This window comes from Sminthopsis crassicaudata, chromosome 1, assembly GCF_048593235.1.
Source record: "Sminthopsis crassicaudata isolate SCR6 chromosome 1, ASM4859323v1, whole genome shotgun sequence".
Taxonomy (NCBI): Eukaryota; Metazoa; Chordata; class Mammalia; order Dasyuromorphia; family Dasyuridae; genus Sminthopsis; species Sminthopsis crassicaudata.
The window spans coordinates 79,324,768-79,396,856 of NC_133617.1; the positions used below are offsets into that span (position 1 = coordinate 79,324,768).

A 72,089-nucleotide genomic window follows, 5' to 3' on the forward strand; every position below is an offset into this window, starting at 1 on the left:
GTACTAGAAGGAGAGTGTAACACAGAGTTTCTGGGTACAATGTTTGGCCCCAACTGTACTAATTATACTGATATAGTAAAATATTCCATCCTAATGGCTAATTAATTTTGACTAATTAACTGGAATCAATTGATGATGACTTGTTTTTAAAGCTATCTTTAAGGGATCCCTTGAACTTATCTTTTTGAGTTGCCATATTTTCAGAAACACTGACTCAGAGTATGCAAAAAACTCTGGATATGTCAAGGACAAAGCCTTTTCACCACCAGTCGATATAATGTATTGTTTGTGCCCCAAGCTGGATTCCCTGTATGTCCTTGAGAGTCAACATAGGTTCCAGTCAGTCTGCACCAGGCTGAGAAGCTATTTGTTTAGCTGGGACTTTTGTAGATAGGCAGACCCTCTTATCCTCAATTCACAAGGGAAAAGAATGCCGTTTTTGTCATATTGATTTTCCTCTTTGCAATAGATTTAGTCCTTTTCTCACCCCCACTGTTCCTTTCCTTTTCTCATGCAGCCGGCATTTAGGAGATTTCTGCTTTCTCCTCCTTCCTAGGTTTGTCATAAATCTGCAAGCTTCTATTTGGATTGTGAATTCTTTGCCTTCCAATAGGATTCCCCAGGCTTGTTCATTTCTCTTGTAATAAATCCAGCTTTTCACATGTGTTTGGTGAAGTTGTGATTTCCTGTTGACAAAGCACAGGGATGGAAGCTCATGAGCTTCCACCGAGGCCTTTAATGAGAGAAGCTTCTAGCATTATCCGGATGACAGGATGAATGTTCTTTTGGAGGACCGGGCAAGAACAGAGGGATTATCATTAGACTGACTCTTCTGGGATACATTCTCTAGCCATTTACAGTCCTATCCAAAGAAAAATGCAAAAACGTCTAGTTCTATGTGGTCCATTTCCACGTCTGTATTACAGATCCGAAGTAAAGAATGCTAACGATCGCATGACTTTTCGGCTCTCTGTCAATGGTAATTTAAATTTAGTCGTTTAAATGTGAAATTCTTGTCCGGTAACCTCAAAGCGGTCATGTAACTGAAGGAATGGAATCACATAAATACTGACTTTTTTTTTACCCTAAATGTAAGAAATTGAAAAAAAAAAAAAAAAAAGTCTCTGTCCTGCAGTGGCATCCCCTGACGTCCAAGAAATATGGAAGGCCCCGCTCATCGAGTGGCCGTCCGTCTGCGGTGCCCTTGCGGGGGATAAGGACAAAAGCCGACGGGCTTGTTTGGGGCGGGCAGGCCCAGGTGAGAGCTGGATCTCTCGGGCGGTGTCCACCCCATGCGAGTACAGACCCCCGTGGCCCGTGCCCACAAGGCACGCCCCCAGCACGGAGTGAAATGACTTGCCCAGAGCAGATTGTTAGTGAATTAAATCTAGAACTTAATAATACAAAAGAACAATGAAATTAAGAAAATAAAACAAAAAAAAAGTTTTAAGACCAACCAAATTCACAGTTATTTATATAAGAAAAAAAAGGAAAGCCTATCATAATAAGCATTTAAGGAATTCCTGTAGAACTGAATCGAATCGAATCGTAACCAGAACTTGGAGCTGCTTCCCTCTCCTCCCCAACCAAAAAAAGAGCGATGCGGAGGCCTCCCGCCTGGCTAGAGCTTCCCCGGAAGTGCGGCGGCGGTGGGCGGAGCACGCTGCGGGTGCACTTCCTGTCCGCGGCCGCGCCTGGGATTCCTGCAGGTGAGCGAGTCCGGGCCTGAGAAGGCGGGGTCTCCCGGCCTCTAGCCGGCGGGGACCGAGAGTCTCCCCGCGGCTCCCCTCTCCCCGGGAGCGGCTTTGGCCGGAAAGTGAGGGATTCTGGGTAGTCCCGTAGCCCCCCTGATCGTCGGGCGAGACGTCGGGCGGGGGGGACGGGGGGACCCCCTTCCCCAGTCTGAATGTCAGTTTCCATCTGGGAATGATCGCGGGGTCCTCGAAGTGGATCCCCAGGGGACCTTAGCGGTCTGGGCTGTCACCTTATTGTACCGGTGAAGAAACCGAGGCCCAGCCAGGGGAGTGACCCGCCCAAGATCACAGACACACACACACACACACACAGACACACACACACAGAGACACACAGACACACAGACACACAGACACACACACACAGACACACACACACACACACACACACACACACACACACACACACACACACACACACACACACACAGACGCGCGCGAATTCGAAGCCAGGTCATCAGACACCAGATCCGGGGCTCTGCAGCGCGCCAGGCTGTCTCTAAGGTCATTGCTGGCTGTCAGCTTAAGGGGAACTACTCGGTGTTGTTCTGTGGTCCCCTGAGGAGCAGAGACGCGGCCGCCCAAGGCTGGGTGAGCTCCGAGGCCGAGGTCAGTGCTGCGGGGAGTGGGGGGAGGGGCCAGCATCTGGCCTGGAGAGAGCAGAATCCTCAGATTTAGCTGTCACCTAAAAGTGGGACCCCGAGTCCTTGCTGGGAGCGGGCCTCGTGCTTTCCCACGGTGTCTCTGTCTGCGGTTCTCGGTGCTACAGAGGTAAGGTCTGTTTAAAGGAAGAAAAGTAACGGATCTAAAATGAAACACTATCCATAGTCACTTTCAGTTTTATGTGTGAGGTCTTCTTGGACATCCTTTTGAGGAGTGGAGGAGTAAATTTTCCTCCTCCTCCTTCCTTCCCCCTTCTCTTCCTCCTTTTCTTCCCTCTCCTTCTCCTCCTCCTCCTTCTTCTCTTCCCACTCCTCCTCCTCCTCCTTCTTCTCTTCCCTCTCCTCCTCCCCCTCCTCCTTTTTCTCTCCTTCTTCCTCCTCTTCCTTCTCTTCCCTCTCCTTCTCCTCCCCCTCCTCCTTTTTCTCTCCTTCCTCCTCCTCCTCCTTCTTCCTCCTCTTCCTTCTCTGCCCTCTCCTTCTCCTCCCCCTCCTCCTTCTTCTCTCCTTCTTCCTCCTCCTCCCCCCTTATCTTTTGTCGTCTACTGGTGGTTCCACAACTGTTAATAAAGGATCATCTTATTTTCTGCTGGTTATCATCTGTCAGCACGAATATCCCTTGAAGTAAACACCCTTTATTTTCTCCAGTAATTCATTCATTTAGAAAGTAGAGGGAGCAGGGACTGTTAACCAACATTCACTACATTTTCTCTTTCAATCAAAAAAAACTTGTAGGTTTTGCCAATGGCACCAGTGGTCATGTGTCATGTTCATTCAAAGTTCATTTACATCCAGTAATACTATGTACTGGTATTCATGCAAAATAAATTTGCATGCAGCATACTTTATATGGATTCCATCATTGGCCTGCTATTTCCCCAGTGTGCTGGAGACCAACCTGTACCAGCAGCTACCCACGTGCTATTGGATGACATCCTTGATTATTTTACGGTGCGCCATGTATTAGCCTAGTTGGGACTGAATAGTCCAGGTGCTTCTGCTATAGTGTATTATTAGTTCTGGAAGTTCTGTCTCATTATCTGGAAAAGCCATTTTTGGACACATTGTCCAACAGCCCAAATTCCAGATCTAGAGACACTTGGGGTCTATTGGAGTTATCTGCTATCTTAGATAGAAAGATGCTATATATGGCCTCTGCTCTCTGAGACTTCCAGTGAGGGAGTAACAAATGGGATCTAAGGCAGTTGGTTTTTGATTAGTTGATTATTGATAGAGTAAATATTTAGATAGATTTGGTTAACAATCCACATTTTTTTAAAGCTACACTCAGATCTCATTATTCTTAAATTCCTGATTAATTCCATTTCTATGTTGAGTCTCTTACAGTTGGGATATAGGTGTTTGGTCTATGAATTCACTAGATCTAATGACACCTAATTCTTATCAGTTTTTCTACAGATAGCAGTTAAATTATATTGTCTTTTCAGGGCACATTTATTCCCAGTACTGTTTTGAAGACCAACATTTTCTGGTTCCAATATTTCCTTTTGTGCTTTACAGGATTTCTTCCCCGGAGTCCTTTATAGAATTTTTTTGCCATTTGAAGTTCTTAAGCACATTCCAGAATTAAAAATGTATTTGTTCACCTTGAATGTTTTCTTTTGCTGAAGCTATCATAGATGGTATACTTCTCTTAGTTCTTCTCTTAGTCTTATAACCTACAGGTTATGGATGGCTACATTATTACTTCTGTGTGACATTCTAAACCATATATTGATATTTTGTTCTTTCAAACATCCCCATGTGAAGTAGGGGCAAATCCTTTGGCATCATTCCTAGAGCACGTTCCTGAAATGTCACTTGTTGACTCCATGGACCTTTCTACCCCGGCCTAAATGTTCAATGTAAAAGCATAGCATATTTACTATGACAATTGACTATTCCTAGAGTTCTTTTGGGGATTAGTAAGACTTTGTTCTCAGTCTCTTAGACCTAGGACTACTTTGAGTAATTTGCAGTCAAAATCTTATCTCTGATCTTAGTGGATGCTGGGCAAGGAAACTATATTTTGAGGAAAAACTCCCTTTCACTATTACGGAAATTCTCTGATACTAACTGGACTGGCTAAGCCCATGCACATCAGGTAAAGTGGCCAGTCATTACCATGACATTTCCCAGTCTTCTAATCCCCTTCCAAAGACAGGAACTCTATACACCAGCCTAGAGGCTTGTTGCTCCTTTTGAGGTAAGTGTCTAAAATTGGCATTATTTTTTATTTGTTATGATTGAAATTAAGGTAACCTGAGGCACAGAGTTCCAAGCATGTTCAGTTTATTGGTAAGGCTAGCAGTTTCCAATAAAAGGAAGCTCCTTAGCCAACCAAAATCCTTAATGAAGATAGTAATCAGAATTTTTACAGACAAAAAAAAAAAAAAAAAAAAGAATATCTAAAATCTAGAAGGTAACATCATTGATGGGGAAAATATCATTGATTACAGAGCATTCAGCATCATAGATGGCATTATGATTAGTTAGAAATTGGGAATGTGGATTAACAACTCATCCTTTCATCTAGGAAATTCTGATTGATTTAGGCTATCTGCAGAAATAACTAGTGAAATATAAATAACAGATTTTTTTCTAATTGCATAGAGATAAGAGGTATTCTTTTAATTAAAGTGATTTATTGAGAAACTGAACTTTTAAACTTAGCTAAGAAAGGAATACTGAACTCTTGAACTTCTGAACTTAACTCAGAGACCAAAAAAACAACAAAACTTAGTTATATAAAATGTCAGCAGTGAAACAGAATGGAATCAATTGCCAATAGAATCCATCTGATATTCTTACTTTGAAAGCATCTATATCTTGCACTCATATCTATTCACTGTTACTACATTGGAGGTAGCAGGATCTCTCCATACCATATCATTTGTTTTTTCTTGATCTAGTTGTTTAGAATCATCTTAGCAACTTTCATAACCTTGCATAGCATTGCTTAGTTTTTAATAAAATAATCCATTAATAATTTCCATCTTTTGCTAGATAAAACATTGATACTTACTACCTGTGAGACCTTGGGCAAATAACTTTACATCTCTGGACCTCTGTTTCTTCTATTTAAAGAAGGGGGAGGGGGGTTTGAACTGCATGACTTCTGAGGTTCCTTCAAATCCTAGATCATGATCCTAAAATCCCTACCCTTAGGGAGTTTTTAGTCTCTTAGGAGGATTACTACAATTCCACTTAAAATGGCAAGTTTCGTGACTTTTGGAGTGTGTTTGCTTATCTACAACATGCAGGGATTGAATTAGATGCTTTCTAAGGACTTTTCTAGTTCTTAACATTTTTTGTTTGTGTGACTCTGATTTGAAGTTATATAGATGAGTAGAATGTAGATTAGATTTTTGGCTGTATAGTCTATACTTTTGGGGGTTAATTTCATAAATATTTCAGTATTACTGTTTTTATTTGTAACCTATGTTTTTCATTTTATACATTTAAAAATATTCTGAGAAATATCTAGGCTTCCCTAGACTGCCAAAGGTGTTTGCACAAAAAGATTAAGAGCCCTTGATTAAAAATACACACACACACACACACACACACACACACACACACACACACACACACACACATATAGTTTCCTTCAAGAGGCACTAAAAATTGAGAGAAATAGGGAAGTCAGAATTAGTTTTTACTATTTAAAAGCCAAAGTCTTGCTCTTTGTTATTTAATATTTATTTTTAAATTTATATTTATTTTATTTTCCTAGGGACTAATAGCTAGACGTTGTGATTAGTTTTGCTCACTGTCTTTCCATACTGTTCCCTTGAGGAGTTAACAGAATCAACTACTTGCTTCCTTTGTATGCACTTGTAGGAAGAATTTGTTTTTTGAAATTTGAAATTGAATGACAGTTTGCTGTTCAATTTTCATTTTGCTGTGATGCTTATCTTCAGATCCGCATCCGTGTACAAAGACAGGAAAGAGCCTTCTCAGAGGAATAAGAATCCTGGCGGCAGCTCGGGGGTTTGTCTTTTCCACCTGCCATCAAACTTTCTTCATCTGAGATACTTCAGCAGCAGAAGGCTCCGTACCACCTTAATGGTCTTCAACATGGTATTTGCCCTTTATCTTTGAATTCTCCCTTTAGATGCCAGCTCCTTGGCCTTCTTATCACTCAACCCATTTATTATCATCAAAGCACCTTAACCTCAGTGATTAATAACACATTCCTTACAACATCTCTGAGAAGTTGGCATTGCAAATATTATTTCCATTTCACTCATGAGAAAGATGAAGAAAAATAAAGTGATATGGCCATTAACACAAAGCTTATGAATAGAAGAACTGGGATTCAAAACTCTCCAAGTCTGGAACCTTACTTCTGATCATACTCTGAAAAATAACAGGAATATACCATGAGGTTTTTTGGATTTTTTTTTTTAAAGACTTTTGGTTTTATTGATTTAATTGATATAATAAACCTTCTCCACTGATGGAGTTTAGTCACTTATCTGTGATTTATAATCTTAGTATGTTATCTGGGTCACTGAGGTATTAAGTAATTTGCCCACAGTTATGGAGCTAATAGGATGTATCAGAGTTAAGTTTTGAACCTAGGTCTTATTGACTTGAAGATACAACACTACCTTGCACTGTAAAAGATTAGGGTAAATTTCAATAGTTAGGCATATTCATTCATCACTCTGTTTAGGGACTTAACATCTGCATCACAAATGCAGATTGTATGAGAATATTAGAATAGAAGTAGAAGTCTGATTTCATGAACATTAAATAAGAGTCAGCCTTATAAGTCCTCTTTTTTTTTTTTTTTTTTTTTTTTTTTGAGGCTGGGGTTAAGTGACTTGCCCAGGGTCACACAGCTAGGAAGTGTTAAGTGTCTGAGATCAGATTTGAACTCGGGTCCTCCTGAATTCAGGGATGGTGCTCTATCCATTTCGCCACCTAGCTGCCCCACCTAGCTGCCCCAGCTATAGTACTCTTTTAAAATAAACAAAATAATATGATATTGGCTTGTATAATGTGTAATAACTGGGGAGAAAGACTTTTACTTTGTATTATTAAGCTACTCCTTTGTGTAAACTATACAGTTTTTTTTTTTTTTGTTTGTTTGTTTTGTTTTTAAACATTGAACTTTACAAAGAGGTTTGTCAAATGAAGAGTTTAGAGAATAATTTTCTTTGGATATGGTTTGTCTCTAAATGCACTGTAATTTGCTATCATCTAATTGGGTGATTTCAAATTCAAATAGAAATAATTCTCCTTGGGCTACATATTGACTTAGAAAACTACAAATTTACATTATTTTGTATTGTATTTTTATTTATTTATTAAACATTTCTCAATTATATTTTAATGTGTTTCAGACTTCACTTTGTGGTTTTGCAGACTCACCTATGGCCTGTGGGGTGTTAGATTGACTACCTTAATCTAGTCCACGTTTCTCTAATTTGTCCACTATGACTTAATGACAGAATTTACTTAGTAGCTTCCTAAAAGTCAAAAAACACACAACACAAAAGCTCATTCTATTCTACCAGTGTAGTCAACCTATCAAAAAAAAAAAAAAAAAAAAAGAAATTAGCTTAATTTGGCATAAATTGTTTTTAAGTAACTGATGCAGGTTTCCAATCACCTAAATTATAAACCTTTTAAAAAATAATTTATGGGGCCATCGAGGTGGCTCATTCATAGAACACCAGCCCTGAAGTTAGGAGGACCTGAGTTTAAATGTGGTCTCAGACACTTAACACTTCCTAACTATGTGACCCTGGGAAAGTCACTTAACCCCAGCCTCAGGGGAAAAAAAATAATAACCTATTGTAGAATTTTATCAGAAGTATAATAATAATAGCATTTATATAGCATTTTAAGGTTTGCAAAGCTCATTATCTTATTTAATCCTCAACAACTTTGTGAAATAGATGCTATTATAATCATTCTCATTTTTCACATGAGGAAATTGAGACAAAGGATAAGTTACTTGTCCAGGATCACATTGTTAAGAGCTAAAGCAGAATTTGAACTCAGTTTCTCTCCACTATGCCTCCTTGCTGCCTCTCTGCTTTGTGGTCTCTAGAATCCATCTTTTACCCATTTTTAGAAATCTTGTCTATTTTTTATATCTAGCCTCGAGTACTATTTTTATTTCCATGATTTCCAAATATGATTGCTATTCCAAAGTAGTAATTAGGTATGCCTTATGTCTTCTCACACATAAATAAAAAGAAAAAGTCTTAAAACTATTGGGATGAAATCTAAGGGAAAAAAACTCCTACCTTGTGAGAGATAGTATGCCAAAAAAAACATAACAAAGTTTTTTATGCTTACCATGCCTTATTTATTTTATAGTTTATCAAACTCAATAAGGTTCAATTATTGCTGAACTTTAAACATAAGCAAGACTGGTTAAATTTATGAGAAAACTCCATTAAAATCTATTTTCAGTATGCTATTATCTCTTAATTGTTCAATTTTGTGTTCCTAATCTCTGCTAATCCTATTTTGGATAAAATTTTTTTCTTTTATATAGTCACAATTAGTATAGATATTCTATTTCTGATTTGTTAGCTTCATAGAAATTCATATAAGATGTTCTATATTATTTCATATTCCCATATTTATCATTCTTAATTGTTTTTCATTTTATTTGATATAAATTACAGTCTATCCAGCCATTCTTTTATCCTTGGACACCCATTTAGTTTTCAGTTTTTTCATATTGCAAATTACATAGGTTTTTTTGTTTGTTTTTTTGTTTTGTTTTGTTTTGTTTTCTGCTGAGGCAATTGGGGTTAAGTGACTTGCCCAGGATCATACAGCTAGTAAGTGTTAAGTGTTTGAGGTCAGATTTAAACTCAAGTCTTCCTGAATTCAGGACTGGTGCTTTAACCACTGCACCAACTAGCTGCCCATTATGTAGTTTTAAATAGATTTTACAGTTTTTTAAAAATTACTTTTAGGGTGATTATAATTATAGAGTTGTTGGATCAATGAGTATAATTATTTCTATGTTTACCATACTGAGACAATTTATTGGAATTGAAAATCATGACTGATTGAAGCTAGCACTTTGAAAATTTGGTTCTTAAAGTTTGATGACAATAGGCAGAATGTGAATACTTAAATTATTTTATATATTGTAATCTTAATTATTCATTTATCATTCATTGTCTTAATCTTTTGTTGATTATCATTGTTGCTTTTATTAGAATGATTTGTTGTGGGTTCATTTTATCCTTTTTCTTATTGAAGTCATTGTCCCAAATTTTTTTTCATTGAGCCCTATTTGCAGGCCACAGTGATCATTTGGACACCAAGATGAGGCTAATATAGAGCCTACTTAGCACAATGTAGCAGTCGCTATTCTAAGGATGCTTATTGAATAACAGCTTCCTGTGGTCCTCTGTGAAGATGCACTCCAGAACCTCTATGAAGCAGGACTTCCAGAGCTGCAGGGCTGTCAGATCATCTCAGTAATAAAGGCTGAAATCTGTTGCTATTCCCCATCTCCTCCTCTTCTCCCACAGTTTTACACTGTTTAATATTGATGATCCCATAGGGGCTTGGACATATCCATAGATTCCTTCTTTACCCTCCCCACTAGAATAGTCTGGACATCCCAGTCTCTGGATGATGTCCCAAGTACTCAGTGTCAGCATATCTGTATTGTGTGGGTGCTCTGGCTTTCCTGGTCTTGTACTAAAGGTTTCCTATGTTTCGTTAAAGAAAGACCATTGCCAGAGTACTATGTTCTCCTTCCCTGGATTCCATGCTTTTCATGTAATTTGGAGGTGTGGCTAAGGGGCTGAGTCACCCTGAGCTCCCAGTAGTGTCATGGTGGCTTCTTAATCTTGGAAGAGGGAATTTGGGGCTATTGTTCCTAGTTATTTAGATTCCTCCTTGGTCAGCAACATCCAGGAGGCACCCTGCTTATTCTTTCTACGTATATTCTCAGCATCAAGTGAGAATTTTCCAGATTACTATGTATTCTTAAATTAACTCTTTCACAATGTATCTTAAGAATTCCTGCAATTGGATAAGGTTTTGACCCACTTTTGAGATTGGTGTGTTCACTATTATGAGTTGGGCCTCTGATATGTTAGGAAAAAGGATTGTGAAGGAATGTGGCCAGGTGACCTGAAGTTAGGGGTCCATTCTCTTCCCCTCCACCACAAACAGGTGAGTCTGTCCTCTGTCAAGCTTTTCTCTTGTCTCCATTAAACTCCAAGGAGATTTGAATTTCCTCCTTAATTATATCTTCTGAAGGATTAAGATCAGAACAGGCAGTTTCCCATTGCTGATGAGGTTTCTCCCTACTGAACTTTCACTGACATTTCAGACCTATTTCCTTCTCCTATTTTTTGGTAATTATTAGGAAGATCCATGGAACTGTGTTTTTAGCAAAGCTCCTTCCATTCTGCCTTCTTCCTTAATGTCCCTCTGGGTTTAGAGGGCACTCTTCTGTGCTACCATTAACACTTCTTCCATACTGCCTTTCAGCTTCTGAGCAATTGGATACCTTGTGCTTGTGTCTGGACATCCTGGAATCCAGGAAGTCCTAACCCTTTCCCTTTCTGTTTAATAGGCCAAAAAGTCCTGCTTACTACATCAGATGTTGCAGACTCTGATGGAGTGATTCTTAAGGCCCCAGGGGTAGAGTAATGCACTCTTTACTTAGAAGATATAACTGGCTATCTGTATGATACATGTTAAGTACAGCTTCTGAGACTTTTCCTTGTCTCCTATGAAGAATCTTTGAAGACTTTCAAGTGGAAATGGCCCACATAGAACTAAGATTCTCTCACAAAGCTTCTATTTTTCCTAGGTTCTAGAAGCTTATAGGACTCTAGGACCTGTGACTCATCCCTTTTGGTCATCATTTATCTTGTTTCTTTATTGGGATTTCTGATTATGTCAATCAGGACCTACCATGTGTCCCTTGGATTTTCTAGGTTTATTTTTGTGTCCGTCCTCTGTGTTTGAAAGTAGCTGATTGAAGATTTTAGTCCTATTTAACAACCTTCTATCTCTGCCTTATCCTAATGAAGAGTAATCTTCTTGTGAATGCATGTAATTAAAATCTTATTCTTAATCACCCATTTTTATATTTACCTAGTTTTGTTTGATATTTACAACGCTTCCTTACCACTCAGCGATTATTTTCTTTTTGACTCTTTTGCTGCTTTGAAATCATTCACTTTCTTTTGCATGAATCTGTACTTTATTTCCCTAGCCACTAGTATCTCTCCCAAACTATCTTGAATTTAATTACTTAGTATATGTGTATATATGTATTTATACACACACACACACACACACACACACACACACACATATACACACACATACACATATTTAGGTATACTTATTTGCTTTCCCAATTAGGATATAAACTCATTGCAACTTGGAATTATTTCATTCTTTGCACTTGTATCCCTTGCACCTTTTTTATATTTTATGAAGTCATGCTTGTTAACCATATTAATCATAGTTCTGAATTATTTCAGTGGTATTATCATTTATACTAAATGGTGAAATGGGCAGAGGGTTGGGAGTCAGGAAGATCTGCTCACTTGCTATGTGACCCTGAGCAAGTTACTTAAGCTTTCTTTGTCTTAGTTTTTTTATCTGCAAAATGGGAATAATAATAGCACCTCCCTCCCATAGTAGTTCTAAGGATCAAATGGAATAACAGTTGTACTTTATGCACTGCTGCTGGAACCCTGTCTTCCTAGAAATCAGCCGGAGTCAGGATAATCAAAAGTCTTTATTATTGGTCTTTTGGGGTGGATGTCAGGGGATTAGATCTAGCAATCTCCTCACCTCCTTTCTCTCTCTCCACCTCCAGGAGAATGCATTGATTTCCTTCTCCTACTCCACCCACACACGTCACTTCCCCTTCTTTGTCCACACCCACCTATGGATGGAGCCAGCACAGAATAGTTGGAGAGAGTCATCCTTCAAACATGTTAATAGAGAATTGTCCAATTGGCAATTAGTCTCAAGTGCTCCATTATCCAAGTGCATTTACTCAGTTCTAGCCCTTTACACGGTGCCTACTATATAAGTACTAAATAAATGTTAACTATTTTATTATTGCAATCTTGATGTAAATTGTTCTTGTTATGCCTTAGTTTTTTTTATAAGTTGATACAGATCTTTTCAAGTTTCTCTGAATTCATGTTCATAATTTTTTATAGCACTAACTTTTTGTGCATCACATTTTGCTTATCAATTCTTAGTCATTGTGTGCCTATTTTTCCTCCAGTTACTAGTGCTAACTCGTAATTTTTTGTCTCCTCAAGACTTTGCCAACTTTACTTCTGCCATCCTAATGGATTTAATGTTACATGTCATCAGTATTTTCTTCAGTCATGATATCCAATGTCTTTTTTTTTTTTTTTTCCAGTTTTCATTCTCTTCCCCCTAAATGCAGTACTTGACACATCTAATTCCCTTGTGGGTATAACTGCCAGATTTTTACAATTCAAATGTATTTTGAAGGATTATTTGAAGTATAGTGAGAAGGGGAGCACTCCAGACATAAAGGTCCAGTTGTGCAAAGACAGAGGCAAGAACTGATCTACCATTTAGAGAAAGCATTGAGCAGGCCAGTTTGATGAGAATAGAGAATTTTTGGAGAGCCATGTGGTGACTGAAGAAAGGCAGGTGGGAATTTAATTGTCAGCTCAAAGTTTATGTGTTATCTTAGAGGTAATTAAAAAACTGTCACTGTACAAATGTGAGAATAACGTAGTCCAATATCTAGATTGAGCATCTCAGGCAGATAGACCAGCAGCAAGCATTTATTAGGCACTTAATGCGTTCCTGGCACTGTGCTGAGTACTAAGGATACAGATATAAACCAAACAGGGATCGCCTTTTCTTCAAGTAGCGTATGTTCTAATGAGGGAAGAAAAGGCAAAAAAAGGTTTCTAAGTGGCAGCAAACTTTGGAAAGTAAAAAACATATTTAGGATGAGAGAGAAGCTTGGCTGGGTTCACCCATCTCTGGAATGGAGATCCCTGAAGGAACTTCACAGAGGGAAAAGGGGACCATCCTGGCAGAGAGATATTGTGCAGGAAAGACCCCAAGAACTTAGGGAAGTTTCAGAACAAGAAAGCAGCTGAATGATGGTGGCAAAGTCCTAAAAAGGAAGGCATTTTGGCAGATGTATGGAAAATGGTTGTTTTGACACAATAGACAACAATCAGTCAACAAGCACTTATTAAGCACTGACTCTATGCTAGGTAGTATGCTTGATGATGGAGAGTGAAACAGTCCCTTTTCTTCTTTTTCTTTTACTCCTCCTCCTTCTCCTCTTTTTCCTCTTTCTCCTTCTTCTGCAATTGGGGTTAAGTGACTTGCCCAGGGTCACATAGCTAGGAGATGTTAAGTGTCTAAGATCGGATTTGAACTAAGGTCCTCCTGACTTCAGGGCTAGTGCTCTATCCACTGACATCTAGTTGCCTCAACAGTCCTTTTTTCTTAAAGAGCATCTTCTAAAGATTAAAAAAAAAAAGTTAAGAAAAATCATTTAATAGAGGAATTGGAATTGACACATTCTATGTTTATAGCTAATAATAGAAAAGAAGGATGGATTCTTTAATCTAATTCATTTAGTATTAACATTATCCATGCTTTTTTTTTTTTTTTTTGACCTGAATGCTCTTGCCTTTCAGTGTTACCTTATAAGAGGCAATGATATAGGGACTGAGTTTGGTTTCTTTCTCTGACACCAATTTTAAAACTATGGGCAAGTCACTAGCAGAGCCTCAGTTTTCTTATCCACAAAATGGAGATAATACTTATAGTGTTCAACTTACAAAATTGTTGAGAGAGAGGAAATGAAATTATTAGTTTAGGTACTTTGCAAATCTAAATATCAGCTATTATCATCTTTTATATATAGTAGTTGTGTTTTGGGGGCTTTATTTCATATCATTTCATACAAATCTTCCCCTATTCCTCCCCCCAAAAAAATTAATTTAACAGTTCTACTTGCTGAAAACCTTTCTTCAGCTTTATCTACATGTCAAGTATTCCATGAGTCCTTCTACCTTAAGCTGAAAAGAATCCTCCCTTTTCAAATTTCTTAAAAGCATCTTTCCAGATTTTCTATAATCCCATTTGACCTTTTTATCACTCTATATATCCAATGTCCTTTATTATACTATAAGCTCCCTAAGAGCAGAGGGCTTTTTTCTTTTTGTATCCTAACAGACTGCCTTGAATATAATTCTGTCAGCAAGGAATACTGATCTTCAACTATTTCACAGAATGTTATAATATAGATTTTTTTAAAAACTCACAGAATTTTAGAGCTAACTTTAAAGGCTATCTAGTTCAATCCAATTATTTTATAGAAGAAATGGGCCCAAAGTGGGAAAATGACTTGCCTAGGTCTGCCATGCTGATTAGTATGAGGGCTTATAGTACAAAACATGTACCTCAGCTCCATCACTGTACCATCCAAACTAGAATTCAGGTGTTATGCTAATTGTTGAAGAAAACTCGTTATACCTAGTAAACTACAGCTACCTGACTATGTCATCTTCCTGTCATGTTGCTGCTCCCATTACTCAATTTCTGTGCATTCATATTCCCCTTTCCCTTTTGATCAGGAAATAGTAATCAGATAGTAATCAAATCAATACTATTCAGTTCTACTGGAAAGGACATGATATTCAACTGCTCTAGAGCTCCACTCAACATCTTGTGACTTTATCCTTCCCTGACCATTTCTTTTAGATAAAAGCTCCTCCAAAGCAGAGATTATTTAATTTTCCTATCTGTATCCCCAGCACAGACGCCACAGTGCAGCATAGTGCTTACTGCTTTTTCATTCACTCTTTCACTTAAATACAAAAAATTAAATTTTGTCATTCCTTAGAGTGCAGTAATATTCCATTACATTCATGTAAAGAACTTTGTTCTGCCATTTTTCATGCTAATAATTTTTTACTCCTCCCTCAGTAGCTTTTGGGACAGAGAGAGATTTGTTTTGTCAAAAAGGTAGCTTAGTGGGTTAAGCAGATTGTTTCAGAATGATCCTAGCCACAGATTTAAATGGAAATCCCCCCCCAAACTAGACAGAGTGAATTTGATTCCACAGTAAAGGGAAAGTGAGCTAAGGGAAATGATTGCAGAGGAGTAGAGAGAAATAAGAAAGAGTTGTGGGTCATTAATCTGTGATAGGATTTCTAACAATTATTCATCAATTACACATTTATTAAAAACCTACTCTATCATGGAGTCTCAGAGTTTGAAGGATCCTCAGAAGCTGTATAATCTAACCCAAATCTTCCACAAATAATCATCCAAACAAATATAAATTTCACTTTAAATACAAAACAAAGACTTGTTTATCATGTATCAGAAGTATGACTTGAACCCAGGACAGGCACTGCAGCTAGGTGCCTTCCTACTATGCCATTCTTCCTTTATGTAGATAGGTTACATAATTAACTTTTTAAAAATAGCTCCAAACTTCCCATGAGGCAACCAGAATGTGTTGTTTCAGGAGCTGGTGACCTTTGAAGATGTGGCTGTGTATTTCACACGGAAGGAATGGGGATGGCTCGATCCTGCTCAGAGGGATCTTTACAGAGATGTGATGCTAGAGAACTATGGGAACTTTGTGTCAATGGGTAAGAAGTCATTTTTATGGTAACCATTTCCAAACTAACCATCTTTCTAGAAAGAGATTTTGGAACTCAATTCAGGAGCCATTCAAATATCCCTAATTGGATCTTTCTATATATTAGCTATAGTTATCCCCTGCAGACCTCCAGTTTAGGAATGAGCTTAGAAAGTTCTGGTATTGTAGCACAAATAATCATGCTCAATATGTCCTTTCCTAAAATTAGGGCTTCCATTCTCCAAACCTGATGTTATTTCCCACCTAGAGCAAGGAGAAGAATCATGGATTGAGGATATGCAAGAGGCTGAAGAAGGAAAACTTTCTCCAGTTGTTTGCAGTGGTGAGTGGAAGAGATCAGATCCTCATTGAAGAGAGCAAAAACAAATGAGCAATTTTAAATGCTAGGAAAGGATTTAAGGGGTTGAAAAAGGAAGTAGAGTTGGGAGTAGAACTCTTTATCCTTCTTAGTGGGCATACTTTGTAGTTTGGACTCACCTATTCTTCTAACCTGGATGTCTGAATACCTTTTCTTTCCGGATATTCTCATTGGAGCTTTTGGTCATTTCTAGCAGTTTTAAAGCTTTTTATTTCAGTTTGATAATTGTCTTTTTTCTCTGATAATTTAATTTTTCTTAAAAAGAAGTGGTCATCTTTACCTTTACCCTCCCCCCCAGGTTTTAAGAACAAATCTGAGATCGAAAATTTTACTCAGAGGGAAGAAATCCATAAAACATTTGAACTATATGGAAATATAATAGAAAAATCCACAAGGGACATATTCCAAACCACAGAATTTGGATTAGCATTTGGACAGGAAAACGGTTTAGAAGGGCAGACAAAACAATTCTTAGAGGAGAGATGGAGTAAATCAACTTTGCAATCAAGAGATTCTCAGCAACTGACAATTTTCCACAACCAAATCTCTAAAGATGAAAGCCAAGAGTATAACGAATTTGGTAAAACCTTCAGTTGGGGCTCAAAGCTCATAACTCATCAAAGAGTTCCTAAAAGAGGAAGAGGACGAAATCTTTCTCAGCATTTAGCCCTTATTCAACACCAGGGAATTCACAACGGAGAGAAACGTTATGGGTGTCGTGATTGTGGCAAGACCTTCAGTCAGAAGTCAGGATTCACAAGACATCTGAGAATTCATACTGGAGAGAAGCCCTATGAATGCAACGAATGTGGAAAAAGTTTTAGTCGTAGCTCAAATCTCACAGAACATAAAAGAATTCATACTGGAGAAAAGCCTTACAAATGTAACAAATGTGATAAAGTCTTCAGGCTAAAATCAAATCTTAATTGTCATGAGAGAGTTCATACTGGGGAGCGACCTTATGAATGCAATATCTGTGGGAAAAACTTTCCTCAGTTGTCCAGTGTTATGAAGCATCAGAAAATTCATACTGGAGATGGCACTTGTAAATGCATTGAATGTGGGAGAATCTTAAGCAGCCAGCTCCGCCTTATTGAACACTGCAGAATTCATACTGGAGAGAAACCTTTTCAATGTAGTGAATGTGGGAAAGGCTTAAGTAGTAGATCAAGCCTTCTTCAGCATTACAGGATTCATTCAGGTAAAAAACCTTTTAAATGCAATGAGTGTGGAAAATCCTACCGTAAATTCTTAGGATTAATTGATCATCAAAGATATCATACTGGAGAGAAACCTTATATTTGCAAGGAATGTAAAAAAGCTTTCAGTCGCCATTCAGTCCTTATTCGACATCAGCGGTCTCACACTGGAGTGAAACCATTTAAATGTGATGAATGTGGAAATACTTTCACTCGAAGATCTGTTCTTAATGAACATCTAAGAATACATTCTGGAGTAAAGCCATATGAATGTAATGAGTGTGGGAAAACTTTTACTCGAAATTCCACTCTTAATGAACATCAGAGAATTCACACTGGAGAGAAACCTTATGAATGTAATGCATGTGGGAAAACCTTCAGATGTGGTTCATATCTTACTATACATCAGAGAATTCATACTGAGGAGAATCCATATGCATGTAATGTATGCGGGAAAAACTTTAGTCTGAGCTCCACACTTATTCGACATCAGAGAATTCATACTAGGGAGCAGCCTACTAGACTGTAAGCTCCTTGAAGCCAGTGAACCCAGTCTTAAACTTTGCATTTTCCCCTACCTCTGCACACAATAGTTGCTTAGTTAATGGTTGAATTGAATTAAATGTTATGAACATGGAAATGCCTTCAGAGTTCTGATTTTATCAGATAATAGAGAATTCATACTGGAGAGAAGCCATGTGAATATAACATATAAAGAAAAAGCCATTATTTGTCATTTCTCATTCAAGACCTGAAAATTTACACTTCAATTAGCTTATAAATGAAATAATCATTGGGAATGGACAGATTTATAGATGGGATAATCTTGAGGGTAATGGCTAAATTTTTTAAAATTCAGAATGTATAGCCTGGTGCCATTCTTAGAGACATATTTAATACATATCTATTCATTAAATAACTAAACTGATGATTGTACATTCCTTTAGTGGAATTCCCTTTTTAGTTATTATGTAAGAATCCCATCTTGGAGAATATTAGGAGTTAGGATTGGAAATTATCATGGGAATATAAACAACTCAGTAATTTGTTTTACAATACTTATAGCAGAAACATGACCCAGTCCTGATACTTAAGAAATACCAACATTTGAAGAATGGTAAGAAATACAGTAGCTAGTTGGAAGAAAGTCATTACATCACAGAAATTTAAAACTAAATGGGTTTTAGAGATCCTTTCTCCAGTTTCAGTTATGCATGTCCAAAATTGCTGACTATCTCTACCTAGCTGTCCTGCAAGCATCAAAACTGAGCTCACACTTTTGCTGCTAAATCTGTTCCTCCTCTAAACTGCCCCTTTACTCTTGAGGTATCACTATCCTCAGATCATCATTCGTTTTTTACTTTTTAGTCCTTCCTCAACCCTCCTATGTTCAATCAATTTTTATGTCCTGCTTATTCTTTTTTCCCATGTCTTTCTAATCCAATTCCTTCTTTTCATTCACATAGACACTATTTTAACTACTCAATACTCTTCTAATTGGTCTTCCTATTTTTAGTCTTTTGTCTCTCCATCTTTTAAACAGCTTCTAGAACACTCTTCTAAAGTATAACTGTGACCATTCACTTCTGCTTAAAACAGTTTAAGCAGCAACACAGGAGATTGTAATGTCCTTGAGGGCAAGGATTTTTTGTTTTTGTCTTTTTATCTTCAGACCCTAATACAGTACAGTACCTTGAAAAAAATCGGTATTTAAGAAGTATTTTAAATTAAATCTGTTGAGTATCTAAGTTGAAAGAAACTGAAACACAAATGGGAAAGCAATGGAGCTAAGGAAGCCTAGAACTTAATTTTCCTGACTTTCAGGTCAGTATTCTTAACTGCTACCTCTAATAAAATATTACTGTAATTCAACAGTCAGATGAATAGAAATTTTCCCCTGGTAAATTTAGTGGCCAGTAAAAAAAAATAAAAGGCTCTCAATTGTCTGGAGAGGATGGATATAGATTGGCACTGAGAAGTGTCAAACTGGGTCTTAAAAAATGTAGAATCAACCAGATTGGGAGTAACCTAGAAGAAGAGCTAAAGAGAAAATAAGAATAGCCATAATAAAGGCACTTACATTTGATATTTGAGTAGTTTTTGAGGATCTTTAGTAACTTAATTGTTTCCCAGAGGGTGGGATGTTTAATCATGTGCCATAGCAGTAAGGTCTTAAGCTGTAAGGATTCAAAAGATATAATTTTGTTGATCTGGGAAAACATAGATAACTTTAGGGGATTAATATTAACTTCACTGCAGTTTTGCTCTCTGTGTATATAGAACCATATTAGAGTGCCTAAAAGACTAGATAGCATCCTTGAGCCTTTTGAATTTGGGCAACATGAAGAGGGAGGTATAATCCAGAGTTTTTGCTGTTACAAAGGATCCTAGGGAAGAGCTTCTGGGGGAAACTAATAATTTAAAATTCAGGGGTGGTGTAGTGGAAAGTGATCTGGATTCAATACCTTCTCAGTAAAATTAGAGAATTGAACTGTGCCAGTAGTTCTCGGCCAAAGGTCTTGGGGTCCTTGGGTGCTACAAAATTATTGTATCAAAGTTCCTGAATCTGTATAAACAGATTATTGTTGTTTTGATCTTTAACTCCAAAGAAATATGTTAGTATGAATAATGATGTTTTTGTTGATCAGTTTTATATTATTGGTGTTTCAATTGTGCCTAACAAGAAAAATTTTTTCCTGACCTGCCTAATAAGAAAAATTTTTTCCTGACCTTTCAGAATGAAATATGACCATTACTTTTGCTGAAACCTGTCCCCTCCTAGAGTGGGTCTTTGGAGTTGACTACTGTCTGATTTCACGAGGTATCAAATTTGCTTTTTCACTGATAATATTGTTTTGGTTTTGAATGATTATATTCTCTTTTCAGCCTAATCCAATTTATATGTATTTTTTAAACAATCAAAGATTCTAAGACTACATTGTTATATTTTAGAGTAGTTTATGAATTTTAGTGATTTCAATAGTTATTTGGGCTTGGGAACTGCCCTATTAGAGATCAATTTTGGATGATTAATTTACCAAGGATAAGCTTTTTCCCTATCAGTTTATAATATGTATTTTAGTGAGAATGCTGAAAAGAAAAATCAAAACATTCAGAACCAGATGGATTTCAGTGCCCCTTCAAGGAGCCTTTGTATAGAAGGATGGTGAGCACTAGCAAGAGGGCTTTCAGTTGGCTTTCTGATTGAATTATTTGTGAGTCATTGTGTTTATGGCCGTGAACAGTTGCTGTATTTTCATTTTCAGTGGAGGCTACTGTTTTTACAACAGATTTTTGAAGTGATGTCAATGTAAGTGAAGTAGAATTATAATAAATAAGCAAATGTACGTTCTGTAGGCTGAATAAATATTATCTCACAATATGTATTACCTTTTAAAAAATGTGTGTAGATTCTATTGTGATTAATAAAACTACAAGATTATTTAAAAACATTACTGAGTTACCAGTAGCCTTTTCATCAGACATTTTCTCAACCTTTGGATGTTGATAATACAATGATTACCATAATGGGTCTCTGATAATTTTTTTGATATTAAAAAGAGGTCTTCCTACTCTGAAAGCTGGAAATCAACCCTTGTATACATTTCAGGTCTCTTCCCACTTCAAGTCCTATGATTTGGATTAAAAAATTGTACCTGTATGATTTGGGAAAGCCCTATGCCTTTTTTCAGGTGAATTTTCTAGCTCATACCACCTTTATATTGTATTTGTGAGGTTGATTTTTTTAAACCCAATGGAAGGGTTTAAATACAAGATGAACACAAGTCAATGGAAGGCTTTAAATTTATCTCTGTTAAATTTTATCTGATTAGATGCAGCCGATTGTTCTAGCTTGGTAAGATCTTTTTTAGAATCTTCTTTCATCCATCATATTAAGTACAACCTCCTAGCCTTTCTTTAAAGTGGATCAGCATGCCATCAAAGCCTTTATAGAGGCCACTGATAAATACTATCCTTGTTGCCTATAAGATAGGGATCTATCATCGTAGGACAGGCAGCCTAGCGTAATGGTTCAGGAGATATCTGGAAAGCCAAGAAAACTTCTAACACATCTGTGTTATCCTGAGCAAGTCTCTTTTCATAGCCCTAGACAGATCCCTAAGATTCTAAGTTGTGGAGAAGGTGCCAGCCTACATTAGTAGAAGCAATTTCCTCATCTGGGAGTTCCCTAAAATGATGACACCCAGTCCCTGTCCCTGGCCTACCTACCTCACAGGAGTATGAAAGGCTTAAATGACATAATGCATATGTGACAACAGAGCCAATACTGGGCCAGCAGAGCTGAAATGCTCACCCTTTTCTAAAGAGACCCCAGTTCTGACCCATGCACACAAATTGGGTTCAGGCCTGAGGAACTTGCACTCATTATATGGATCCTTTATCTTGCCACCTCAGAGCCTTGGAAAGAATCACTTAAAGCTTAGGCATGGTTTCCCTTAAGGGAAAACCTGTTTAAGATCTCCCTTAAAGGTAAAATAGGAAGATATACTCAGTCTACAGTGTAGATTAGGTTTAAGACATGTTTATTTCTGACACATAAGAAATTGTTAAAAGAATCATAAGAATGCATTGACAAAAGACTTTAAAAAGTAATCATTTATAAATACTGTTTTGCTCTTCTAAGAGAGGTTAGTACTTAAAGCATTAAAACATGAAGTATTTAGTGAGATTGTTAAGACATTTCAACTTGACATCTTAGCTCTGTACTTTCTGAACTTTTCTGTCAAAATTGACATTGTCTGGTGAATTTAGATCAGTGACTGTGCTGGTCCTCCTGCTTGTGGTCATCTTCTCTTTCTAGAAGCACTTTAGGAGGCACCTCCTTTGGTTCAATCACACTGATAGACTTAGGAGCTTCTGATATTTCAAATTTACAACCAAGGATAGAAACATCCATCTCAGGATTACTGTTTAGGTACCTATACTCAGGGAAAGAAACAGAAAAGATATCCTAACTTAGGGTCACCTGGATGAATATCTGTTCCAGCAGCCACATGTATACAGTTGAAAATTTTGCCAAGGAGAAAGGCTGGCCCACCCAGTCTTTCTAGGAAATCCAAGAGAGGGATTTTCCTAGCTACAAGTTTCAGGCTAATTGTCTCTCCTTTTACATAAGTCTCCTATAGCTGGAGCCATTATGGAGGATACCAGAGGACCAAATTAAAGTACCAAATCCTTCAGTACTGAGTTTGAACATAGCACAAGTGGCCCAAGAGTCCTGCAATTGGGGAATCAGGAAAAGTTATCTATTTTCTTCCACTATATACAAAAAACATGTTGTATAATTTAAAGCACTGTTTAAATATCTGTTAGTATTCAACACTTTTTTGGGAGGTAGGGGTGGGGAGAATAGATATAAGAGAGAAATCCATAATATAAACTAATTTAACTCAAGGATTGTCTTTTGCCTCTTTTTGTATCCCTAGTACATAGCACAGTGCCTGAAACATAATAGCTCTTAATAAATGTTTATTGATTGATTGTTAAATGGTTCTGAGTCAAGTTGTCGTCCTAATATTCTTTTATGTCTAATCCTATAATATTTTGTATAGGTGGATAAAATAATTGCTTTTTAAGAATTGAGATGAAGTTCATCTTCTTTAGGATCACTGAGGGCATCGTTGGAACAGCTCTAGTAGCAGGTGGAATGATGGAGATGTACTACTTCCAGTTTTCACATGGTTTTTATTTCTTCCACTTGATTTTACATTTTAAAAACTTTTTATTCAATGAAGTTTAAAAATTTTACATATTTGGGCAGATAGGTGGATCAGTGGGTAGAGCTCCAGCCCTGAAATCAGGAAGACCTGAGTTCAAATCTGGACTCAGATTCTTAAATACTTCCTAGCTGTGTGACTCTGGGTAAGTCATTTAACAATCCCCAAAAATTTGCATATTATGGTATCATGTCCAAAACATTGTTAAATTTTTAGAATTCATGTCCAGGAGATTGTGGACAAGAGTTTTGGCCTTGATAACACTTAGGTTTCAGGACAATTTACTTGATGAAGCCTCAAAGATATTTTGAAATCCTTCTTTGACTCATAGAGTCCATTGGTTAAATGAGAGAGAGTTTCTAGTATATAGGGTTGGGGTTTTTGTCCTTTATTCTTGAAGAGGACCAAAATGACCTTACCATGTTAGAGTCAAGTTACAATGTGTCCGACTCAGACTGATCAGACCAATATGAGCGCAGAATGCTCTGCCAGAGGTCAGACACAAATAGTCTGTATGAATGTTTGGTATAGCTTCTCTAATTTTGCACATTTCGTGCAAGAGCACAGCACTTTTTCTGATGAGAGCATGCAATGCTGGGCAGTCTTGTGCCAGTTCTGTGCCAACCCTCAACTCTAAAGTTCTTAAGAGATACTTTGAAAGTGTCCTTGTATTGCTTTCTGGACATCTTGTGAGTGTTTGCCCTGAGTTCTTCCTCATGCCTCAAAGATTATTTTACAGACAACTTATGCAAGGCAAGCCCTCACATAGTGGTTAGCAGAGGTGATACAAGAACACTCCCAAAGTCTTTCTGAAGAACTTTGGAGTCACCTAGCATGACATGCCCTCATCAAAGAAAGTTCTGTGCTCTGTAAGTGAAGCAGAATTGTAATAGCTCAAAAGAAATGTGAGATGCACAATTTAAGACATCTCTCCAAGTGTTCATCTGAACTATTTGTGTCCAACCTGCGGTAGAGCTTTCTGAGCTCATAGTAGTCTGATCAGCCACAGTTGGATATATTGTACCTTGACTCCAACATAACAGCATCATTTTGGTTCTCTTTGAGAATGAAGGCCAACAGCCAATCTTCTTATACCTCCTCAAAAATCTATTTTACTTCTGACCACTGCCTCTCTTAATCCACCCTCCCCTTTTATCATTGCTGCTTTCTTACTATTATTCTCCCCTTCTCATATTTCCCTTTTGTGGAAAGTACCCAACTGATTGTGTGTGTGTGTGTATGTGTGTGTGTGTGTGTGTTTATTCTTTCCACTTTGAAGCAGTTCTGATGAGAATGAAGTTTGAATACTGCCCAGTCCTCCAATTTTCCTATCCGTAGTAAACATTCTTCCTTGTACACCTCCTTTACGTTAGATAATTTTCCCCATTCTTACTCTCCCTTCTCCCTTCTTCCAATGCATCCCTATTACTCCTATAGATTTTTTTTGAGATTATCCTAACATAATTGCTGTCAGTTTAAACTGCTTTACTGCCTTAATAAAGAAAAAGTTCTCAGAAGTTACATGTGTTATCCTCCCATATTAGATTGTAAATAGTTTAACTTTTCCCAGTTTTTCCTCTGCCACTCAACTGTTTCTTAAATTCTTTCAGGAAATCTTGTTGAGCTTGGGTCCAAGTAGCATTTTTCTTCGAGGTTTTGCTTATAGCTATTTTTGGAAAGGTTTCTGCCATCTTCAGAGTTTGTCTTAGTCTTTTCTGCCATGATAGTGGCTTTTTATGATCAAGTTCTTTTGTTTGCTTATTTTTTTTCCCAGCCTATTTCCTGACTTTGGAATTTATGTTAAAGTTGGGCTCTGCTCACCTGGAGGTGAGGGGACACTGTCCCAAGCTTCAGGCAGAGCTAGTTCTGAGAGTTGGCACATTTTCATTGGTTTCAAGGTGGTATGACCCAGGGAGAGCCGTGGCCTCTTGTTCTGTGTCTCATCTTTACCCACAGCTGCCAGCACTATCACATCTCGTGGCCCTGAAATTGTGATCAAGACCTCCCTTCCCTGCAAGTGCTAGTGCCCCTCTTCTCCTTGAAACTGTGGTCAGAACCCCTGTTCCCTTATGATTGATCACGAGCGCTTCTCCATACCCTAGAACTGTATGTGGGCAATCTCTCCCTGACCAGTTTTTTGACCTTCTTGCCATCCCTGGGCTGCTGCTGCTGTTGAGGCTGTTGCAGTCTCCAAGGCCCACAGTGCACTTATGATGCTTCATTTGCTCCAGTTTGTCTGCCACCCCAATGTAACAGACTTCCTAAATTGTTTTAGGCTACAGATGTTTAACCCTGACCTTACCTTGGCTCAAACTCCAAAATTAAATCTGACACATTATTTTAAACTAGTTTGGAGGAGAATACTGCTGGGGTGCTGTTTCTATTCTGCTGCCTTGGCTTTTCTCATTTTCAACCACTTTGTAACCTTTGACAGTGACTTTGAACGACTCCATAGTGCACTCCACTGTTAAACCTGTTTACCTTACTGTTTCCTCTGTGCTTTCTGGACATCACTTTTAGTCCTGTCAGATTGCTCCTTCTCAGTTTTTTGTTCTGGATTATGACCAAAAGCCTTGGGCACGCCACATCTTTCCTGAGCCTCTTCTTTTCTCTCTGTTCTACTTTACTTGATCTCATCAGCTTGAATGGATTTAACTATCCTCCTGTGAGGGACAGTATGGACCAAAAAACAGACTCTTAGAGTACGAAAACAAACCAAACGGGGTTTATTATGATCTTTCAAGAAAGGACATCTCCCATCTGATAAGGTGTTTATCATCATTAAAAGGGAATGCAAAGTAAAAACTGCAAAACCAAGATCAAATATCCTGAAAACAGAAGCCCCCACATTGGCCTGGCCTTCTCTCCCATTGTTTAAGGGAGTCTGGGCTTACATTCTAATGGTGGAAATTTAACCCAGAAACAAAAGAATATATTGCCTTTTAAAGAGGTACTTAAGTGCTAATTAATAAGAGGTGGTGGGAATCTGGAGGGGATGAACACCTGCAACTTTTTAGCTATAGCTCTACTTGTTATAAAGTCTGAAGTCACAATTAAGGTATAGTTTAAGGCTATATTCCCATGATAGTGTCTTCACTCAGTTAATTCCACACAATCCTTCCACTTTTATTTACTTTTTAAAGACCTTATACCATTGTTGATACATTTCCTCAACTAGCTTGTTCTCAGTCTGCAAACTCTCTGTACCTACCTTGTCCTTTTTCTCTACTGGAGTCCATTCTTGTCTAGCTAGACTTCATTCTCCAGGTTGCTCAGTCTTTCTTCTGTGAAAATCCCAGTTGTGTCCCTGAGGTTAAATGTTTCCTATAAAACCCACTTATGCACCATCCTATGGCTGCCATTCTCCTCTTCATCAGCCCACCACAGCATCCTGCTTTGTGATATATCCTTCCCCATACAGTGTATCTCTCCTAATTCCATTACCCCTTCTGACCCCATTTCTCCCTACAGCTAATTAACACTTTTTGGGTGCTAAGTCTCTTTCAGGATTTGGTCTGTCAGCTAAGGGCATATCTCAATCTCGTGGGGTGTTTCCTTTATACTGGGAAATTGTGAGTTCTGCCAAGGAACTTACAAAAGCCTTTCCTTACTAACTATAAGCTCTCTCAAATCTATAACAAATCCAGTGCCTTTGTCCTCTGGCTAGCAATTATTTTGAGTCTAATGAGCCTATTTAGCATACCAATTGGAGTTCGGTATCCCCCATCTGGGACCATCATGTATCACCTCAACTATTTGTGTCCCCAGTAATTAGAGTATGTAAGCTTTCACAAATAAAAATGCCTATCAGCAACAACAAAATTACTCAAAGAAACAGACATATATGCATCTAGAACAGATAGATGACTAGCCCAGATATTCATTTACCTACTTATTTAGGATAAAATTACCACATTTTCCAGATTGAAAATGGTAAGATTTTACATACTTGAGTTGTATTCATGACTTGTATTGATCATTTACTCTGATCATAGAAGCTTGCTAAAAGAGGAAAAAGCAGAGACATAATTACAATAAAAAACTGATCCTTCAGGCCTCAGCCTGAGAATACATACATGACAGGATAAAGCATCCTTAATTCAGTTTAACAATTCCACCTTATAGCCAGACTCAGGAATGATCAGGCAGGTTCTTACACAACTGGGAACTGAGTCAGAAGTCTCACCTTAGTCAGTGGCCAAGGTTGTCCTCCCAACTCTTGCCCAGGTACTAACCTCTACTTAACAATTCAGGATTCCTTTGAGTAGCTTGTGGCCCATTCCTTTCAGATAGTGGATTACTGGGTTGATGATCCATCAGACAATCATAGCTAAATTAAAAACTCCAAATAATATCAGCTACAGTCCCAAGAGATTATATCTCAAATCCCAAGTCTCATTAGTTATCAAATATGAACCAATTATATCCAATAAAGTAGTTAACATTCATATAGCATTTGTTTCACTCTAAGCACTTTTGCCATCATGTGATTTTCACAACAATCATTACTATTTTTCTTTACAAATCAGAAAACTGGGCAGAGATAAAATAATTCACCATAAATTACATAGTTAATACATATCCACTACAGAAACAGAGACTGGTGGGCTTATAAAATGCTGAATGGTTTTCTGACCTCACATTGCTATTCTAAGTGGTGCCAGGAGCACCTGGATTCTTCCCAGGGCATTTACTGGATAGAACTTGCTAAAGGCTGGGGTGACTAATGCCAGGATCTCCCTTTGATGTTAGTTTCTGATGCCAGGGGTCAGGGAATGGTGACCATGGAGATTGACCCCCACTCCATCTCCATTTCCCCAAATTGGGGAGGAGGGAATGGTGACCATGGAGATTGACCCCCCACTCCATCTCCATTTCCCCAAATTGGGGGGAGCAAGGTTGTGTATGGGGTCCCTATGGTTGTTGCTATTCCCTTATTTCTACAGGTGAGGAAGAATTTCAGTTTCCCTACAATTCTTTTCTTAATCTCATCTGAGATGAGAGGAGTTAGCAAACAAAGGGACTTGGGCTATATCGATCTTGTTAGCAATTACCACAACTGCCTTAATACCTTCTGGAGTCCTTTCCCAAAGGTTCAGAAGGGGACTACAAACTAGACAGAAGTCAAGGAAGGATTAGCAAAAAGTTGCTATTTACCTAGTTTGTTTTTTCTTTTTCTTTTCTTTCAGAATGGGGTAAAATTTCTATAATTATCCCCAATATTTCAAGAATTTTTTCTTGCAATCTTAAAATGACTAATTGCCAAACTTCTTAATCATTGCTCTCCTTCTGTAGCTTGGTCAGAGATGAGCTCCACAAGAAAAAGTTAAGCTTTTTCCTTTTTTAAGATGGGAGTCAAGGATGTTAAGAAATCTTTCCCAGCATTCTAACTACAGCATAGAGGTTTTTTCTTGATAGTTGTGTTTTAAATCTTTCCAGGTAAGAAAATTTAGTTCACAGAACAAACATGACACAGGCATTCTGCACAGAAACACAGATACAGACAAAAATCACATGAAAGAGGACTGTCCCATCTTTGCCAAAAGCCATCCTGTAGCACTTCGTCTCCTCTGACATTCCAGAGAAGGTGGAAATGTGGTAAAGGTTCTTTAGGAACTTAGCAGAAAATTGCAAGAACTTCCAAATCTGGGTAAAAAATGGAGCTCAAGACAACCTAGACAAAATTTCTCCCAGTTTCTTGGGGTGTCCGAGGTATAGGATTGGGGGGGGGGGATGGCGAGCTTACCTTGACAAAGGAATCAAGCTAGGGGAAGCAGATTGTCCCCATACAGGTCATCAAATGTTGAGGTTCAAAATGAAGACTCCAAAAGTTTGAGGTCATAAACTGGTGTCATGAGGCATCTCAAAGGAATTTGTAGGCTTGAACCCTTATCCAGGTCAAGGGGCAAAGTGTATTATAATTGTAATGCCAATTAAAGAGGGTTAAGTTCCAAAAGAATTTAGCAAAGAATTAGGAGCAACGGAACAAATTTATCTAATTCTTTATGTCACTGATATCTTAATTTCATGGTCTATAGGAAGAATTGAGGAGTGGTCTCAGGAATTTGGTTATAATTAACCAGCAGATGATCTGACAGTCAGCAATATTTGTAGGATTATTTTAAACAGGAGACTTTAGAATCAGACAGATTGTTAAAACAAAAGTGCCCTAAATTCAGGGAACCTGGGCTATGTTGCACAACTTACCTCACTGTTTTCAAACTTTTCTCAGCTGGCTTATCTTCTGGACTGAATTAATCCTCTATTTTTTGCTATTCTACTTCCGTTTTTTTTTTTTTTTTTCTCCAAGTGTTTTTTATCAAATAAGAATGGGAGTTCCTGAGCCCAGTCCAAAGACTACTGGAGAACTTTCTGGAGAGTGCTTGCCCAAGGATTCAGTACAAGAGAGACCCATCATGAATATGAAATATCCTGGAAGAGCCCCCAAACTATGTGGGACAGTATTGACCACAAAAACAATCAGAGACTCTCACAGTAAGAAAAAGCAAAAAGCAATCTTAAGAGCAAGGACATCTCCCATCTGACAAGGTGTTTGTCAGTAAAATAGTGCAAAGTAAAAACTGCAAAACACAAGATTAAATGCCCTGAACACAGAAGCCTCCATATCCCCCCTGGGCCTTTTCTCTGGCTCAACTCTTATGTGTCCTTGATTTTTCAGAAGGAAGGCCACAACTGTGAAGACTTGACCACAAATTCATTTTATCTATCTTCAAATGGGCCTTTATTGCACCATTTCTCTGATTGCCCCTTACTATCTGACCAATTCTGATTTTTAAGGAGTTATTCAGTATTTTTTTGTGCCCTTTACCATGTTAATTCTCTACTTAATATTCTTGCATTATTCTCATTTCCTTTCTCAGTTTTCTTTTACTACGTAGTTGTGGTTCCGTTGTCTCTTCAAATTCCAGAGGGTCTTCTGTCTCATAAAGTGTTGGGTCATTTTCCTTTGTTTTATAGTATTTCTTCATAGTTGCCTGAAGTTGTTTACTAGATTTGGAGGCCACATTTGTTTCTGTTCTTAATGTTTTTTCTCTGCTTATTTTCATGGTCTCTAATTTTCTTCTTTCTAAGATGTTTGGTAATTTTGGCAGTTTTTTTTTCTCCCTTTACTTTTTCCTACTGCTTATTTTTTTACTCCTCCCCTCTGATGGTGGTTTCCCTGGGAATTGGATCAGAAGCATTTCAGTCTCCTAGGTTGGGCAATTTATTAGCTCATTTCTTTTCCCCAGATAATTTTTTGGGAACCATATGGATGCTAGGCTCTTTCAAGCTTAGTAGAGTACTGCACAGTCCCCTATGCCCTCCTGGGTGCCCCCATCCCCCACTGCCTAGTAAGGTCCTGCAGAACACCGCCACACTGTTGCCATTGCAGTTGGGGTAATTTGTACTGTTGAGAGTTTGGGTTTCGAGTTTGGACTCTGTTTCAAGCCCAGGAACATGCTCTAGTTCTTTTCTCTTGCTTTTCAGCTCTCCTATAGAGAATTTTACAATATAGAATACTGTTAGGGCCCTGACTACTAAGACCCCTAGGCCACTTCAATATTCTAGAACTAAATTGTCCATGGAAGTGGAAGAAGGGAAGGAGGAGTAGGATCTGGGGTTGGATTTTTCTTGCAAACCTATGAGTCACATGTGCCAATACAGTTTCACTGCTGGTATCATGATGGGCAGTGGGAGAGAGAGTGCTACTTGGGCTCAGGTTGATGTCCATTCATGGTTTTGGGGTTTTAAAAAACTTTTTGGATTGATGTGTCCTAAACCTTGAGGATATCTGAAGTTGCTTTATCTTTGGTGCATAATTTCTATTTTGAAGAGGTTTGAGAGGTCGTGAGGAGCAGAAAAAATGTTTGGGTCAGCATCTTGTTGGTCACATGACCCAGAAATTACATATAAAGTGGGCATTATATATGTATGTATACATACACACAGACATATTTATATATATTAGCAACGCTGAGAGTTGCTGAGGTTTTAAATACTTTGACGCATGCGCTCCCACTCGTCTGTGCCCTATTTTAATCAGTCAGAAGACTTCGGGTAGATCTTTAGCAGAGGGCATTTTACTGAGGTAGTACAGTGCAGATTGTTGGTACGAAGCATTCCCTCCTGGAAGTCCGGGGCACGAGTATCCAGAGGTACATGGCAGAGGGGGTTCTCACGGGTTCCCAGGATAAGCACATAACTTCCAGGGAAAAGCCATGTGCCAAAGGAAGAAGACACAAATCATGTTTCTTGGTCCCCATGGTTGACAAAGGTCATGGAGGAGAATGGCGGCTCTCTCACTCACAGAGCCATCTTTGCACCTGTGCCCAGCAGATGGGGGGGGGCATTAAGGGTTTTGGTGCCGTTTAACAGAATTGTTTATTTAGAAGGCTCTCTAAGCTATATGGAACTGACAGGAAAGTTACAGGATAGCTGGGCGTTCTCTGATGTCAGAGGCAAGTGTTCTCTATTCAGCTTTTCAGGAAGCTGGATCCCTCAGCGTCAGGGGCCACAAATGGGATTCTCCCCTCCCCCCCCCCCCAAGGGCCGGTCCCGCTATCCTGGGAGTCCTCTCGGGTCCATCCCCAGCTGCCCAGTGTAGAGCCGGGCTCCCTGCAGCTGGTCTCTCAGGACTCTGTGTCTCTGGGCCCACCCCTGGGTCCGGCGGAGAAGGGAGACGGGACCCCTTCCTCCGACCTCCGTCCCGGACGGCGTTCTCCGCCCGGAGCTCTCCCCTCTACTGCGCTGGCCGGAAGCCCCGCGGCCGCCTCAGCCCAGCTCTGAGCCCCGACTTCTCTGGGGTAGACATCTAAAATCCCCGGGCACGTAACACTGAGGGGAGGGTGCGACATCTTCCCCCGCCCAGCTCTTTTTCCAGGTGACAGGTTATCCGACTGGAATGGGTGGGAAGGAAAACACTGCATTAAGTTAGAGAAGGGATCTAGTAGATGCCAGAGACAAAGGTGAAGGACACGTGGAATGAATCTTAGCGCTCTCTAGCCCTAGAACGAAAAAGTTCTTTCCCCTTCTCCTGAATTTCGCCCCCCGGAATTTGGGGAGCTGGAATAGGGTGGTGGGAGCTGTTCGGCTGCCTCAGCCTTCCAGACCGACCATAGAGCCGCCGCGTCCTCCAGGCTCATAGACCATTCCGGAAGTGGGGAGGGGAAAGTCGGCCGCGGGGGCGGAGACACTTCCGGTCCGTTGCCAACGCCAGCCTCCGGGCAGGTGAGAGGGTACTAACTCTGTGGCGATGTCGGATTTGCTGTCTGCTGTGTCCTCCACCTGTTGTTTTTTTTTTTTTTTTTTTGGCTCCGGGGGTGGTGGTTGGAGAGAAGAAGAAGGGAAGGGGGATGTCCTCCCTGGTTCTTCCTCCTGCCTCTTTGCAACCATCCCGGCCTCCCTGGGCCTCCGTTTCTTCGTCTGCGCCTTGAGGAAGGCGGTGGGAGGTGGCTCCGCTTTCAGGTCAGAGCCCCGAGCGGGGCTGAGGGGGCGTGCTGCACCGAGGCCCTGGGGAGGAGTCGGGGGAGGCTTCCCTGCTAGAGCTGAAGGGGCTCCATTCTGCCTGGAGCTCAGGATGGGGTAGGGAGAGGGGGTCCGGCCCCGGGGAAGCAGAACTGCGGCCTGACCCAGGCTTCTCCCGACCCCGCCCTCTGAGATCCCGGGCACCAGGCGTTTGTACCCTTGCTCAGGGTTAGGGACCGAGGGGCTGCAAATTTGCTTTCTGGAAACTAGGGACTCACTGGTCATACTTCGTGACTGTTATAAACGGAAACCAGTTCTGCGGATTTCTCTAGAACATAACTTATCCTTCCGGAGGCTGTCTGACTGTCTCCCCACGCTGTTTCCTGATGCCCTCCGTAGCACGACTGTTAATGTCCGGTACTGAGAACATACCAGGCTGTAAAAAGAGTCCGTACAAGTCCATCCTCGAGGGAATGAATGGCGCTGCTACTACTACAAGCACTACTGGTACCAAACATTAATGTAGTGCTCACTACGGTCCGGGCACTGCAGTTGTCATTCACTCGAACCTCACAACCACCTTGTGTTATTATGATCCCTATTTCACAGATGGATCATTGACCTGCCCCAATCAAAAGCTGTAAGGATCAGGAAAGGACGTTTTTTATTTTTATTTTTTAGATGCCTTTTAAAAAAAGCTTTTTATTTTCATAATTCAATGCATAGTTTTCAACATTCACCTTGCAAAACATTGTGCTCCAGATCTTCTCTCCCTCCCCTCCACTCTCCCCTAGACGGTAAGTAAAATAGTACAGGTTAAACACGTGCAGTTCTTGTATACATATTTTCCACAAATCTGCTGCACAAGAACATTCAGATCAAAAAGAAAAAAAATGAGAAAGAAGACAAAAAGCAAGCAAATAACCAAAAAAAGGTGAAAATATTATAAGGTGATCTACATTCAGTCCCTGTGATCCTCTTTCTGGATGCATACGACGCCCTCCATTACAAGTCTATTGGAATTGGCCTGAATCACGTTGAAAAGTCCCATCACAGTTGACCATCACATGATCTTGTTGCTGTGCACAGTGTTGTCTTGGTTCTACTCACTTCCCTTAGCATCAGTTCATGTAAGTCTCTCCAGGTTGGATAAGGAAGATTCAAGGAGGAAGTGGTTTCAAAAGTAGGCCTTGAAGGAGTGTGAAAAATGGAGGAAAGGGAAAAATGCACTCTAATCATGGGAGACAGCCAGCCTACGCAAAGGAGTATCACTGGAATAGTACCCTGGTTTTAACCAAACCAAGTGAAGACTTGAACATAAAATGGATCTGCAGATTATGGAGTGCCTGGCTGTCTTGTTATTGTTCTGAAGGCAATTGAAGTCTAAAGTCATTAAAGATTTTTGACCAGGATTATGATATTTTCATACCTTTGTCAAATTTCTTAACTTTACAAGTTTGTGGAAGTTGGATTAAGAAAGGGAAGCCTGGAAGCAGGAAAACTAAGGTAGAGTCTTCTGGGATAGTCCAGGTGAAAAGTGGTGAGGACCTGAGTTACAGTAGTCACTAAGTGAGTGATATGAGATCCTAGGTTGGTAACTTTAGAGCTAGGAGAGACTTGAGATTATTGCGACTATCCTTCTTATTTACTAGATGAGAGAACTAAAGCCCAGAGGTTTTTTATTCTTTTTTTTTTTTTTTAATTTTTTATTATATATTTTTTAAATAATATTATCCCTTGTATTCATTTTTCCAAATTATCCCCCCCTTCCTCCACTCCCTCCCCCCCCCATGACAGGCAGTCCCATACATTTTACATGTGCTACAATATAACCTAGATACAATACATGTGTGTAAATACCATTTTCTTGTTGCAGATTAATTATTAGCTTCCGAAGGTATAAGTAACCTGGGTAGATAGACAGTAGTGCTAACAATGTACATTCACTTCCCAGTGTTCCTTCTCTGGGTGTAGTTGTTTCTGTCCATCATTGATCAGCTGGAAGTGAGTTGGATCTTCTTTATGTTGAAGATATCCACTTCCATCAGAATACATCCTCATACAGTATTGTTGTTGAAGTGTACAGCGATCTTCTGGTTCTGCTCATTTCACTCGGCATCAGTTGATTTAAGTCTCTCCAAGCCTCTCTGTATTCCTCCTGCTGGTCATTTCTTACAGAGCAATAATATTCTATAACCTTCGTATACCACAAGAGGTTTTTTATTCTTAGGGATTAAATCTGTGCTATGAAGGTTTGACTGAAAACAGTTTTTAAAAAAAAATTTTAAAAATCCTGTTCTTAATTTCCTGTACTTTTAATCAATTCTAGGACCCATCTATGGCCACAGACAGGAAGGCTCAAGATGATAGGGGCCTAGGAGGTAGTTCAGGAGATGACATCTGCTTCATCTGCCATCAGCTTCTCATCTCCTGGAACACATCTTGGACATCACCATTAGAAGATTCTGCTCCACTTCCATCATCTTCAATATGGTACTCATTCCCTATAACTTGCCAGATTCTTTAATTGTTTTACTGCATTATTGTCAGAAACCCACCATAACCCTAGATTTTCATCATAATAACTTATATTTGCGTATTTATTTATAAATTATTTTTCCACAGTATCCCTAATGCAATAGATATTACAAATATTATCCTATTTTGCTGATGGGGAAACTGAGAGTCACAGAGGTTAGGTGATAGCCAACAATCAGTACAATCTTCTGTCTTTCAATATTGAAACCCTTCAATCTCTGGTCTTTACTAAGTGACTGTACTGTATCCAGTCATAAAACCAAAATTAAACATAGTAGGTAAACTCATAAGGTGAGATAGTTAGGTACCTAATATCATAAGAACAAAATGGAGCTATTGAATAAAGGATAGCAGAAAAAGGCCAGGAGTCAGAGTTGATTATATTCTGAGTATGATTTAGCTATGTGATTCCATTTTGGGGGTTTTTGTTTTAAATGTGTGTGTGTGTGTGTGTGTGTGTGTGTATGTGTGTGTATGACATGTAAAAGCCTAAATAGTAATAATCTTTTTATTCACCTTTGTTAAAAAGCTCCTCATTAGAACAATGGATCTTTTTCTCACTGAATATTACATAGAAGGTTGAAAAAAAACAGGGTTCAGAAATCATACATTTTTTGGTTTATGAACCAGAGGCACATTTAAGCATATTCAGAATATATTTGTACCAAGAAGATCATAGGAGAATTTGTTAGGTAATCTCCTGCTTTGCCAATCATGTGAATGTAAAATGAAATGGTTTTAGGATAGTTTTAGGATGTGTGCCAAGACTAGCTCTTAGTAGCCAGCATGGGTTCCCTATGTTCACAGTTTTTTATTGATAAGTCAAAGTTATTTTCTTGTTTCCAATGTCTGACACAACTCCCATTTACCATATTTTTCAGATTACTGAAAATGCTTCTACTATGATAATTCAGTGTTCCTTATGTCCTCTTAAACAAAACCTGGATGAAAGGAATTACATCAAAACCTGAGTAATTAGAAGGGAATAAAAACAATAGTCTCTCATTTTGTGAGAGAATAGAGAAGTCTGACAACTGCACCTACTCTTTCCACCCCCTGGCATGCATTTTATGGAATTTGAAAGTTGTATCTGATTGTAAGTACTATTTCTAAAAGAGGCCATGTACAGAAGTGAACTGCTAGACATAAGAGTTAGGAGGTTTGAATTTAACTAGCTGAGTTTTCTTGGAATAATCACTTTACTTCTCTGAGCCTCAGTTTCCTCATTTGTAGAATGGAGATAATACTTTTATTGCCTACTTAAAAGGGTTGTGAGGAAATTGCCTTGTAAATGTCTCAAAGCACTGTGTAAATGTGATCTATTATTTTTAGTTCTTGATCTTTTTTGAAGGGTATAAGAACGTGAATCATTTTTCTGGATTTATTTTATATTTAATCCTTTGCCAAACTCATTTTCATAATTTAAAAAAATAGTCCCTTGCATTTTCTAAAAACACAATCATGCTGTATGTAAGTAGGGATATTTTAAACTTTGCCAATGTTTACCCTTTTGATTTTATTTTGACTCATTGCCATTCACTGCAGGCAGTCTAGCAATTTTCTGTCTTTCCTGTTATCTTTACTGGATCTTGCTGTCCATACAGGCTCACCATAAATATATGTCCTGTATTCTTTGTTCAGTACATTCTTTCTGTGGATTCAAAGAATTCTAAAACAATCTTTTTGGAGGATTTTGTCTTACCCAGTATTCTTCCAAACTGGAAAGTAGTTAATATGAATAAAGTTATGTGAGAGACAAATGGTTGGGCAGCTAGGTTGCCTAATAGTAAAGGGCTGGGCCTAGAGTTAGGAAGATTCATTTTCCTGAGTTCAGATCTTACTGCTGTGTGACCCCAGACAAGTCGCTTAATTTTTTTTTGCCTCAATTTCCTCATCTATAATATGAGCTGAAGAAGGAAATGCCAAACCACTCCAGTATTCTTGCCAAGAATGAGGTCAGAAAAGTAGTCACAAAGAGTCAGACACCACTGAAAATCACTGAACAACAAAACCAAATAATAGATAATAAGGTCACCAAAACAGGGAGAAGCTGTACACTGGTGTCAACTCAAAAATGGGAGCATGGCTTCTGAGAAAAGTTTTGCCATTGATTCCTTATGATACCTTTAAATTGAATTACAAATGATGTTGGGAAACAAGGATTTAGGAGTCTTAAAACAGAAAGCACGTTCACCTTAATGGTTCAGCAAAGTCTTTTAGATGACTCTGGGAATAGACTAAAGCATGAATGTCCTAAGCTAGCTAGTTGAATTGCATGCCAGAGTGAAGTGAAGCCTTGAACTCAGGTGAATACTAGGGAAGTTAGTGGTTCCTGCCCTGCAATATTGTCAACTGTAATTTGCCAAGTTGAGCAGACATTTTTCAAGAGTATACAAGGATCTCTGTTTAGCCTTAAGGATAGAAAAATCATAAAAATTAATAAATATACTTCTGTGCTTGTCTCTTTCTTATCTTCTTTTTAAGTTTAGATTCCTGTTAGTTGGTTGGACAATCTAGAGATGGCAAAGTCTCTTTCTTTGAGCAAGAAACATTCTTCTAGAGCAAGTCAATAGTTTATATATGTAGAAGGTGACACTTTATTGAATGCTTTCCTTGCCAGAACCCACTGAGATCAAGTTAGTGCCCTGTTAGTATTATCATTTTACAGATGATGAAGCTCAGAGAAGTTAGAACCGTGGAAAAGAGTGAAATGTCTTGGAAATAATGTAACTAGGCTAGAACTTGACTTTCAAGTTTTATTATTCTTTTTACTATAATTATTGCTTGTCAGAATTGTGAGTTTAAGATAAGTTTGTATATAAATTGTCATATATAGATATAAACCATTATTTATATTTATTTTTTCTCTCATACTTAAACAGGACATTAAATTTCCCTCCATTTCTTCAATAAACCTTAGAAATACCATTTAATCCTCTTTTGTAAATATCAGTTCTTTTAAAATGTGTCATTTTAAAACCAACTTATTACTTTGATGATTCCTGTCCTTTGCCCCATCTGCCCCTGTTTTTAAGAAATTTAATAATCTAGACAAAGAATCTGAAGTTATACAGTTGAGAAAGATGCGTCTAAATTAAGGCAAATTGGCATAGAGAGGAATACTTGCATGATATTCACAGTAAAAGTGAAATGTCATTTGTGTAGACTCTTGTCAAGGGTACAGGTTAAAGCCCATTTACATTCTACCTACCATTCCATGCATTCCTGTTCTGCTTCCTATAAATCCATGATAGAAAGTCTACCTAGCCCATCTGAGGCCTTCCTCTAGGCCTTGTAATATTTTGTGGGTACAGATCAGCCTCTGGATTGACCTGCTGGCACAACACAAGCAGCTGTCACATTCAGTCAGCAGGCTTAGACCACTTTTTTCACATTGATCAGAAGCCTATAATACCATTTGCAATTCAGTTCACTTTAGTCATTATTGATAATTTAATGCTGGCAGCTTATGTCTTGCATCCATTTCTTCATTACCCTTTGGATTACTTGCAGTATTTATTCTTAAGATTCATGATGTGTTGTCATGTCACATCTCAGGGATGTTGGTATTAAAAAAAATGGGAAGTACTGTCATGGAGCGAATGGCGGAGTTTCTGAAATGGCATAGTTTCTCTCGTTTGTATTTATTCTATCAAGAGTTTGTATGAGACACAAGGAATAGTAGGTAGAAGATCTTGCGCTGTTTTTTTGTTTTGTTTTGTTTTAATAATAAAATAAGAAAGGGCCCTGGCTCACTGAATTAGATTTCTCAATGGAAGATATATTAGGATAGACAAGAATAAGAATGCAGGGATAGGCTGTAGTCTGCTTAGATGAAGAAATATTCATATTAGCCAGACTATGTACTCATCAAAATATTGAAATAGGTACCATGTAAAGGTACAATTAAATTTCTTAGGCACTTCTGCCACTCGCATTTGTACAGTGTTCTAAGTGATGAAAATTGTGTGGGGGTGTTTCATTATTGAATTTTCTTTTTAGAATTTATGTGATTGAAAAAAAGCTAATCAGATCATAGTAGAAGGTACACAAATCCTCCTCCCTTTTTTTTTTCCAGAGAGTAGGGTGGCAGCACCTGAATGGTTTTCTGTCCATGTGCATCCTGCAGTAGTTTTCTTGGACAGTTCCCACCTACCTGTCACTCATTCTGCCGTCTTTGTGGTCAATCACCAGCTTGACAAGCGTGACTGAGCCATTGGGAGCCTGAAGCCAAAGCACATGCTAGGGCAGGGACTGGTCTGGGATTGGGCTATCTGAATCTGGTTTCCATGATTCTGCTTCTTTTTTTTTTTTTTTTTTTTTTTTACTGAAAGTTATTGATTTTTATTTAATTTTTTATTTTATTTTATATATATAACTTTTTTTTTTTGACAGTACATATGCATGGGCAATTTTTTACAACATTATCCCTTGCACTTACTTCTATTCAGATTTTTTTCCCTTCTTCCCCCAACCCCCTCCCCCAGATGGCAGGCAGTCTTATACATGTTAAATATATTACAATATATTTTAGATACAATATATGTGTGTAGAACCAAATTTCTTGTTGCACAGGAAGAATTGGATTCAGAAGGTAAAAATAACAGTTTACACTCATTTCCCAGTGTCCCTTTTCTGGATGTAGCTGATTCTGTCCATCATTGATCAATTGGAATTGGATTAGCTCTTCTCTATGTTGAAGAAATCCACTTCCATGAGAATACATCCTCATACAGTATCATTGTTGAAGTGTATAATGATCTTCTGGTTCTGCTCGTTTCACTCAGCATCAGTTGATGTAAGTCTCTCCAATCCTCTCTGTATTCCTCCTGTTGGTCATTTCTGACAGAACAATAATATTCCATAACATTCATATACCATAATTTAGCCAACCATTCTCCAATTGATGGGCATCCATTCATCTTCCAGCTTCTAGCCACTATGAAAAGGGCTGCCACAAACATTTTGGCACATACAGGTCCCTTTCCCTTCTTTAGTATTTCCTTGGGATATAAGCCCAGTAGTAGTATGGCTGGGTCAAAGGGTATGCACATTTTGATAACTTTTTGGCCATAATTCCAGATTGCTCTCCAGAATGGTTGGATTCTTTCACAACTCCACCAACAATGCATCAGTGTCCCAGTTTTCCCACAACCCCCATGAGTCTGCTTCTTAATAGGGAGTTTAATCTCTAACAATAGTCTTGAATGAATCAGGGAACAAATATTTATGAAATGGCTACTACATACTAGGCACTATGCTGTTATTATTCCCATTGTACAGAAGAGAAATTGAGATAAAATGACTTGCCCAGCTGAAACTAGATTTAAGTTATGGACTTTCTGACTCCAGGCATCATCACTCCATTTATTACTACCTTGCTGCTTTTGGCTTATAAACTATCTCTACTTGGAATGAGTTGGGTGAAGATCAAAAATTCTCATTAAGTTTGACAACTTTAAACAAATATTAACATCTGTTCTGTAGAGGGTCACAGACAGTGTGAAAACTCTGGGTGAGGTATAAGACCCTTCAGCCCAGAGGGAACCTGCTGACAATGTCTGGTTCTACTCCCATCTTCTCTAAAGGCTTTCAGCTTTCCTGAGAAGTCAGGGGAGGTGACAACCTGTGTTGTGACTGAAGCAGAGTGATACCAGGTGGAAGAGTGATACCAGGTGCCAAAGTATGTATAATAGCAAGTTGTTCATGTGGTCCCATGTGGGCAGTATATACTTGGCACATGCCCAGTGTTGTTACATAAGGGTTTGAGGGTATAAAAAGGGGAAAGTCCTTGGAACAAATGGACTCCATTTTCCCACCATCCTTGGGAGTCCTGCCTCATCACTTCTCCACTAGGAAGGTATATTTTAATCACCCCAGCATGGGAGCTCTAGAAAGTAGGATACAACACTGTTCCATGAAAGAAAGGTATTATTATTCTAAGTATGTGAGATATAGGAATGAGAGTGAGCACAAAAACTACATTATGATAAAGGAAATGTACAAGTAAGTGTGACACAAGGGAGAAGGGGTTTTGGGCAAAGGAGAAATGCATGCAAAGTATGGAAGAACTTTGCATGGCCAAAGATGTAGGTATTCCTTTCCTCACTCTTTCCTTTTCCTCTTCGTTATCTTTCCCTTCCCATTTTTTCCCCTCCCCTTTTTCCTTTGAATCCTGAGCTTCCTTCAAGGCTCATTTCCAGTGCCAGCTATCATGGAAATCTTTTCTTGATACACCTCATTTGTTGGCACTTTTTCCCTTCTCAGATGTTGCTTCGAGTTTACTTACCCTGCTGTATGTTATTGTAAGCTCCTTGAGGCAATGGCATATTTTGGCTGATCCCTGAATCTTGAATTAGAAGACCCGCTCTTGACACTTTTTGACATTTAAAGTAGCCACGTGAACTTGGACAATACACTTCACTTTTCTGGATCACAGTTTTCCTATCTAGAGTGAGGTAGTTGGACAAAAAAGTTTAAGATCTCTTTTCTCCTCTATATTTTGTGAGTATAGGATGGGATGGGGGAAGAGCTAATATTCCAAATGGTTGGAACAGAGAATACCTAGAATAGACTATTATGAAGCAAAAGTAGTGAGATAGTTGGGAACCAGCATATAGTGGGGTAGTATTTGCTAATTGGTATTTTCTATAGACAGTAAGGAACTGCTAAATGTTTTTGAACTGGAGAGTGACAGATAATTATGGCAGCTGGGGTGAAGTATATTTATTGGAAGGGGAAACATAGGAGGCCAGTTAGCAGTCTGTGACAATAATTAAGGTGAGTGGTGATAGGGCCTGAATAGTGGTAACTATTTGATGTTGAAAGTGGTGAAAACTTGAGCTTCAGATTTCTTACCAAGTCACTGAATATATTTTATGTCTCCATTTGTTCTAGGAGACTAATGACTCTATTCCTAGGGGTATGATCCATATCCCAAAATTTCTGTTATCCCCCCAAATTACATATTGAGGTGGTCCCTGAGGTAGCAGAAATATATTGTATTGTTTCAGGAATTGGTGTCCTTTGAGGATGTAGCTGTGTATCTCACACAGGAGGAGTGGGGACTTCTGGATTCCGCACAGAAGCAACTCTATAGTGATGTGATGCTAGAGAATTATTGGATCCTTGTCTCCCTGGGTAAGAAACAATTTTTCTTGAAACCCTTCACAAATTATTACATGTGTGTACATATATATATATTTCCATATATTCTCCATTGTTGCATACTCCCATTTTCTTTTTTTTTTTTAGACATTACACTTTATTATTTTTTTTCTTTTTTTTTTAAATTAATTTTATAATTATAACATTTTTTTTTGACAGTACATATGCATTTTTTACAACATTATCCCTTGCACTCCCTTCTGTTCCGAATTTTCCCTCCTTCCCTCCACCCCCTCCCCTAGATGGCAGGCATTCCCATACATATTAAATATGTTATAATATATCCTAGATATAGTATATGTGTGCAGAACTGAATTTTGTTGTTGTTGTTGTTGTTGTTGTTGCAAAGGAAGAATTGGATTAGAAGGTAAAAATAACCTGGGAAGAAAAACAAAAATGCAAACAGTTTACACTCATTTCCCAATGTTCCTTCTCTGGGTATAGTTGATTCTGCCCATCATTGATCAATTGGAACTGAATTAGATCTTCTTTGTCAATGATAGCTATTTCCATCAGAATACATCCTCATACAGTATTGTTGTTGAAGTGTATAGTGATCTCCTGGTTCTGCTTATTTCACTCAACATCAGTTCATGCAAATCTCTCCAATCCTCTCTGTATTCATCCTGTTGGTCATTTCTGACAGAACAATAATATTCTATAACATTCATATACCACAATTTACCCAACTATTCTCCAATTGATGGGCATCCATTCATTTTCCAGTTTCTAGTCACTACAAAAAGGGCTGCCACAAACATTTTGGCACACACAGATCCCATTCCCTTCTTTAGTATTTCTTTGGGATATAAGCCCAGCAGTAGCACTCCTGGATCAAAGGGTATGCACAGTTTGATAACTTTTGGGGCATAATTCCAGATTGCTCTCCAGAATGGTTGGATTCATTCACAACTTCACCAACAATGCATCAATGTCCCAGTTTTCCCGCATCCCTTCCCACATTCATCATTATTTTTTCCTGTCATTTTAGCCAATCTGACAGGTGTGTAGTGGTATCTCAAAGTTGTCTTAATTTGCATTTCTCTGATCAATAGTGATTTGGAACACTCTTTCATATGACTGGAAATAGTTTCTTTTTCTTTCTTTCTTTCTTTCTTTTTTTTTTTTTTTGCATTATTTAGAGAATATTTTATTAGTTTCTGTAATCAAACCCATGTAAATAAGACCTTACATATTTCAGTGTGTTACCCCTGTACAAGGAAAAAAAATTAAGTTTAATGTTTCTAGACCAATATGGCTGTTAATTTCTGTACAATGCCAACTCAACACAGTACAAGTGGGATACTTTTCCAAAGTTGACATCACAGCTAAAGTTTCCAAAAATGCAAAATAAATAAATAAATAAATAAATAAATAAATAAATAAATAAATATATAAAGATAACCAATAGCAATTTGCTAGGCATCAATAGCAGCAACAGCCTTTCCAGGTTCTGCAGTCATTGAACAAAATTTATACACATTAGACTTTCAACTCACTGTTTCCAAAACAAAAACAAAACAAACCCCCTGAAAACATCTCCCTCCCCCCACAAAGAAGGTTTTTTTTTTTTTTTTTTTTTTTTTTAAATCCCAGAAAAACAGCATTCTGTTACTGATGTGGTACGAGCCTTTTATTAGCTTCTCAATCATCATCTGAAAAAAACATAAATCTAGAATAACATCATTAAAAACAGCTCTGGTATAGCTCGGTCACTACTACGTATCATAAGCAGATACAGGATATTTTACATTCACAGAAGTATAATACAGTACTGTCCTACAGCTATAATACTAGAGGATACAATTAAAAAGGCATTATTTGACTTGATTCTACTTTTCCAGCACAGAATGAGTAGGAAGGGTAGTGTGACACAGCTCTGATACAGAAATGTATCTCCTTAGATAGGAGTTCCATTAACTAGCCGCACAGATCTAAGTGCTTGTTGCTCTACATGACTGTTAGCTGAAAACCGATTAGAAAACTACTGGCTTCATAAAAAGGTGGCTGAGCAGAGAGGCAAGGAGGACTTGTTTGACTTAATGCAACAAGCCTGCCATGCCAGGGGAATGGATGCTTTCAGGAAGGAAGAAGATGCCAAGTAGCACATCACACTTTAGGCCACAATCTAAATACAGCATCATTTCAAACAGAAGCAGTAGCCAAACACTGGCCATTTGGGGAGGAAAAAAAATTTTTTTTAAAGGATGCTGACATGACTATGCATCCATCTGTTTACAGGGTCAAGGGAAGGGAGAGATCAGTTACTGTCCTTTGATTGTGTTCATTTAACTCGGCTTCCATGTCATAACAACAGCAAGCTGCCATAATACAAAATAAGGCTATTTCTGTCCAGCACCATCCATCTGCAGCTCTTATGCAAGGAGCCTAGAAAAAACGGAAATAGCAGCCAAAGAACATAAAAGAGCAATAAGAAAGCATCTCTGCTCAGGAGCTGGTAACACGCTGCATAAGTCACATTCTGAGTGCTGTGCTAGCTTGTCTTCATGCTTCTGCTATGGCAGGGAACCGTGAAGATTCTGCATTAGATGTATACAGGCCTGTTTGTTCATACATGGGCATCTCCATCCTGACTATAAAAAGGCACCCCCAACCAGTGCAGACCGACTTCTGGTGGGGCTACACAGAGCAGCTGCTGGTCTACAGAGCCTCAAGCTTTCCCTGGTATTGCAGCTGTCTGTGCCACACTGTCAATAGCTTATGTCCCTGTGCATCCTCCTGAGCCCTGATAGAAGAATGTTCCCCTCTCCCTTCCCCCACCTTTGGAATCCTGCAGCATTAGCTGAACTTGTTCTCCCCCCTACCCCCCATGGAAATAGTTTCAATTTCATCTTCTGAAAATTGTCTGTTCATATCCTTTGGAGAATGGCTTGATTTCTTATAAATTAGAATCAATTCTCTATATATTTTGGAAATGAGGCCTTTATTAGAACTTTTAAAATGTCAAAATGTTTTCCCAGTTTGTTGCTTCCCTTCTAATTTTGTTTGCATTAGTTTTGTTTGTATAAAAGCTTTTTAATTTGATGTAATCAAAATTTTCTATTTTGTGATCAATGATGATCTCTAGTTCTTCTTTGGTCACAAATTCCTTCCTCCACAAGTCTGAAAGATAAACTATCCTATGTTCCTCTAATTTATGATCTCATTCTTTATGCCTAAATCATGGACCCATTTTGATTTTATCTTGGTATATGGTATTAAGTCCTATTTTCATTTTTTATAGCTATGTTTTCCTTTCTTTTATTATTTACCACTTGTTTATCAATTTTACTGGTCTTTTTAAAAGGTTCTTTGTTGTTTTGTTTTGTTTTTTTTTACTGAATAATTTGTCCTCTTGCTTTCTATTTTGTTATTTTTTCTTTTAATTCTGATGAATTTTTATTTGCTATTTGCTTGAAGTGTATTGATTTGGTTGTCTGGAAAAGTTCATCATTATTTCAAAAGTTCATCAATTTCCTGATGGCATGCTTCTCAAGGTTCTGAATTATACTTGTGCTTTTGAGTGTGATGTTTTCAGCCATGTTGTCAAATGCCTTCAGTGAAGATGAAAACGATGTCAAAGTCAGCTACTGCACTGATGATAAATTTTTCAACTTGAAAAGACCAATACTAAAGTGAAGGGGAGGGGGGTTAGTGTGCAAATTTTTTTTGTGCGTATGTGTGGTCAATGAACAAAACAGAATTGAAGTAACTCAAAAGAAACATAAGCTGTGCAGATTTAGAGATGTCACCTCAAATGATCACATGGAACTATATGTTCCTGAATTGTGGTAGAGCATTTTGATCTCTTATTGGTCTGATCAGCCACAGTTGGACACATTGTAACTTGATTCTAACATAGTGATATCATTTTCAAGAATGAAAAACAACAATCATCAGTTGATTTGCATAATTTTTAAAAATGCAAACTTAACTCATTTATCTTTTCTTTTTCTCCTTTGTGTGTGTAAATTTACTTCTAAGAACTGTTATAGACCTTAAAATTTTGGATGATAAATTTATGTTTTATTTTACATTTTGACCTTTGTCCTTTGACCAAAGTTTATTCAATAATTCCCACTGATACCCATTTATATATTCATATTTTGATATTTTCTTGTTTATTATTTGTGCTGTATCCTGTTAATTTAGTGTTGATATTTTCTGTTTCAGAATTTATTTGTATTAGAAGACGCTTGATTTTTATGAATATCCCATATGAATGTATATGAATAAAAACTACATTTCCTGTTTTCCCCATTCACATTTAAGATTTTTCAAGATTACCATTTCTTATTTATCTCTTTGTTAATATTCTTCTAGTGGGATGTTGAAATTATCCACTATTTTATTTTTTTTAAATTCATTTTGCAGTTGAATTAAGGATTAAATATCCTTTAAATATTTAGTTGCTATGATGTTGACATACATTTAATATTGATAGTTTTTTGTTGTCATTGGTACTTTTCCACATTATATATTTCTTTAAATACTTTCTAATTTGAAGTCCAGAGATTAAGTGACATGTTCATTATTAGACAACTAGTTCTATTAGAATCAGTCAGAAGTCAAAAAGACAGCAATCACAATATTCCTTCTAATAATGCAGTTCACAACCCCTCCAGTCCTGCCCATCTTTTATGAGTCCTTGTCCTCCTACAAACCAGTCATAGGGTGACTGTGGGAGCCAGAGGAGTCTTTCTTGTATTTTCTTGGCATTGTGTAGAAAACAGAAAGGCTATCTGTGAAGGTCCTGTCATCTCTAAGTTGTCCTTCCAGACCATGTCTAAACTCAATCAACCAATCAGACTGTTCTCCAGGCTCAATGTTGCTTCTTTTATCCTCATAGAGAATGAGCATGTGAGAACTCTATGGGGCCTGGGGAAATACTTCAACCAATGAACTTGCTCCTCTTAAAGGTGCAAACTTCTTTAAACATGTAAACTCCTCCTCAGAAGTCCAAAGGAGTAAACTCCCCCTAAAGGCCGCAACTAAAGGTGTGAATTCTGAGCTAGAAAATTGCCCAGACAACCTGAGTTTCTCACCTTATAATCCTAAGAGCTATCTACTTCTTACTGTCAGGACTGGTTCAGCTCATCTTTTTTTTTCCAGTCATACACAGATGTCTCTTTGACATTTTTGCATATATTTATTCCTGTTTATACTGTATGAACTGAATATGTTGTTTCCCATTAGAATATAAGTTTCTTGAAAGCAAGGACTGTTTCATTTTTTCTTTGTATTCTGTGCACTTAGAAAATTGTGCAGCACTTAGTTTTCTTTGCTCACTTCCAAACAGCTTAGTTTCATCTTATCTTGCTATGTAATTACTTAAGTGTAGCTATTTTCTTAATTCTCATAGGTTTTAGGGGGGTGTTATTTATTTAATCATTTAATTTGTTAAATGTTTTTTTTTTCCATTTTCTTTGATCTTTCATATCCTGAGGAAGTTCTGTTTTTCTGACACAGAAAACCACATTTCATTTTCTTTCCTTTAATCAGGATTTCCCATCTCCAAACCTGAGATCATCTGCCAACTGGAACAAGGGAAAGAAGCATGGGTCTTGGATATACAGATGCCTAAGGAATGGGTGCTCTCTAGAAATACCTACAGAGGTGAGTTTGTGAGAACCAGTTTCATTGAGGTTAAAAAGTAATAATATCACATAGCACACAAGTAATAAATAATAAAGAATAAAGAATATGATTTTATAGCACTTAATTGTCAGTAATATAAATATAGTTAACTGAGGCTTAGGGAGGTGATTTACCCTTGGTCATGTAGTTAATAAATGGCATGCTGGAACTCTAATGCAGATTCTCTTATACCAAACCTATTGCTGCTTCCAGTCTATTCCATGCCACCCTTGTTTTTGTGTCCTTGGATCTGTGGTGTCACCCACGTGGGTATTTCCTCCACTGTTGTTAATTGTAATCATCCATTCTTTATCACTCTTTGTACTGCTAGACTTATATTCTCCCATAAGTCCTCCAAAGAAATATGCTGAGAGGCCATCTTCTAGGATTTTATGTTTCATGGTTACTAGTGCATTGCCCAAACTTTCTGTTTTCCCTCTAGCTCTCAGGACATGAACAACTCACATCTTTTTCTAATTATTCCTTTCTATACTTATTACACCACTTACTGCACATAGATTGTCAGCAAAAATAAGTTGTAGCCTGCTTCCAACCCACTGTGCTTTTTTCCATAACCCTTTATGTCACCTTCTACTTTGATTCTTTGGATGATGTGAAGTCCGGGCTAGCTCCTCTGAAGGGCTCAGAATAATTCCTTGCCCCACATTGGGTGCCAAAACGTCAAGGCCTGTCGCTTTTCAATTGTAATCCTTCTCTGGGAGGAGATCTCTTTTCTGTAAAATCTTTTCCTCTGTGAGCAAGTTTCTTGGCAAGCTTCTGGAGCCTCCAGCCAGAGTGAAGGTAGAATCTTGAATCCTCTTTTTCCTGAATCCTGGCTCTGAATCTCCTTGAGCTTCCCTGAAGTTCTTCCGGGAAGTCTTGTTCTTCTCCCAGTCTAGACTCTCCTTCCAGATTGCTGTCTAAACTCAATCTCCCAGTCTAGACTGACTCCTTGCCCTACTGCCTCCTTTTTTATCCTAGCAGAGATTGGGCTAGTGAGAACTCCCAGGCACTTGTGGGAACTCCTTCAACCAATGAACTTGCTCCTTTTAAAGGTTATGTAAACTCCTTTTCAGAACTCCTTTTAAAGGTGTAAACTCCTTTAAATGTGTAAACTCCTTTCCAGAAGTCTAAAGGTATAAACTCCTAAAGGTGTGAACTCTGAGCTAGAGAATTGTTTAGACAACCTGAGTTATCACCTTGTAATCCTAACAGGATGAAGTGTTCTAATATTGATAATCACAAAACAATGCCAATAGAACATGTGAGTTTTCATATGTAGTGCACTAGGATAATGTTTAGCATTGTTAAAAACACTTTGAAATTTCCTAAATGCCATTTAGCTCACTCTCTGGACTCTTCAATTTTAGGTTTATTTCATTATCTACAATTCAAGTCCCAAATAAATGAACTAATGTATTACTAACTCAGTGAACTGGCCAACTTCATTTCATATTCAGTAGCAATTTTTCTTCCTTTAAGATTTTGCTGTGTGGACTATTTGGATGATCTCTCTTGAAAAGACTTTTATCTCATTGAGAGTATCCTATGATATTCTAGAAACTGATGCATTTTTAAGTAAAATATCATCTCCAAATAGGAACACTACAAAAAACTTCATCTGTAGGACATTTGTCTTTTATAACTTGTGTAAGATATTTTCTGTGACAGTAGTGTGAAGTGGACATTATCTCTCTGTTTTATTCCTCATTTGATAATAATTAGAGGGGGGCGGCTAGGTGGCACAGTGGATAGAGCACCAGCCTTGAATTCAGGAGGACCTGAGTTCAAATTTGACCTCAGACACTTAACACTTCCTAGCTGTGTGACCCTGGGCAAGTCGCTTAACCCCAGCCTCAGGGGAAAAAAAAAAAAAAGATAATAATTAGAGGGATACTGAACATTTATCTCTCTGGTTCTTCTCATCAAAGAATCATGTATGAAATATTAATACTATGTGATTAATGTTCCCTTCTTTCTTTCTCTTCTCATTGGAGGAGAACCCTCAAGGCTGAATTTTTTTAAAGCCATTTTTTATAACAATAAAACAACAAATAGAGCTGACTCATATTCCTTGTTGTTGCTAGTCAATTTCACATTTATAAAGATAAAGTTTTCTTTAAAGAATTGTTTGGGAAAACTTGTTTCTTTTTTTTGTTAAGGATAGTTTCAGTATATGTACAGATTATTTTTCATAATCCTTTTATAAAGGCAGTTTAAGTAGATATAAAGGTTATTAGTTATTGGTATTCTCCTAATTGCTTTTTTGGTGGGAATTATAGTGATTTAAAAAATAATTTTGGCCTTTCTTTACTTGAGATGTCTTCTAAAATGATCTCTCTTGCATTTACCATAGTCTCTTGCCTACATCTTTTTCTTCCCTCAAATCTCCCTCTCTCAGCTTAGAACCTTGTCATATGTCTTATTGAAAAATTAAGGACATTCAGAAGAGCTCCTTCTCCTCATCTCATATCACCCAAATATCTTCTGTCAGTATCTCTTCCTTCATCCTTGCCTTACATAATGAAGGGGGCCTTGTCTCTGCTAACAGAAACCAGATGCTGTGTAAAAATTCACTAGGGTTATTTATCAATACTAGACTTCAGTGAATGCAAGAGTTTCCTAATCAGTACCAGAAATTGAGTGAGTATCTAAATTAGTTATCAGAGATTTCTAAAGTTGTTAGTGTGTAACCATTATAGTTGTCTAGGAGTATCTTCCAAATCAGGAACTAAAGTTATTCACATGTTTGACACAGGATCAGAATGAGTCTGGGAAGTTGAAAAGTACAGGTAGTTTGTCATTGCTTATGTGCTTATTGGTCATTAGTACTCCTTAGCCTAAATGACTCCACATTGCAATCCTATCACTTATAATTACAGTATTATATATTTTTTTAAATCACAATTTATAATTTTCCTTTTAGTCTTTCTTTAGGAGGGATACTATTTTTCCAGCAGTAATCAGTCCTTCATGTAAGAAATGATTCATTTGGACCTCTGCTTTATTCCTACCAATATTCATCAGTTTGATATTTTACATAAGTCATATAAGTATAATTAGATAAGATAGATTTTTTTAGTAGGTCTTTATAATGCACCTTGAATTTTAATGTAATGTTCAGTACTTGTTTACCAATAATGACGTTCACTTGCACAACCACAAGAATGCTTTCAAAAATATCTCCATCCTATTTTACTCAAATTCTATGTCCAGCATGGATAAGTTCCTTGATTCTGTGGTGTTCCCCACCTTAGTTTTGTACCTTCAGACTACCTTCTCATACCTAATATGAACAAGTGACATCTTATGACTAATTGGAGATGGATGGATTGGTCATTGGAAATGACTCTTTTGGCGCCCATCTTAATTTTTGTTCTCAAAAACAAAGTCTATCAACTAACAAGATTCTGCATTTTACCATGCCTTTTTTGCATATTTGATAATCATTTCCTTTAAAAGTAAAGTCCTGGAGATCAGGAGCATCTCAGATAGTGAGAAAAACCTGAGGTCCACTTCATTAGAAATACCATAGGCTCTTTATTAAAGTTCCATTGGCTCACAGCTTTGTCTCCGTTTCTTTTATTGTAGGTTGAATAATTTTAAACTCCACATTCATACCTTTTCCTAGGTTTGGCCCTTCTGATACATTGCAAGTTCTTCTCCTTACATTTAACTTACTTTCCTAAATTCCCTTCTTGACTTCCTGAACTATATTCAATCCACATTTATTAGTGACTTTCATTCTCATTCTTCTCTCCAAAAACTACCTTGTATACATTTTGTATATATTCTATATAGATTTATGTTTATACGTGTTATCTCCTTCATTAGAAGATAAGCTTCTTGAAGACACAGACATCTCACACACAATCTAGCATATAATAGGTCCTTAATAGATGTTTATTGAACAATACTATATGAAGATATATTCTGATTGAAGTGGATATCTCAACATAGAGATGATCTAATTCAGTTCCAGTTGATCAATGATGGACAGAATCAGCTACACCCAGAGAAGGAATAGTGGGAATTGAGTGTAAACTGTTTGCATTATTGCATTATTGTCTTTCTACCCAGGTTACTTTTACCTTCTGAATCCAATTCTTACTGTGCAACAAAAAACTCGGTTTTACACACATATATTGTATGTAGGACATACTGTAACACATGTAACATGTATGGGATTGTCATCTAGGGGAGGGGGTAGAAGGAGGGAGGAGAAAATTCGGAAAAGAAGTGAGTACAAGGGATAATGCTGTAAAAAAATTACCCATGCATATGTAATGTCAAAAAATTATAATTATAAAATTAATAAAAATAAATATGATCCAGAAAAAAAAAAGTAGATGTTTGTTGATTAATTGACTGATTTCATCTCTGTTTTGCTTGTTTTGCTTAGTCTAAGAATTCTTTGAGGCGTTTCCTAGTTGGCTTTGCTGAAACCTTTGTCTTTTTATCAATAACTTAAACCCTAGGATTCCTTTCAGATAAACTTTTTTTTAACTGGGCAATTTCTAATGCTTTTGAATTTTTTTGTTTTGTTAAAACACTAACTTTAAATTAATATTTGTTCTATAATTTTCCTAATGTACAGGAATGGATATATTATTGTATTGTTTTGCATTTTCAGGTTGTAAGTTCAGATCTGAGAACAAGAATTTAACTCTAAGGCCAGAAATCCAGGAGAAGGTTAAATTACATGAAAATATATCAGACAGATCTCAAAGAAATGGATTTGAAATACCTGAGTTTGATGCACACTTTGAACAGAACAGCAATTTAACTAGTCAGATAAAAACCTCCAGAGAGGAGAATCAGCTTGAATATATTTTACACCATAGAGGTCCTGAGTCAGTAGAAGTTTTCCATAACAAAACAACCAAAGAAGAAAGAAGCCAAGAATATAATGAATTTGTTAAAACTTTTGATTGGAGCTCAAAGTTTATTCCATATCAGAGAGTTTCTGCAAAAGAAAGAGGATATGAATGTGTTATATGTGGCCAAAATTTTCCCCAGCTTTTAACTCTTACTGAGCATCAGCAAAATCATTATAAAGGAAACCACTATAAATGTCAAAATTGTGGCAATGTCTTCAATCAGAAGTCAGAATTCATAAGACATCAGATAATCCATATATCAGAAAAAACTTTTCAGTGTAATGATTGTGGAAAACTTTTTGGTCATAGCTCACATCTTACTGAATTTCAGAGCATTCATACAGAGGAGAAACCTAATAAATGTAACAAATGTGGGAAAGCCTTTGATTTAAACTCAGAACTTATTTTAGATGTAGAAAAAGCTTTCTACGAATTTAATGATGGTGGAAAAACTTTCACGCAATTGTCAGGTTTTATTAAGCATCAGAAAATTCATGCTGGAGATGGCATTTATAAGTGCAATGAATGTGGAAGAGTTTTAAACAGTAAGCTACATCTTATTGAACATAGCAGAATTCATACTGATGAGAAACCATTTCACTGTAATGTATGTGGGGTAATCCTAAGGAGCAGGTTTAGCCTCATTCAGCATCTCAGAATTCATACTGATGAGAAATCTTTTCAGTGTAATGAATGTGGAAGAATCTTGAACAGTAGGTTAAGTCTTATTCAACATTGCAGAATTCATACTGGTGAAAAGCCTTTTAAATGTGATGAATGTGGGAAAGCTTTCACTCAGTTAATTGATTTTGTTAATCATCAAAGAAGTCATACTGGTGAGAAACCTTATGAATGTAAGGAATGCAAAAAAGCCTTCACTCAATATTCAGTCCTTATTCGACATCAGAGAGCTCACACTGGAGAGAAGTCATTTAAATGTAATGAGTGTGAAAAGGCTTTCAATAGACAGTCAGTTCTTAATGTACATAAGAGAGTCCATACTGGGGAAAAGCCATATGAATGTAATGAATGTGGGAAAACCTTCTGTCGGAGTTCCACACTTAGCCAACATCAGAAAATTCACACTGGAGAGAAACCGTTTAAATGTAATGATTGTGGAAAACGCTTTGGTCGTAGCTCCCATCTTACTGAACATCGGAGAACTCATACAGGGGAGAAACCCTATAAATGTAACAAATGTGAGAAAGCTTTTAGTTTGAACTCAAAGCTTATTCGACATGAGAGGGTTCATACTGGAGAGAAACCTTATGAATGTAATGACTGTGGGAGGACTTTCACACAGTTGTCAGGTTTTATTAAGCATCAGAAAATTCATACTGGAGATGGTACCTATAAGTGCAATGAATGTGGAAGGGTTTTAAGCAGTAAGCTACGTCTTATTGAACACAGCAGAATTCATACTGGTGAGAAATCTTTTCAATGTAATGTTTGTGGGAGAGGCCTTAGAAGCAGGTTAAGCCTCATTCAGCATCTCAGAATTCATTCTGGTGAAAAACCTTTTCAGTGTGATGAATGTGGAAGAACTTTAAGCAGTAGACTAAGCCTTATTCAACATTACAGAATTCACACTGGTGAAAAACCTTATAAATGTGATGAATGTGGGAAAGCTTTCACTCAGTTAATAGGTTTTGTTAACCATCAAAGAAATCATACTGGTGAGAAACCTTATGAATGTAAGGAATGTAAAAAAGCCTTCACTCGACACTCGGTCCTTATTCGACATCAGAGAACTCATACTGGAGAGAAACCATTTAAATGTAATGAGTGTGGAAAGGCTTTCAATAGACGTTCAGTTCTTAATGTACATAAGAGAGTCCATACTGGGGAAAAGCCATATGAATGTAATGAATGTGGGAAAACCTTCTGTCGGAGTTCTACACTCAGCCAACACCAGAGAATCCATACTGGAGAGAAACCATATCAGTGTAATATGTGTGGGAAAACCTTCAGGTGCAGCCCATACCTTACTGTACATCAGAGAGTTCATACTGAAGAAAAACCATATGAATGTAATGAATGTGGAAAAGCCTTCAGTTTGAGCTCTAGGCTCCTACGACACCAGAAAATTCACACTTCAGAGAAGTTTACTGCATTATAAATTCCATGATATTAGGGGCTTTATAGCTCTCAGTTCAGAAAGATAATAATTTTCAGTGTTCTATAATAGTATCCTGCACTGAGTAGGGTCTCTGGTTAATGGTTGTTTTAAATGTGGAAAATCCTCCTTCAATCAGTTTTAACTTCAATAGTGAAAAAACTGATGATTGTGAACTTTGGGAGCAAACAAATCATTTTATTGATATATTTTGGTTTTACATTATATATTTCCAAATTATGTCCACTTTGTGAGATGTTTCTTGTAACAAAGTAAAACAGTAAAATAAAATTAATGATAGTGACCCCAGGTGAAAATTCATGTAAAATTTCACATCTGCAGTACTCTTCCACCTCTTAAAAAAATGAACAGAAATGTTTTCACTCCTCCTGCTCCACTCACTGAAAAAAATAAAAGAAATTAAATTTTTAACAATTATATATAATTCAATAAAACATTCCCCCAATGGCTATATGCCAAAATGTGTCTTGTTTTGTATCCTAAATCTATTATCTCTCCAATGGATAGAACATTTAAACAATATTCCTTTGGAATTGTGAATAGTGGTCGTTATGTGATTCTTATAGTTTGTCTCAAGTGTTATTAAAATGTATATTGTTCTGGTTCTTTTATTATTTTTTTACAAAAAACATTGAAACTCTTCATTATAATGTTGATGTTATAATACAAATTATTCCTGTTTTTTTTCCACTTCATTCTGCATCAGTTCTTAAAATGCCATGTTTCCTCATTTCTCATAGCATAATAATAGCAGTGGATTACATTCATAAACTAAAATTTAATCACAGTCATTCCTCTATTCTTTCAGTTTCCAATGTTTGCCATTACAAAAATTACCAATCAGATTTATGGATAGGAGAAAAATTCATGACTAAATAAAAAAATGTAGAGGATCATAGAAAATAAAATGGGTGGTTTTGATTATGTAAAAAGTTTCTGTACAAACATCTTTTTGTTTCTCAATACAAATATGTGTAAAGATACTTTTAAACATTTTGCAAGATTTTGTGTTCCAAATACCAAGCTGATACAGGTTATATATATACAGTACTTTTAAGCAGATTTCCACATTTGTCATGTTACGCAAGAAAAATCAGACCAAAAGGGAAAAAATACACAAAAACAATTAAAAAAAAAAAAAAAAGGAAACTATGCTTTGATCCACATTTAGTCTCCATAGTTCTCTGGATGCAGATGGCATTTTCCATCTCATCTATTGGAATTGTTTTAAATCACTGAATTGCTGAGAAGAGCTAAGGTTGTCCTAGTTGAACATCACATAATATTGCTGTTATTGTGTAGTGTTCTTTTGGTTCTGCTCACTTCACTCAGCAGCAGTTTATATAAATCTTTCCAGGCTTTTCTGAAATTAGTCTGCTCATCATTTCTTATAGAACAATATTACTATTCCCCTATTGATGGGACATTCATTCAATTTCCAATTTCTTGCCACTACAAACTTTTGCACATGTGGATTCTTTTCCCTCTTTTATGATCTCTGGCATGCAGACCCAGCAGTGGCATTGCTGGATCAAAGGCTATGCATAATGGGATAAACCTTTGGATGTAGTTCCAAATTGCTGCTCAGAATGGTTGGATCATTTTCCTATTGGATGTCTTTTCCTGTTATCTGAGCCAAGCTCAGAGTTATGAAGTGGTACCTTAGAGTTGTCTTGATTTGTACTTCTCTAATCAATAGTGATTTAGAGCATTTTTTCATATGACTATAAACTTGAATTGAGAAATCAATTCTTGACTAATCAAGGCTTATTCTATAGTAGAAAATTGCCCAAGTCAGTTTGTATTTGTAATGATTATTGGGAAGTGGAATTTTTTATGTTTTACAACTAGTTTTTTAAAAGTATCTTCTATTGGCATGTGTATTCTGGCATATGCACATATGTAAAAAATAGTAAAACAATGATGGAAAATTAAAAAAAAATCATATGTGGTTGTACATATCTTTATAAAATTGCCATAATTTGTTCTATCTACCCCCAAAAGATAAGTATGTTGAACAATTTAACATAATAGTAACAAAACCATCCTCATTTTACTGATTTTTTTTTAAAGTCTGTGTATAAAACATGAGTTTATTGCTGTTATCTTTAATTCAGTAGTTGTAGTTGTATTTTTTTAAAGACATTGGGCTTAGTCTACTAAAATTAAATTCAATAGAAATGAATACAGAGTCTTGAGAAGGTGATATGGTATAATTAAAGAGAATTAGCCCTGGAATTAGGAAGACTAGTTTTGAGTCTTGCCTGTGTTATTAGCAGTGTGACTTCATTTATGCTTTTTATTATCGATAACATTGGTAGTTGGAAATTTTCATGCCAAGAGATTCTATTGAAATCACAAGTCTATCTTTAACTCCCCTCCTCCAAAAGTAAAAAAAAAAAAAAAAAAAAGTTTAAATGTGGGTACAAAAATAATCTTCCAATTAAAAGAGGTATGAATAATCCTTTTTCTGAAAAAGTTCTGGTGATTTTAGTCAGTTGAGTCAATATGTTAAAGTGTTTCAATGAGAATCCACCCCTGAATACCTCCCTCTAAAATTAAGAGGTAACATATTTTCAGTGAACTCTCTTTCTCCACACATTTACCCTACAAATTTACAAATCAACTTTTTACCACAATAAACAGCTTTGGTGAAGGATATCATATGTAAATACACATTGGAAATGTTACATTTTATAGTCATTCAATAATTGAGAGTCATCCTTGCCCCAAAAAAGTATGTCTCACTACTTTTTTTATATGATAAACATCCTGCCTCATGGTATAATTATCTGATTGACCACTGGCAAAATTGTCTTGGCACTTTTGAATATTGAGTTCTCTTATATTGTGTGGAAGTGGATATCCTTGGTCCTACTGAATGGGCCATTTCTGGACCTAGGGATGATTTGAACCAATAGAGATGTCTTCATACCTTGAGGAATTAGGCTTGTTGGTTGAAGGATTAAAGGGATGGCTGTGAAAATCAATTTTGAGAGAGTTTTCTCAATTGTGTAAGAAAGAATCCCTAATCAGAGAATCCTTTTTAGTAAATTATAAGCTCCTTGAGAGCAGGAAGTGTCTTAGCTGATTTTGTATCTCCTTCAGCATCAAAACTGAAATCCACACAATTGGTGTTTTAATAAATATTGTTTGATCACAACGTCAGTTGTACTTTTCATGCAAAAATATTGGTCAGAACAATCTTAATTTTGTCCTTAAAGAATTTGGTCATAGAAACCTTTCATTCCCCATAAATTGGGGTACCATTAGTGGTGATGAAGAAAGTTGTAATAAATGGCTACCTTTTGAGAAAAACATCATTCAAATGCTGGGCCATATACAAAGGAAAATGTTCTTTATATTAGTGAATGATCTATCCTGTTAAAAGTGTATAGAATTATTAGGACTGAAAGATCAAGGGAATATAGTAGGTATCATTTGCCTAGATTTTAACAGTATTTGGTAAAGTATCCCATTTTATTCTTGTAGAGAATAAGGAAGAATATAGTTCAAATGATAATACAATCAGATGAATTCTGAATTCATTGAATGGGCTGACTCAAAGAGTTATTAATGGTTCAGTGCAACTTGGCTTGCAAGGATCAGTGATTGGTCCTTTGCTATTTTTAATTAATGACTTGGATAAAGGCATAAATAATAATAGCTAATATGTTTATACCATTTACTATCTGCTAGGCAGTATATATGCTAAGCTCTTTATTAGTATCTCATTTGATCCTCACAACTACTCTTGGAAGTAGTGCTGTTTCTCCATTTTACAGGTTAGGAACCTGGGGCAAACACAAGTGAAATGAATTATCACTTCGCCAAGTAAGTTGGTGAACAGCTGAGGCAAGATTTGTACTTGGGTCTTTCCTGACTTCAGGCCCAGTGTGCCAACAGCTACACTATGAAACATACATTAAATATGCAGATTAAACAAAGCTGGAAGTGTTACTTAAAATGTCAGAAAATTGATTAGAACATTGGGTTGAATTTAATATGATAAAATTCAACAGGAATAAACAAAGTCTTCCATTTATATTTTAAAAAAGCTTTCACAAGTACAAGATGAAGAAGACAACATAACAAGAGTTTGTCTGAAAAAGGTGTAAGGGTCTTAGTGAACTATAAGCACAATATGAATCAATGTTAATGAAATCTTAGACTGCATTAGGAGACATAACATGCAGGAATAAAGAAGTGATGGGTCCTTTGTTCCCCACCTGGTGATAACACGTGCAAATATCATTTAAGTTCTGGCTGCCACAATTTAAGGACATTGATAATTGGAGGTCTTTAAGCAAAGACTAGATAAGGACTTGTAATAATTCTTTTTGAGTACAGATTGGCTTAAATGCTGAGGTCCCTTCCAATTTTAAAAATATGATTCTGTAATTTCTATATAAACAGGTCGTTTCTTGCTATCAGTAATGTTAGATTACATTCTCAGTAATGTGATCTTTGTTTTCAAAGGGCACCAACAATTGAATAACTTTCATAATTTTGAATAATTTCCAGAACAATTGATCAATGAAGAAACATTTCTGTCTTTCCACAGCATCAACAGTGAATTTCCCATTGTTTAGCATTTTTGCTTGCTTAATGGATATGAGTTTGTTTTTAATTTTAGGACTTTTAAATTTACATTTTTATTGATTTTGGATTTCTTTTCTATTGTTGACAAGAAATAAATAGTTTTGAGAGTCATTAATCTACAGAAATCTATAGGAATTGATGAGATCACTAAGTGAATTAACGTAAAGAGAGAAAAGAAAAGGGTTCAGGACAGAACCGTGTGAGACATCCATTGTTAGAGGATTTGATATAGAAAAGAATCCTGCAGAAGAGACAGGTTTGATCAGATAGGAATGTTAGGGAAGAATGTGTCCAGAAAACCTAGACACAAGGGAGTATCAATGAAAAGAGGGTGACTCATAGTATCAAAGGTTGCAGAAAGATCAAGAATAAGATTGAGAAAAAACCACTGGATTTGGCAAAAGACATCACTGGTAATTTTGTAAAGAACCACTTTCATGAGATGAGGTGAGAAGTCAAATTATAATTGAGAGGAGAGAAAGTGAAACATCTATTATAGAATCTTTTCAAGGTGTTTAGCCACAAAGAGCCAATGAGATACATTGTGGTATTTAAGTGGGGATAAAAGGATCAAGCTAAGGTTTTTTTGAGGATAGGGGAAATATGAGCATATTTGTAGGCATTAGAGAAAGCCAATAGGGAGAGATGAATGATAATAGTGGTCATGATAAAGGGGAAATAAAGGGGATGAAATAGAATGGAATCATTAGTATAGGTAGAGAGGTTCGCCTTGGTAATAAATAAGGCCACTTCATTTGAGACAGATGAAGGAAAGAGTGGCAGAAGGCATTTCAGATGAAAAGGGAAGAGGGAGTTTACAGTAAATAGTCTCATTTTTTTTTTTTCCTGTTAAATATAAGGCAAGCTTCTCAGCTAGGACAGGAAAGAGTGTCAGAGGAGGTTTAGAGAAAGTTAAAAAGACTTTGAAGAGCTGCTGTGCAGAAGGAGATAATGAGTTGATAAGGAAGTATAGAAAGATTGCCTAGCAGCAGTGAGGACCCAGTTGAAGTTATGTAACAGTTTGTGGTAAAACCTGTCAGAATGGTTTCATGATTTTCTCCATTTTGTGGACATGTGTAGGAGTAAAGGGAGTGTAATTGTAAAAATTATCCAAGATTAAAGCTTGTCAGGGTGCAGTTAATGATGTGATCAGGGGAGCAGGGAGTCAAGAGGCCAGTAGGAAGTTGAACTGGTTTAATAAGAGGTCAAGGTGCGGAGAAAGAAGGGAATGGCTAATGTAGGGGAGATGTCCTGGAAAAAAAAAAACAAAAACTGAGAGGTTAAGGGATTGGGTGGCCAACTAGGTCTGGACTCAGGAAGACTCATCCTCCTAAGTTCAAATCTGGCTTCAGAAATTTACTAGCTGTGTGATCCTGGGCAAGTCATTTAACCCTGCTTACCTTAGTTTCTTCACTTGTAAAAAGAGCTGGAGAAGCAAATGAAAAACCACTCCTGTATCTTTGTCAAGAAAAGCCCTAATAGCCACAAAGAGTCAGGCAACCAAAACAACTGAACAAGGTTATGAAGAGCAGGATTTAGTAAGGGAAGGTAGAGGGAGAAGTGGAAAACCAATAGGTAACAGTAAGATAAGGGGACTTTGAAACTCTTGAACATGGAAATAATGCATTTATTGATGATGGCAAGATCAATTTGTCATTTATAGTCTATCTTTTTCACCCCAAATATATCTCTCCTGAGCAAAAAAAACCAACAAAAAACAAAAAACAAAATAAGAATTGTATCAAAAGACTCTCAGAGTTGTATCAGTGGACCTCAGAGAATATTAGCTAGTCGAACTTGTATCTGAACAAGAGTGCCCTCTACTACATTTCTAGTGCAAAGGAGTATTGAAATCTTTTGTCATTAATTTTCTATTTCTTATAAGACATTTAGCTGTTTTGAAAGTTAGTGTATTGTGATATGCATTATATATACATACATATATATGATTTTGTTGATCTTGGCACTTTTGAGCATTAATTTCCTTATTTATCTTTCTGATTTATTTTCATTTTTGTCAGTCATCATTGTATCTACAAATTTTTTAGAATAATGCATTTTTATTGTAGAATAATGCAGTTTACTCCACCCTTTGAATTAAAATATGTAATTGTTCAACATTAGTTGTTTTCTCTAGCCAATATTTCATTGAATTCTGTTTTTAATATAGTCTATGCATTTTTTTTCCCATAGGGAAATTTCATCCATTTGCATACAGGTTTGTTCAATTTCATTCATCTTAAATCATCTGTTTTTTTGGAAAATACAAATTTCCTTATTTCAGTTCCCTTCCCCCCCCCCCAAGGCAATGGGGTTAAGTGACTTGCCCAGGGTCACACAATTAGGACGTATTAAGTGTCTGAGACCAGATTTGAAATCAGGTCCTCCTGACTTCAGTGCTGTGAATTTCAATTCCTTAAGAAAAAACTCAAAATTTTATTTTTCTACTATTAACTCTATAAATATTGCTAAAATCAACATTTCTTTTTCTTTTCAAAAAATGTATTTGTTTTTTTCTCAATAGTATTTTATTTTTCCAAATACATGTAAAGATAGTTTTTAACATTCATTTTTTACAAGATTTTTATGTTCTAAATTTTTTTTCTCCCTTCTTTTCTTATCTCTTTCCTCCCCAAAACAGCAAGCAATCTGACATAGGTTATACACACACAATATAAAGTTGATCTTTCTAGTTTCCTGCCTTTCAGATTTGAAAATTTTACTTTAGTATTGCTCTGGCCTCTCTTTTCTCTGCCTTCCTTTTCAAGCATATTATTTTTTTGTCTTTTTTGATCAGAGCTATGATTTTATTGATAAAAAGAATTCCCAAAGAGGAAATTAATTCTATCAATACAGACCAACACCTGCTTTGAAAACTAAAACTATTCTAAGAGAGTTGCTTGAGGCACTGGGAGGTTAAATGACTTGCTAAAAATCACATAATCAAGCTGTATCAAAGAATATGTATCCAGGTCTTCTAGACTCAGACTGGTTCTCTATCCATCAATTCAGTCTGTCTCTCATTTTGTGCATATCTCCTTCAGGTTAAGTACCAAAATTTGTTTTTCATTTTTTGGAGACATTTTATCTTTTTTCTTCCCAAATTTTAACACCCATTCAATTGTCCATCCAATTATAGTTATTACTCTGTTAAGATTATATTGAATTAATAATTAGTCATAGTTATAAAGTATCTATAATTCTAATAACTTTACCCTTTCTATTTCTGATTGTTTCTGGCACTAAGAATGTTCTAGTTGTTCTGCTCCCAAATCATTATCTCTTTTTCTTTTTTTGGGGGGAAACTTTCTTTATTCTTTGATTTGTCCAATGACTTTTAGTTTCTTTCTGCTATTTTTCCAGAAAGCTGCTAAAATGTTAGGCTTTTTTCCATAATTGTTCAAGATCTACATTTTAAAATAACCATATTTTGTTTTTAAAAAATGGTTATACTTTCCTTTTTTTCTTTTTGCAACATGGATAATAAAGAAATGTGTTTTGCATGACTTCACATGAGTATCATATTGCTTCCCTTTAACCGAAAGGGGGAAAACCTGAAGGGAAAGAAAATTTGAAACCTAATTTTTAAAAATGACTGCTATAAATAAATGAATGAACCAAAAAAGGAATAATTAGTTTTGCTGTAAAATTGATTATGGGATCAGGGCCCTTGTTTTAAGTTTAATTTTTTTTCATCTTCCATATTTTTATTTCTGTTTTTTGTAGACAATCTTATGAAATCCAGATTGAGGATTTTTGATAAATAATGATTTTTCCTATAGATAGTTTTTTTGTTTTTTTTTTTGGGGAGGTGGGTATCAACATTTAACACAGAAACATATTCCTTGGGGAGCTGAATTATAAGTTTTTCCTTGCTGGCATTTTGTGAATTTTCCCAATTTGCTGTACACTGTTTTTAGTATTTTGGGGAAATTTATTTGTTCAGTTTTTTAGTCCACAGTAACTGGGTTTATTCCTTTGATACTTCCTGGAAATGAAATAATTCCGAGATTCCTTCTTTTATTTGTCCAACATATTTATTACTTTTATTTTTGTCACTTTTAAGTAGATTTCCAATTGAGTTATTTTCTTAGCATACTTTTCTGCTTCTCCGAACCTCTTCTGAATTGCACTATACTTTATAAATCCTTATTCAGTTAGTTCCAGTTATCTTTAAAAGTTTTTTCTTATTGATTGACAAACTGCTGAGTTCCTTATCTTCTGGATTCTTTAGGTACAGCCAGCCATTTCTTCTCAAATTTTTTGGATGACTAAATCTATTTCCTTCTTCAATTACATGCTTGTGACCATTTTCTTTTTTTATCCTGTTATCTATGCCCTTTTTAGTCTCTCACCTTATGTGCCTGGTCTTTGGCTCAGCATTGAGATAGCTGTATCTTTCTCACACAGCACATTTAATTCCCTTTCCCTTGATCAGGATTTCCAGTCTGTAAATCTGATATCACCACCCAGCTGGAGGAAAGAGAAATTATATGGTTCCAAGTTAAGCAAGATCCTCAAGAAAAGATCACCAGAGATTCTTATGGATTTGAGTTGGGGGGGGGGGGAACTCTTTGGAAACTAAAGAAAATAAGAGTACAACCATTTGTGTGCTGGTCTATACCAGGAAATGACAACATGTAATTTTTCTTCAATAATCTGTGCTTTTGCATTTCTGAATGAGTCCTAGACAGGTTAGAATGGCAGAACTACTTCCTTGTTGTTTTTTGACATGGTCTTCTGGCCAGATTTCTTTCTCTCTCTCATTTTTAATAGAATCATTCAGCTCTCTGCTTATACTTTATCTCCTCTTCTGGTTATCATTCCTATGGTAGTGGTCATCTAGATTCTTTCTTTCTCTTCTCCATACTTAAGGTTTTGTTTTGTGGTACTTTCAAAGTAGCTTACTTATCTTTTATATTGGTCTCAATTTGATAATTCTGTTTCTTTTATAATTCTCTTCCAAAAAATATGTTCATAAGCTATTTTGTTTATTTTTCTCCAGGACAGATATCAGAATGGGAATTTTACCTTAAGCTTAGAAATCCCTGGCGGGGGGAGGAGGGGGGACGGACAATTAAATTATAGAGAAAGCAACACCTTTGAACAAGAAAGCAACTTAGTGATACATATGAGACAACCCTTAGAAGTTGTCCATTTTGCAACATCTGAATACTGACAATTTTCTATAAGAATCAATCAATAAGAATTTATTAAGAGCTGCTATGTGTCAAGCACAACCAAATGGGAGAGATACCAAGAGCATAGTGAATCCAGTAAGCCCTTCTGTGAGAACTCAGAAGTTATTACATATCAGAGGGTTTCTACACACACACACACACACAAAAAAAAATTGCCATAAATGTACTACATGTAGAAAAAATTTTTCAATGTTCAGCCTTTATTCAGTATCAGAGAATTCATAATGAAGAAAAAAGCTATGAATATCATGATTGTGGTAAGTACTTTTGTAGACAAATTTCTTAACAGATATTTCACACTGGAAAGAAACCATTTAAATGTAATGACTGTGGTAAAACTTTTAATTAAAACTCCCATTTTATTGAACACCAGAGAATTCATACAATTATGAAATCTTATAGTTGTAACAGCTATGGAAAAGTCTTCCTTTTGAAGTTAAATCTGAACTGTCAACATGAGTGTTATCATACCAGAGATAAATCCTTTTATGATGATAACTATGGAAAAATTCTCATGTAGTTCTCAGTTTGTAACAACCATACTGGAGAGAATGCCTTTAAGGGCACTGACTCTGGAAAGGCCTTATGCAAGAAGATAGGACTTGTTAAACATAGCAGAACTCATACTGATGAGAAATACTTTTAGTAAAATTCCAACTGAAAATTCCATATTCATTATGCTCAAATGGCTTTTCATCAGTATGAACCATAATTATGATATTTAAAGGGCTATTTGGTATTTATTCAGAACTGAAAAGCTCACACCTGAGGCAAGCCTTTTAAATGTTATAATTGTGATAATGCTTTTTAGAAGCAGATCAGACCTTGGTGATCATTAGAGGTTCATTAGTGTTGAAAGACCATTTGAGTGTAATGAGTGTGGGAAAGTTTCCAGTCAGAATTTGTTCCTTATTCAACATCAGAGAATTTATACTGGAGAAAAATCTTTCTAAGGTAACAAATAGGAGGAAGTTTTCAGATCCAAATCATATCATGCAATAATCATAAAATTCATATTAGAGAGAAATCATATGAATGTAATTAGTGTGAGAAATCTTTCAGTACAAGTTCCTGGCTTAATCGACAACAGAGAATTCACAGAGGGGAGAAACCATTTGAATGCAACAACATTGGGAAAACTTTTCATTTGGCTTGGTCAACATTAGGGAATTCATATTGGGAATAAAGTCTACCTAGATTCTAAGGAAATCTGTCTTTCTTTTTTTAAATAAGGCTTTTTATTTTCAAAATATATGCATAATTTTCAACTCTTGCAAAGCCTTGTGTTCCAAAATTTCCCCTCCCTTCCCCTCACCCTCCCACCAAGATGGCAAGTAATCCAATATGTTAAAGATATGCAATTCTTCTATCCATATTTCCACAAATGCTGCACAAAAAAATTAGATCAATAAGTGAGAAAGAAAAGAAAATGCAAGCAAACAACAAAAAGTGAAAATACTATGTTGTGATCCACACTCAATCCCCACAGTCCTCTCTCTGGGTGTCAATGGCTCTATCACAAAACCATTAAAACTGGCCTGTATCATCTCATTGTTGAAAAGAGCCATGTCCATCAGAATTGATCACTGTATAATCTTGCTGTTGCCATGTATAATGATCTCCTAGTTCTATTCACTTCACTTAGCATTAAGTCATTGAAGTCTCCAGGCCTATTTGAAATCAAAGGAAACCTGTCTTATCTTAACTGTTTCTCCCTGGTACCTCATACCTGTACCTGGTATGGCCTTAATATTTGTTGAGTCGAATTTGAGTGTGTAAAAATCTTCACTCAGAGTTGTAGCCTTATTCAGAATAAGAAAATTCATATTGAGTAAAAGCCTTGTAAATTCTTTATTTGCCCATCATTTTTCATTTAACATTGGAGAAGTAAATAACCTAACTCAATTTGTATATGCAGTGCTTAATGGGACAAGAGAATTTTTGAATACTAAAATCCAAATCCCAAAATTGGTTAGAAGTTCTTTAACTGAAATGATTTTTCTAATTCAGTATTTTATTCTATTCAATTCTATACCATCTGTATTATAGCAAAAAAAGATAATTAATGCTTATTAAGTAATTAAAAACTGGTGGTGTGAATTATAGGTCTTATCTTAATTAAAACACCTGAGAATCTCAGAAATCTCTTAGCATGATAACCAGTAATCATATTAAATTGACAAATTTACACTCATGGGTATCATTTATCTATGCTTATTTACTAGAGGGATATCCAACTCAACCTTTATGTCTAATTGAAAATATGATTTGGAAAGAAAAATCTCACCTTCTTAACTACAGAACTTAACAAAAGGATCCTTTTATGCTTCATGAATTGAAAGGTAATGTCATCTTTGGTGATATGTAGTTATCTAGACTATATAAAAGTATTAGGATCATCTTAAATTTCATGTGTTGGTGTGGGAAGAGAAGGAGATTAGTATTTCTATGTTCCATTTTCCCTCCAAATGCTTTTCAGGTATCTGAATATCCAGAAAAACATCATAAATTCAACATTTCCAAAACCATTCTTGCTATCTTTTCTACACAACCTCTTGCTTTTCATTTTTCATTAAGGGAAAAATCCATCTTTCTAGTCCCTCAGGCCCATAACTTAGAAATAGGCCTTGACTTCTCATTTTCTTTCATTCTCCCTATCCAATTTATTGCCAAAGTTCTCAAATTTACCTTTCTCTCCTCTAATACTGCTACTAGTTTAGTGAAGGCTTTCATCACTTCATTCTTGGATTACTGCAATAGCTTGCTGCCTCACCTCTCTCTCCCTGCTCCCATCTATCCTTCATGCAGATGTCAGAGTGATTTTACTAAAGCTCAATTTCAACCGTCCCCTAATCAATAAGCTCAAATGGCTCCCTATCCCCTGCAATATAAAATACAAAATCCTCTGATATTTAAAACTTTATAACCTTTGTTGTTTGGTTGTTTCAGTCATGTCTAATTCTTTGTAACCCTATATGGGGTTTTCTTGCTAAAGATACTCAAGTAGTTTGTCATATCCTTCTCCAGGTCATTTTACAGATGAGGAAATTGAGGCATATTGGGTTAAATGATATGCTCAGGATCACATAGCAAGTAAGTGTATGAGACCAGATTTGAACTCAGCTCTGCTCAGACTGTAGGTCTGGCTCTATTCACTATACCACGTAGCTGCCCTTTTATAACCTATCCCCCTCCTACCTTTCTAGTCTTTTATGCCTTACTTACACCACAAAGTGATGTTGATGTCCTTGCTATTTCACAATCACCAAACTCCATTTCTCAGCTCTGGGCATTTTCTCTGCTTGTCTCCCATGCTTGGACCTTCTCTTTACTTTTTGCTTTCCTTAGCTTTAAGACCCAACTAAAACTTCATCTTCTACAAGAAACCTTTCTCAATCCCTCTTAATTCTTATGTCCACATTTAAACTATTTATTTATTCTGTATCTAGCTTGTTTATAGATATTTGCTTGCTTTTTGTCTCTATTAGATTGTGAACTCCTAGAGGACCATAGACCATGCAGTAAATAATACCGCTTTATCTTCTGTAGGTTAAACATTCTTAATAAATTCTCAGAATGATTTCTAGTCCCTTTGCTCTCTTGGTTTTCCTCTTTTGGCTCTCTACAGAAGCCCCTCTATCCTGATTTAAGTCACCTTCCATTTGGAGACCTCCAGTGAAGAGAAACTTACATTTTCTGGATAGTTTTAATTATCTGTTCTTCATGAATGGATGGTGAAGAATGATTGAAGTTGTAAACTTGGATGACTGGTAGAATATTGGTATACATGAAAGAAATAGTGGAGTTTAGAAGTGGAATAGATTTGGGGGTGCAAGATAATCAGTTCTATTTTATGTAGAATTCTAGTTGCTTATGGTATATCCAAAAGTTAATGTCTTATCAGTAATTTGGTAATGTGTGACTATAGTTCTGAAAAGCATTGGTTTGCAATACCTTGCTCAGAGTGGCTGGCTGGGTTTAGGTCAAGTGGAAGAGTTCACCCTAGCTTCTCTCTTCTTCATGTCTCTGTTGGCGCCACCCTATTACTGATATAACAGGTGACTGAGATAGTTCATTGCTGCCTAGTGTTTCTGAGCAGTGAAGCACGCAATCCGATGCAATATAGACTCGGTCATACACACATATTATTTCCTGGCCTATGAAGAGCCTTTGAATTGGCCACTGAACTGAAATCAATTGACTGCTAGTGCCACATACACATTCACAAGACACTAACTGGCCAAGGTACTCCCTCTTTCTAGAGTAATACTTGTGCTACCAGCTTTTAGGTGGGGAAAGAGGCTTTGAGCCTTAATCTTCCCCACAGATGGCTTCTATTTGTTCTCTCCTACTTTCAATTGAAATACTGAACGAGGCTGTCATTTGGTGAATTTTGAAAGGACAAAATAGCAAGTTCCATTTTGAAGGAGCTGGAATCTATATTAGAGCCAACCAGAAACTGTGAAAGGATGAGGCAAGTAAAAGCCCTGCTTATCCCAGCCTAAAACAGTTACTCATCCAGCAGCTAAACAGCATTTGGAAGTGAACTTAGGGGAGCAAATGCTTTGTAGAAACTATTTTGAATCTACTCTCCCCAGGATCTGAGGTAGGCTGGGGAAATTTTTGTAGTTCTATTCCTCCTATATAAATACTGTTTGTAAAACAGTATTTCAACATATATCATTTGCTTAAATAAAACTAGGATTTTAATTACTGATGGTTAACAGTGGAGAGAGTATAATAGACTGAAGGCTTGATCTAATTACATTAGAGAAAAATCACTCTGATTCTTCAGGGATGTCCCTGGAATTATAAGGAAAAGATGTATGCATCCTAATTCATCAGTAGGTGTATGAGTTGGTCAGAAGAACAACTGACTCAAGGACTAGTTGACCCTTCAAATGCTGGATGCCACAACAGCCTGAGGACCCTTGAATAATTATGTGGACAGAGAAAATTCTTTAGAGACTTATCCAAAAATGGCTATAAGGCAAATATTAAGTATGTTTTAATGATCCTTTCAACCTTAGAGGGTGTTATCTGTCCTAAGGAGAAACTGATCTATCTTGCTTTGGGACAGCTACCTTTTAACAGATTGCAATTTTCCTTCTGGCTACTAGAGAATACTAAAAAACTCAGCAAACCTAAAAGTCTGAACCACTTCTCCAATCACCAGTAGAAGTACTTGTAGTTATGAAAAATTTTTTCCTTGTTCTCAGGCTAGAAAATAAAATCCTAATATCAAAATATGGAAATTATTGTCTTTTGGTACTAGCATCCCAATCTTTTAAGTGACTTGTCAGTTATCTTCTTCTGGCACCCACAGTTTTAGATACATCTTAGTAGCTTATTTCAACTTCATAATGCTCCTAGAGTAAAAAGTAAAATGTACTTAGTTTCCTCTGATAAAGGACTATCCTCTGATAGTCCTTGCTATCTCTTCCTTTTGGATGGATCCATCTCCCACTTGGGTCTTTGGTCCCAAAGCACTGACACCCAAGTCATATAAAGAAATGTGAAGAAAAAGGCTTTCCTTATCTGTCAGAGATAAAACACTCCACATGTCTCCTGAGCCTCCTCCCACCAAGGACATGAGCAAGAGTCCTCTTAGTTTATTTAATCTTTTGATTCTGGAATGCAAATAATAATCATGTCTACCTAAGTTATCCTCAGGCCCTATGTCCCTGCTGCTGCATAGCTTTGCCTTGACCCTGTCACCACAGAAGGTGCAGGGAGAGATAAAGCCAATGATTCTGACTTGACCTTCAGGTCATTCTAAATTTTACTACTACTGACTCTACTTACACAACTGAATTAAACTTTTGTATTCATGCTTCATTACCCACTATTTTTTTCTTGTGTGTATATTTTTTTTTAAAATCTCACTTAAATCTTTTTTAAAACATCACCTTTATTTCAAAATAAAATTTCCCTCCACTTCCAACATAGCACTTTAGATTTAAAAAAAAAATTTTTTTTGGAGAGTTTGCTGTACATCAACATGTCTTTTTAGGACTGACATCTCCCTTTTTCATTTAAAAAAAGGAATCATATGCCAAAGTTCATTATTTGTTTTCTAACCAGTGAATGCTGGCAATTAAAATCACGCTTCATCTGTGTCACTATTTCTTCATATTGCTGAATTGTGCATGAATTATTTACTTGATGAACATGTTTTCATCAAGCTTAACAGTTCAGGAACTTTTATCAGCTAAACCCTAATTTTAAGAAATCAACAATCAACAAATTAAGAAAAAAGTATACCCAACAATTCAATCCTACATAATATATGGAAAAGCCTTGAAACAATCACTTTTTTTTTGGTACTATGCTATCAGGACATTTTATGCTGTAGTACAAGAACTCCAGACAAAATACTATGTAACATACAATAGTTTCATCTGGAAAAAAAAAAAAAATCTTTTGCTTCCATGTAAAAGCATAGGATACATGAATACTCCATTTGTAGCCTCAACCAGCACATTGCCTGCCTTCTACAATTCTTTTTCTCTGCCTTCCATTTAATTTAATATTGTCTTCCTAGCCAAAGAAGCCATGCAGATGCAAGGAGGTCACTTCTCTGCAGTCTGAACTGGTGCACGCTCTGGAGGGAGAGCCGATTCCAAACGCTGCCAGCGCTCTGGAGGCCACAGAATATGGGTGGCATGGGCATGCAGCAGTCCAAGGGAAACTGGCCCAAAAGCATTACTGTCAAAACTGTGTCCGTGGTGATCACCTTCCACCCACATGTGGCCTCGTGGGACTTTCACATACCTATTCTTATGCCCTATTGTTTTAATAATGTCTCCTTCAAGAGCAATCACTCTTTTAATGATCTTCTGCTCTGGGTTTTTGGGCGATACCAGTGACACGATATCGCCACGCTGTATTTCGTAATTCCTAACTTTCCAGTGATTCAAAAGCACTACATCAGATGAGTGGCTCCCCCCAGGATTCAAAGATGGCTGCATCGAAGCTCCTTCCACTCTTGCTACACAGGCCACTTGATCTAAGAAAGTTACTGTTACAGGCACAGCCACAAAGAAACCTTTCAAAAAGGCCTTCATATATCTTCGCCCAAAGCCTTGCGTCAGCATCATGAC

At 36.9% G+C, this 72,089-nt stretch overlaps 2 protein-coding genes across 14 annotated transcripts in view; one reads left to right on the plus strand and one right to left on the minus strand.

Moving 5' to 3' along the window:
- The first annotated feature begins 1,654 nt into the window (after window positions 1-1,654).
- LOC141540279 (uncharacterized) lies at window positions 1,655-58,346 on the plus strand. Of its 13 annotated transcripts, none has more exons than XM_074264179.1 (9): window positions 1,655-6,496; window positions 15,927-16,053; window positions 16,273-16,386; window positions 16,721-20,442; window positions 35,154-35,317; window positions 36,244-36,458; window positions 42,376-42,502; window positions 48,032-48,145; window positions 52,800-58,346. In XM_074264179.1, the coding sequence occupies exons 7-9, from the start codon at window positions 42,469-42,471 to the stop codon at window positions 55,163-55,165; spliced, it is 2,514 nt and encodes an 837-aa protein (XP_074120280.1). In that variant the 5' UTR covers window positions 1,655-6,496; window positions 15,927-16,053; window positions 16,273-16,386; window positions 16,721-20,442; window positions 35,154-35,317; window positions 36,244-36,458; window positions 42,376-42,468; the 3' UTR covers window positions 55,166-58,346. The 13 variants fall into 13 exon arrangements, with proteins under 13 accessions (XP_074120280.1, XP_074120234.1, XP_074120199.1 ...); XM_074264133.1 differs by lacking the exon at window positions 36,244-36,458 and having other exon boundaries at window positions 16,721-17,623; window positions 20,359-20,442; XM_074264107.1 differs by lacking the exon at window positions 36,244-36,458 and having other exon boundaries at window positions 1,659-1,709; window positions 6,337-6,496.
- A 12,604-nt stretch (window positions 58,347-70,950) lies between these two features.
- LOC141540320 (mitochondrial inner membrane protease subunit 2) overlaps window positions 70,951-72,089 on the minus strand; it is a 2,248-nt gene continuing 1,109 nt past the window's right edge. Inside the window, exon 2 of the mRNA XM_074264223.1 lies at window positions 70,951-72,089. This exon is cut by the window's right edge and continues 15 nt beyond it. Within this exon, the coding sequence (XP_074120324.1) occupies window positions 71,559-72,086 (528 nt within the window). The 5' untranslated portion in view covers window positions 72,087-72,089 and the 3' untranslated portion in view covers window positions 70,951-71,558.

Coding starts and splice junctions, on each gene's coding strand:
- LOC141540279 (XM_074264098.1), top strand. Junction 42,503..48,031: donor TTGGATCCTTGTCTCCCTGG/GTAAGAAACAAT, acceptor TCCTTTAATCAG/GATTTCCCATCTCCAAACCT. Junction 48,146..52,799: donor CTCTAGAAATACCTACAGAG/GTGAGTTTGTGA, acceptor TTGCATTTTCAG/GTTGTAAGTTCAGATCTGAG.